General features: G+C 41.2%; 2 non-coding genes across 2 annotated transcripts; both read right to left on the bottom strand.

Moving 5' to 3' along the window:
* Window positions 1-38186: 38186 nt before the first annotated feature.
* Window positions 38187-38293, bottom strand: LOC121993366. Its single transcript, XR_006115226.1, has one exon. It is a non-coding gene; the product is annotated as a small nucleolar RNA R71 (small nucleolar RNA).
* A 9839-nt stretch (window positions 38294-48132) lies between these two features.
* Window positions 48133-48288, bottom strand: LOC121993507. Its single transcript, XR_006115331.1, has one exon. It is a non-coding gene; the product is annotated as a 5.8S ribosomal RNA (ribosomal RNA).
* Window positions 48289-72089: the final 23801 nt, after the last annotated feature.

Consider the following 72089-nt stretch of genomic DNA (forward strand, 5'->3'; position numbering starts at 1 on the left):
CGAGTTGGAAAGTTCAATAATGCTAAGGAGCTTTGGGAGAAAGTGCTCAAGCTTTATGAGATCCCTTCAGAGTTAGAAGATCGAATAGAACCTGAGTCCGGATTTGAAATTGAATCCTCAGAGTCAACCTCCGAACCAGACTCAGAAAAATCAGAGCAAACCGATATCATAACACTGATGGCCAAAGACGAGATATCTGAATCTGAGTCAGAATTTGAAATGGCAACAATCAAGGGGGAGGATCCTATCACAGATCTAAAAGGTAAAATTGTAAATTCAAATTGTAAATCTCTCATAATCTGTTTTAAGTGTAGGGAGAGAGGGCACTATAGAAACGACTGCCCCACTCGTAAGACTCGACCGGCACAATCGGAAGAGAAGGAGAAAATGATCAGGAGAGGGAAGAAATACATCAAATGCTCCAAATGCAAACTAATGGGTCACTGCAAAAGACAATGCCCAGAAAGAAGATCCAAGAATCCAGAGGGAGAAATCAAGGTTAGTACATTTACATTATATGAAAATCCAGTTTTTGCAACACATGATCGCACTAGCTTAACTAATCCTGCTTGCTCTAGTATAGATTTCTCTTCAAAATTAGATATGCATGCTAATAATGTAATGAACAAAATTAATTCAAATAAAAATAAGAAATTAACTCTTAGAAAAGTAGAAATACAAAATAATATTTTAAAAGATAAAGTTGATAAATTAGAGAAGATTGTTAATAATTTAGTCAAATCACGAAATCTAGACTTGGGTTATAAATCTAAAGTAAAACTTAAACAGTACAAACCAAGTTATAATCAAGTACCTTTTATTTATTTAACTTAATAAAACGTAAATCAATAACATAGGAGGAGGCTCCAGAATAGCTGGCACCTCCGAAATTAATCCACCCGATAAGGGTAATTAAGAGTATATTACCCGGAGGTAATTAAGGTTAGATTAAAATGGGTTAAGTTTAACTTGGATGATAGTACGTTAGGGAAGCTTGGGCATCGCATGTCTAGGAAGATATGGCTTCGACTTGGTGCATTTGGCCAAGTGGAACTAACCGAAGCTACCCTTAAATGGATCCTAACTAGTTAGACCAAAGTTTAGTATTAAGTTCAATGGGTAGGACTATTTGGAAAACCTCGAAGGCATGGTTACTTTAATGAGTTCCTTGTGACTCACCATAGCCCAGAAGTTTATCCAAAGAATGCTTATTTGTTGAACCAAAAGCTAAACCTGAATCTAACACAAAGTTAAACCAAACCCTTAAATTGAACCTCAATTCATCTCACAACAATTATAGGGTTCCCTGATTGAAAATTTAGATCGGGTGAGATGACTAAGAAATTAAAATTGATTTAAAACATAATTTGAAAATTATTTTAAAATCTTTACAATTTTTTTTTCAAAATTATTTTAAAATCTTTTCAAAATCTTTTTGAAAATTATTTAAAAAATCTTTACAAAATCATTTCAAAATTATTTTAAAAATCTTTACAAAATCTTTTCAAAATTATTTTAAAATCTTTTCAAAATCATTTCAAAATTATTTTAAAAATCTTTTCAAAATCTTTTCAAAATTATTTTAAAATCTTTTCAAAATCTTTTTGAAAATTATTTAAAAAATCTTTTCAAAATTCATTTCTAAATTATTTAAAAATCTTTTCAAAATTATTTTAAAATATTTTCAAAATTCATTTCAAAATTATTTAAAAATCTTTTCAAAATTATTTTAAAATCTTTTCAAAATTCATTTCTAAATTATTTAAAAATCTTTTCAAAATTATTTAAAAATCTTTTCAAAATTATTTTAAAAATCTTTACAAAATCTTTTCAAAATTATTTTAAAATCTTTTCAAAATTCATTTCAAAATTATTTAAAAATCTTTTCAAAATTATTTAAAAATCTTCTCAAAATTAATTTCAAAATTATTTAAAAATCTTTTTAAACTTTATTTCAAAATTATTTAAAAAATCTTTCAAAATTATTTAAAAAACTTTTTAAACTTTATTTCAAAATTATTTGACAGATCTTTCAAAATCATTTTAAAAAACTTTTTAAACTTTATTTCAAAATTATTTGACAGATCTTTCAAAATCATTTTAAAAATCTTTTTAAACTTCATTTCAAAATTATTTGACAAATCTTTCAAAATAATTTTAAAAAATCTTTTTAAACTTTATTTCAAAATCCTTTGAAAAATATTTCAAAATCCTTTGAAAAATAGTTGGAAAACTTATTCAAAAACCTTTGAAAAATCCTTGAAAAATTTATTCAAAAACCTTTGAAAAATACTTAAAAACTAACTTGAAAATCTTGCTCCCCTAAATTTACTAGACTTACAAGAATATGAAATTAGCCTTGAAGGAAATGGAGATTTGAAGTTTGAGCATGGTCATACTTTAGGGCTCTGATACCTGAACAAAACAATCTGGACAACTTAAAATCTATTTAACCTCATACTTGAACTCCTGAACTCAAAAATTTATTAAGGCATTAATTAAGGGGGAGTGATTTTGAGTCGGTTTTAAAATTAGTTTTTCTTTAAAAATTTTGACTTGACCTTACAATTAAAAACTATTTTTGGCATATCTTCGAAAATTCAAGCTATTTTTAACTTAGCTTTAAAATTAAAATTATTTATGACCTGACTTTTAAATTATAACTCCTCTATAAGCTAAATGTTTTCAAAGCTGAGTACTTAATTAAGTTTTCTCTAACTAAACTTAGTTAAATTATTTTCTAAACTTAGCTACTTGGCAAGATATTTTCTCAACGCAATCATTTTTATGCTGAAAACATAGCTAAGTATTTTCAAATATAGCTAAATATTTTTTAGCTAAGTACTTTTTAAAGTGTTTAAAACAAAAAAAAAAAGATTTAGCTAAGTACAAAAATTTGTTTAAAGACAAAATAACTTTATCTCAGCTAAGAGTATCTCTCAAACTAAAGGAAGAATTTTGCATTCAAAATTATGATTTCACCTATCTAAAAGTCTTACAAGAAAAACTAAGTGTTTATCAAAAGTAAATTAAAAGATTGGAAGATAAGATTGAAAATTATCTTTGAAAGTTAAGCTAAGGCCCAGATTTTCTTCACTCTCTTGGGTATTTTGATATATGACAAAGGGGGAGAGTAGGAAGAAATTCAAAGAATATTATAAATTAAATTAAAACAAAAATTTTGTTGTGAATTTAATTTATAATATTCTTTGAATTTCTTCCTACTTGGTATCAGAAATTAAATTAAATTAAAACAAAAATTTTGTTGTGAATTTAATTTATAATATTCTTTGAATTTGTGAATGTGCCTATGCTTTATTTATGCCTGTTCTTATTTATACGTATCTTTATTGCATTTTTACTTAACTTTGAATTTCGGTTGCCATAATAAAAAAGGGGGAGATTGTTGGTGCAGTAAGCATCCGACGATCGAACCTCAGTTTTGATAATGGCAAAGAGATTCAAAGTTAATACTCCTTGTTATCTAACGTGGTTAAATAAGGTTTCAGGAAAGTCCTAACTGCGGTTAGGCAAGGGAAAATCCTAAAGGGGGGTAACCTTAGGTCCTAGGGGGTGGTAACCCTAGGTGAAGGAAAATCCTAAGGGGGGGTAACCTTAGGTCCTAGGGGGTGGTAACCCTAGGTGAAGGAAAATCCTAAGGGGCGGTAACCTTAGGTCCTAGGAGGTGGTAACCCTAGGTGAAGGAAAATCCTAAGGGGCGGCAACCTTAGGTCCTAGGGGGCGGTAACCCTAGGTGGAGGAAAACCCTAAGGGGCGGCAACCTTAGGTCCTAGGGGGTGGTAACCCTAGGTGGAGAAAAACCCTAGGGGGCGGTAACCCTAGGTCCTAGGGGGTGGTAACCCTAGGCGGAAAGTCCAGTCGGTCTGAAGGACCGGACTGGCAACAAGTAAATCTCCTGAGTGGAGTAGGTGAGGACGCGTTCCCCGTAGAGGGAACAATAGGCGTCGGGTCGACCTAGGGTTTCCGGTTGGAAACCTGAAGTCAGACCCGGACAGTTCGAATGCTGTCAAAACTTTTATCATTCATTATGTTTCTGTGCTAACTTTGTTTTGCAGGGTATGTGTTTGGGACTAACACATTTTGCAGGAACAAAGGAGCAAATTACAACTCGGATGAACAGTGTCCGAGGCGCCTCGGGTGCGAACCAGGAAAAGCCAGCGCAGAAGGTTGGAGGCGCCTTAGATGAAGTTCAAGGCGCCTTGGGTCGAAGGTTGAAGGCGCCTTGGGTAGGCTGAAGGCGCCTTGAACTGGATGAAGTTCGACCAAGTCTGTGCTGATCTCCGCGGGTGACTCGGCCTGTTTAAGGCGCCTTGAAGGGCTTCAAGGCGCCTTGAACACCCTTTATAAGGGGTCTCGAGCAGCAGCACCAGAACAACGAATTCCAAGTCTTCTCTCTTCAACGTGCTGCTCCGAAAGACGCCCGGAAGTGCTGCAACAAGTCTCCGACGACCCGAAGCTTCAAAATTCTACTGTTGTCGTCGGTATAACTAGTTTTTCCTGTTACTTGTACTTCATCTTGTAATCATTTTATCGAGCTTATAGTTGTTGCCCACCGGAAGCGATCAAGGATCGCGGGCCTTCGAGTAGGAGTCGATCAAGGCTCCGAACGAAGTAAAAATCCTCCTGTCTCTGTGTGTTTGTTTTGTTTTATTCCGCTGCTTAATTACTCCGATAATTCTTACGTTTCCGATAATCGAAAAACGATTTAGCCACGAGCGCTATTCACCCCCCCTCTAGCGCGTCTCGATCCAACAAGAACTTCACCGATTCACTCCAGATACTCTCCAGTACCTCCATAGCTCTCTCCAAGCTCCAGATTGCCAGTTCTTGAAGATTTTTTGAGGCTTTTCCAAGTCAAGAGGCGGATCAAAAACAAGAAGAAGAAGTTAGGGTTAGGGTTTTTATTGCACATCTTGTAAGCTTTTGCTTATCTTGTATTTCCCTTTCTTCTTCTTGTATTGAGAGTGTTGTAGGGCTTCTCCGCCTTTGGTAGTTACCATAAAGGAGTGTTATTCATAGTGGAGGGTGCGTGAGTAGGTGTGGATCCTTGGACTAGTCACCTCTTGTGAGGTGGATACCAAGTAAACCATCCTTGTTAGCGTTTTATGCTTTTGTTTCTTATATTTCCGCTGCATATCTCTGAAGAAACGAGCAACGCTGACGACGAGCACGCGAAGAGCTATTCACCTCCCCTCTAGCTACTTTTCGGACCCAACAGTTATTATCCAATTTCAAGAATTTATTCCCTTATTTGTAATCCTATTCCTATAATCCAAACATTAACAATGACAATCAATGATTCTCATTCTCATTCCCCACTCTTATTCCCCTGAACCAAATGCCCTCTTAATTTATTTCTTTTATTTCTGTTTTTATTTGTGATTTGTGAATCAATTTACAGATTTATCCTATCCTGTTAATTCCTTGCATAATTTTGGTACTTCATTTTTTCATATACTTCTTTTAAATGAATAAAAGTTTTGTAATTTAGTTAAATGTTATAATTTATCTATAATATATAAATATTTAAATTAACTGAATTAGAAAATGACAAATTGATTATATTACCTTCCATGCTAAATTTTATACCATTTTAATTGTCCAAATTAATTTAGGTTAGGATAAAAAAAAAATATAATTTTATTCCCATCAAGACCACCATTATTTCATATGATATTATTTATTTAATCTAAATTCTGATAATTTATTTTTAAACTTTATCTAGAAGTCTCGCATGAATATAGATATCTTCCCTATGTTAGATCATTTTTTTTAATGTATTTTTAATTTGAAAGTTTAATTATATTCCCAATTATTTGCACCATGTAATTTGTTATTTGTTTTATTCCATAGAATCACAAATTGAAATGGCCAAAATAAAATATGTCCTTAACCTGATTGATAAATTAGTTTGAGAGATATATTGATGTTCTTCGAAAGTTAAAGAGATATAAAGTTGGGAATATGATGCTTTTATTGATCATCTGTAGATTTCGTTTGGACCTGTAACATAAATTATGTTAATACTGAATCAGGGAAGGGGTCCTTGGCATTGACCCTCCGACGTTTAAGTCAGTCTCCGACGTTTAAGTCAGTTACCGACGATGGAGTATAAGGCGAAACAACAAGAAAATTGTAGCGCAAACAATGAATATCACATACCTCCATTGATGTTTGGACTCTCCCTTTATATAAGTTCTGGTAACGCGCGTGCACGCTCCCCAAGGCCCAAGGTGAGCACACTTCTCAAAGTTTTCCCTGAAAAAACTTGTCAGTAAAGTATCCCTGACACAGTACCTTAACGGGACGAGCATATCTCTGAAGTGATAGTGAAAGCTTCCGCCGTACGATCTTCTAGCTGCTCATGCCCGGTGTCGGCGGCACCAACTCCCAAAAGGATGTCGATGGATATCAGAGAGAATATGCTACTAGGTCGAGTGGGCTGGCTGCTAGGCTGAGCAGGCTGATCACTCGCCTGGAACTTCACTGTTCCTGTTTCTAGCCCGCTCGACTGGAACTCGATCATGCTTTTGCCACGTTCGCTTAGCCGTACTCCACTTTGTTTGAGTCGCGTACTGTTGTCAAGTCGAGCGAGGTAGTCGCTCGGGCGAAGGTCCACTCTGCTTTGTCAAGTGCTGCTGCATGACCGAGTGAGGTAGTCGTTCGGCATAAGTTGAGTTTTTTTACCAAAGCCGAAATCTACTACCCGGCCGAGCGGGGTAGCCACTCGGCCGAAGTTAGGCTCTGCCAATGTCGAAATCTGCTACCAGGGCGAGCGGGGTAGTCGCTCGGCTCGGTTTCTGCACATTGTCTTTTCCTCCATTCGGTGTACAATAATCCATTGAGAGTCTGTCATCTGACATCTTCCTGTGTCGGACACGGGATCGGACCGGAACCTTCTCTCTCGGTTGGGGCATGCTTCGCACAACCGACCGATGCTATCAACGTGTTGACCGTCTTAACTTTGACCTCCACCATGACCATAAGATATGATCTCTCATCATCACCGCATCAGATATTTTTCAAAAGAAAACTAAAATTAAAAGTATTAAGGTAAAAATGGATAAATTAATGTTTTTAGTATATATATATATATAATTCACGTAGTACAATGATCCAATTTACATTTTTTCCATTTTGCAATTAAGAAAATAAAATATCTATAACGACACGACTGTATGGCTATTTTCTTTAATTATTTTGTCGTAAATAAATGAATTAAATCCATTAATATGACATGACTAGAAACTAATTTCCCTGTCATAATCAATTGTTTGTTCCTGAAGAATTCGATTAACTTCGTGTCGGATCTTGCAGTATAATATGCAATTAAACTAGTCGGTGCAAATTGATATTAAATGCCTAAATATATGATATATAATTAAATTCATTTGTTGTTTATATACTGATGCGGTGGAGATAATCAGCTGACTTAGAAGTTAAGTCAAATTGAGCTCGGGTAAGTTAAATCGAGCTCAAGTCAAGACAAGTCAAGCTCGAGTCAGGTCAAGTCGAGCTTGGGCCAAGTCAACCCCTGCTAGAAGACTTTAATCAAATTCATCTGAGTCACGTCTGAGTTTGGTCCGTCCTAATTTGAAATTTTGATTTGATAGGGGTTATTGAAGCATTGAGGTGTGTCTTTTGAAAAATCAGGATCATTTTTCATTTTCTATTTTAAGGTAATTAGTTGCAACATTCAAGTTATTTTACTCTCTTTAATATTTGTTTTCGCCTTTCATTTTTTCTGCCCTTTGTTCAAGGTCTCACTTAAACATTTTGGTCTTGTTAACTTGTAATAAAATTCCAGAAATCGATCTAGCTACGTACAGAAACAAGCTTAATTTTGTGTTAATTATGATCAAATTATTTTGTTCAATTCCAAAATAATATTAATTTGTTTTAGAGTTTTTGTACGACTTGCAGCAGTGGACAACTGTATATCTATATAGTTTTGCATGAAATGTATTAAAACGGAACCAGTAAACCAGTTTTTAAAATACTTAAATTATTTATTATATTTTATTAAATTATGTACTCACCATTTTATGTTGATCCTCAAATTAATTCGGCTAGAAAAAAAATCAATCAATTAATTTTTTTAAAGTCGAATTGATATCTTTCTATGTTTTAAAAAATTTGTCAGTATTAAAATCGACTGATAGACCTTAAAATAATATAAAATCAATTACTATATATTAATCTAATTATTTTAATTATAAAAATACTATTAAATATCAATTTGATCTAATATATTGAGAACAATAATTGATATTGGATCAAATTGATATTTAATAATATTTTTATAATCTGAAAAACTAGACGAACATATAGAAACTAATTTTATATTATTCTTAGATCTCTAGATTATTTTGATTAAAATTGACTGATGAATTTTTTAAATAGAATGAAATCAATTCGACTGTAAAAAAAAATTAATCGACTAATTTATTTTCTTAATTAAATTGATTTAAGGGACAAAGGTTAAATAAAAAATAGATATATGGTTTGATAATTTTAAAACTATAATAAATCAGATATTTTAAAAAATTTATTGAATTCGATAAATAACTGATATGAAAATGATTTACATGCATAAACTCAAACAACAGGAACATGGTTGAGTTCATGTACGTTAGTAGCTAGCTCTACGCACGGAGTAAAGTCCGTATGAACGTAAATTGATGATTAAGTTGTCACAAAGCTGACCCTGGGCCAGAACTACCAAGGCCTCTAGCCAGACCTAAAAATATAAAGGGCTCATTCCTATATATATTTCTTATAAAGGGGCTCTTATATATATATATATATTTTTTTTTAAATCAAAATTTTCTCATTTCCTCGCTGAATCCTTCGCCAAGACCTCCTCACCAAGACCTCTCTCGCCACGACGACTACAAGCTGAGAATTGACTATCTAGCTCTGTGCCTCTATCCCGAGCTCTATTGTGGAGTTGAAAAGATTGGTCAGACACTCAAGCAATCGGGCTCGACCTTTGCAAAAATCACCTTTCTAGCGAGATTCCAAGTGAGGCCGTTGATCTTCCAGTCCTTAGTGTGTTGGACCTATCGGTGAATGATTTCCTTGGTGAAATCCCGCCTCCCTCACTTTCCAACGAGATTTCAAATGAGGCCGTTGATTTTTCCCGTTGTGTCCTCCCTTGCCGTGATGAAACTCCTTTGCCGGTAAAGACTCATGCTTTTCATTTTCTTGTTAATCATGCTTTGATTTTGTTTCTACACTACACTATATTTTTCATATACATATAATGAGTTTGACCCAAAACAATAATTGTTTCTTTACTTTAATAGCCATGGCTATTGTTTCTATTTGAACTAAATTCCTCCACTTATTGTTAGTGTTGTTCTAAAGAGGTAGATGGATGGTGGTACTTAGTTGCGATCTCATGATTGTGAACTGTATGCTTTCAGTTATAATTTATTTATACTAAGTTTTGAATTTTCTATGAAGTGAAGTATATATGCAATATCCCCCCTTCTCTCTTTTTTGGATAAAAATATTTTAATTCTTAAACACTTTATTAAATATATTGTTTAACTTGCTAAACTTAAAGTAAATATATTTGTGACAAATTTTCTTTCTTCTCTTCCTTCTTTCAAATCGTATGTTGATGTTAAAAATAAGAATTATAGAGGCAAGTTGATTAAGCTATATTTTTTTTATTATTATTTTTTAATTTGGTGTCAAGATTTTATGTTACATTACTTTACTTAACTCTTTATATTTTTTGAGTTAATTTTTTTTCACAATCAGTATTCCTTTATTAAGAATTTAAGTGATTGTTCATGGTAAACACTTTTTGTATTCAGAGTTAAATTGATTACAAATTAAATTATTATTCGTGAAAATTGAATAGTATAGGAATTGAAAAAAAAAATTATATCCATAGTGTAGAATTGATACTTCATTCTTATTTTATCAAAATTTATATTGTAACCTATTATATTATTTGAAGAAGTGAAGTTAATAATACTATTTTGAAAATTCATTATGATCTAATTATATCTACAAACCAAACATAGTATTTAAATTTTTAAATATACTTTTTTAATTATTGATAAAGAATAATATATATTTATCATAAATACAATGAATGCAAACTTAAAAAAAATCAATACTATAAAACTGAGATATAATTTATAATTTTATCCTAGGCCTCTAAATAAATAATAAGGACAGGCTCTGGATGGTCAAACCGGAGTGGTGACCAGAAGTTTAATTAGGAAATGGGGAGTCGTGCAGAGGCATCCATGCACTGCACGGCACGGTGGCTGTGCATGGCACGGTGGTCTCATGGCTCATGTGCTACCTCGCTCTGTAAACAGGGAAATCTAGCACAATGTTAAGCTAATTAGGGTGGCTTTTGAGGTGTTGCCTTCTTTATTCCTGCGATAATTAATTATTAAAATGAAATTACAGTTTCACCTTTTGCTAAAGCTTCTCTTCTTTTTCAGTACTGAAAACCCATCCAACCATTTTTTTAAGGGATATTTTTCACGAAGGCCCTTAATTTGGACCCGGTTAACTAGGCCCGCCCACATCCCTTCCATCACAAAGTTTGATCCATACACTCCATTTTGGATCTTTTTTTATTAGAGCCAATTGATTACAATCCGGAAACAATTGATATAAATTGCGTATTTGGTTCCAAGCTTTTTCTCCATCTATTAGAAGAGGTCGTTTCATCCCCTTAATCTTAATTTAAGCTCGTATGAGAGTGACACCCTCAAGAATTTAATTATTAAAAGTTATCGTTAATTTTTTATAATTAGTTGGGACTTTTCAAAAAGTTGTTTAGTTTTTTTTTTTTAAAAAAAACTCTATTAGGTTTTTATTAGAAAAATTTGAGTTTTTCTATTATGTTAAAAATAGATCATGTCCTCAAACTAAAAAAAAAAAAAAAAAATTAGGATCTCATACATATTATATTTTGCATGTTTGAGTTAATGCAATTTGTAATTTCTTTTTCAATGAGAATTGATAACTGTCCATGTACTATGAATACAGGTAGATACACAAGCTCCTAAAAAATATAGAAAATCTTAACATTCTTTTAACTATCGCATGGGCAGACTTCCCTTCCTATGACACAAAGGTGTTAGTTCATATTGAGACGGGTAAAATCCTATGATCCATAATTTATGGATCAGAAGATAGTCCGTTGTCCTTATATTGAGATGGGGTGCATATATAAGGACAATAAATGGCGTGGCGTTCTTCCTATGAGTGTAGCTCATGTCTTTCTTAGTCACCCTGGCTTTATGATCTCTCCGTCACTCACTACCGGCGTGAAAACACCTATTTATTTAAGCATAATAATCAAAATATTCAACTATACCTAGCCAAGGCTAAAAACTAGAGTCTAAACCTAAGCTGACAACCAAACCAACCCAAACTAACCTCTTCACTTGCTCACACAATCTCAATTTGAGAGAGAATGAAAGGAATATTGGCAGCATTTGTAACCCAAAACCTCACAGTTGACTCTAAAGATTCACCAAAAAACCTTTCCTCTGAAGTAAAAGAGATATTAAATAAGTTCAATGATATAACTAGTGATGAATTACCCAATAAACTCCTGCCTCAACACTCTATTGATTCAATCCCAAGGTCACAATTACCCAACCTCCCGCATTATCCCCTGAATCCTTCAGAGCGTGTTGAGTTGAATAGGCAAGTTGAAGAACTCTTACAAAAAGATTTTATTAGAGAAAAGATGAGTTCGTGTGATGTCCCTGCTTATTGGTTCTAAAAAAGGATAGCTCTCGGAGAAGGTGTTAGACAATTTTATAGTTGGAGATAGAGGGGAAAGATTCTTAATTTATAAAATTAAATTTAGATTTATCCGTTGGATTTTCAACTGATAATCTTAGGTTTTCAAATTAGGAAGGAAGAATTGCTTAGGATATTCGTTGAGCTGATTGGAAAATTAGAATGTCTTGTATATCCGACTGTCGACTGCCAATTGTTGAGTGTTGAATGTCAACTGTCGATTGATGAGTGTTGAGTCATCGACTGCTGAGTCACCGACTGGTGATTGGAAGGTGAGTGCTCCCGAGCAGTTTCTTTAAAATATATGCCCCCAAGACGTAGCGTAGACGGTGAATGCATGACATCTCTGGCATAATGGTCAGGGATTGATTCTCAAGAACTGACGACCTAGGATTTATCCCACCATGCGTCTATGACATATGTACCTGCATTTACCTCCTTCCATATCTGTGGGACTGACATTAGGGAGGTCGTTAAGATAGCGAATCTACCTTGTTTTAAAATAGATTCGTCTCACCTTCGATTGTGTCGAGGTTGTTGTGAGTCGTTTGTTTCCTATGATACAATAGAAAACTACGAATCTCTATCAAGCACTGTTAGTCGTAGCGAACTGAGATAATATCTGGATGCTATCACGAGTGAATCTATTGAGCAAATGCACAATAGAGAGAAAAATGGTGAGGGAACAAAGGTGGACAGAGATCATTTTTCCTATAGTACAGCTTTCGCCCTATTTTTACTGAACATCTTGCCTCCTTATATAGGAGCACTCATCCCTGACTACGTCAAATGGCCGAATAATGACTATCTTTAGAATCAGGGCATAGGATGAATAAAAAACTACCTTTAAGACATAAGATGAGGCATATGAATGGTTAGTCATGCCTTTTGGATTTTCAACTGCCCCTAGTACTTACTGTTGTGACCCGTTGGCCGGCTAGAAGGGGGTTGAATAATAACCCTGCACAAAATCAAAAACGAACCCTTCTCGAACTTAAAGGAACACTTGCATAAAATAAAAAAAAATAAACTAAAAGACGAGACTCACAGATTTTACTTGGTTACAACCGGGGAGGTTGTTAATCCAAGGAAATGAATCGCACTAAGTATCTCCTTTAGGCAGAGAAGCCTCTTACAGCAGTGAAAGCACAAAAAGATGAAGCTAAACTAACAAAGTGAAGCACACAAGTGTTGGAACTCAAATTGCTTGTTGTTGTAAATCTTATGGGCCAATGCTGTATTTATAGCCTTGGTCGGGGCGCCTGGAAGGGTTCCAAGCGCCTAGTGTGGGATAGATTTCTATCCCCGACGCAACGGTCAACGTCCACGTCGATGATGATAAAAGTTGGGTTCCAGGCACCTGGACCCTCAAAGTCAACCTTGTTGACTTTTTCGGTCTGGGCCCTCTGCTCCAGTGTTGCTCGCCTCGGTCCAGATCTTACACTCCGACTCTGCTAGCTTGGGTGATTTCGGCCATCCAAAATAAGGCTCACCCGAACCCAATTTCGGCATTCTCCTCGAGCAGACTTCCGCTCCGGCTTCTCGTCCCTCGAACGTCGCGTACGTTCTTCTCGTCCACCGGTGTACTTTTCCGCGGCAACTCGTCCCTCAGACGCACCGAGCCCGTCGGCTCTCTCCCGTATCGTCCTTCTCGCTGACCGCATCTTCCACTCGACTTCCTATGCTCCTAAGCTCCTGCACACTTAGACACAGAGATCAACATCAACATGACCTAACTTAATTTGTTTGATCACATCAAAATAACCTTGGCAGTGGCTGATCCAGAGAAACATTTAGAAGGGTGCTTAAAGAAAGACTAAAAAAATTTCTTACTATCAAATAAATATATTAAAAGATAACAGTACTAAATACAGATATAAAAATATGTGCATACCAATAAAGTAATTATTTTTTAATACTTGAACCACCAGCATCAGATCTAGACATACAAACAAGAGGAGGCAACTGGATCCTACGAGTGCTCATCTGTTGAAAATGTTGTAAAATTTGTTCATTTTCAATTGTAGCAAAAATGTCCTTCTCGATGTATACTACCAAACTGTCATTCATCCACTCATCCCCATCCTATTACGCAAATCAGTCTTGATAATTTTCATCGCAGAAAAAACTCTTTCAACAGAAGCAGTTGCAACTGGTAAAACTAATGCTAACTCGATCAAACGATATACCAATGGAAATATTGTATTCTTCCCCGTTTCAACCATCTTTTTAGCAAGACTTCCCAAATCTTCAATCATAGAAAATTCACCTCGTACATTTTGAATGTAAGTCTCAAGTTGGTCCTCAAGTATTGCACGATCAGTCAATGAAAAGTCCTCTGGATAAAGTTCAGCAAGGTGGAGTAGCTTACCAATATCAAATTGAGAAAAAGAGTCCTTTGGATCTAAGCAAGCAATGCAAGTAAGTACCTCCGTACTTGATTCTGAAAACCGATTACTCATCTCTTGAACCATCATATCAAGAACCTAATATTGTAACAGTAAAAAATGAATAAAAAACATTATTAGAAAATTAAAATTCAAAAAAATATTTAAAAATAATACCTGATAAAAAATTTCAACACGATAGTGATGAAAATTAGTAATCATTTGTCCATTACGTCTGCTGCGACCACGAGTTCTCATATTTTCTTCCATATTCGGTACTGGGATCATATGGTTACTACAAAATTTGTTGACGACGTCCAAAAAATTCTCCCATCCTTCCTCTCTCAATTTTTGTAATCGAACTTTCATTGTCTTGATCAAACTGACAGCCAGTACAATGTTTTGATCCTTTTGTTGTAAGGCAAGTGACAATTCATTTGTGATTCCCAATAAAGATTTCATCAAATGCATCACAAACACAAATTCATAACTCTCCATCTTATCAATTAAACTGGTGGCGATACCACTATTATCATCATTAGTACAATCATCATACACATTTTCAAGCACTTGTAAAACAGAAGTCCACGTAGACATCAAACGGATAATAGTCATGTAATGTGAAGCCCAACGAGTATCCCCTGGTCGTTTTAAACTGATTTCCTGATTTTTTTCCTTTGCCACTAATAATATCTCCTTTCTCCAAACATTCTACAAGTCTATCATGTTCAAGTTGTCTAAACTTATCTTTTCTTTTGCATGAAGCACCAGTAATATTCACAATCATAGTAACATATTGGAAGAAATCACTCACAATTTGATTGCTTTTAGCAACTGCAACAACAACTAGTTGAAGTTGGTGAGCAAAACAATGGACATACCTTGCAGATGAATTTTCCTTCAATATAAAAGCCTTCAATCCATTATACTCACCTCGCATATTTGAAGCTCCATCGTATCCTTGACCTCTCAATCTTGATAATGACAACTTATGTTTTGCAAACAATTCATCAATAGCCTTCTTTAAAGAAATAGCAGACCACTCAATCAATTCAAGAAAGTTACCTTTATTTGAAGAATTCAATGACTCGTCATGTCCACGGAAAGGCAAACCTTGTTTCAAAAGAAAGTGTGTAACATCTAAAGTTGCCGTTAATTGAGTGCGATATGCAACCTCCATTTCACGCCCCTGTGCTTGTAGCAAATGTGACACACTTTGTCGTTGATTTTTAAAAGCCTCAAGTTGTGTTCTCGCATCATTGTGAGCACTAGCTACACCACCAACATGCGTATTAAATACTTCCATTGCTTTTCTCCAATTAGTCATCCCTGAATTAGTAAATGCCTCATCTCCAACTCGACATCCTCTATGAGAATTTTTAAAGAGATAACACCAAAAACAAAAAGATGCATCTTTTGATATGCTATACTCTAACCATGAAAATTTTTTAAACCAAGCAACTTGGAAACTTCTATGCTCTTTACCAAATTGTCTTTGGGGATAACTATGACCAAATGGTTGACAAGGTCCTCTAATTAAATATTCTCTTCGAATCTGATCTCTAATAGAAATATCAAATTCATTAATTGGTTTGCGTAGCCTTGGGTCACTAACAACATCATCCGGGTTGAATTCAACACGAGAATATTTTTTCTTACTATTTTCTTCCATAGAATTCTTAGAAGACTCAATACTTCGTTTTAAAAATTTCTTCATAACCTATGTCAATTTCTCAAAATTATTAATTTATGCAATCAATATAACAATTAATGCACTACCAAGTATAAATCATGAAATTAGAAATTAGATGAAATAAGGAACAAGATTCACCTAAAATTGAAGAGATTTTGCTTGTTGTGGAGAATCACCAGCGGAGCACAATGGCAGCGGCGTCGATAGTGGCAGGCTGGCAGCGACGTCGACGGAACAGGCTAATCGTGAACAGTAGTGGTGTCACTGGCGTGAGGCGTCGACTAAGTGAAGAGACGATAAAGATGAGGGCAACGGTTTGAGGAGACTGGAGAGGGGGAAATAATGAGATCTCTTAATGTGATTAAGGTTTTTGGTTTAAAGAAGAAATTAGAAAGGATTAGCTTGGAAAAAAAGGGTTCGGCGGCTGATGAAAAAGAAAACGAAGTTTGCTGTGGCAGAAAAAAGATCTTTACTGTGGCAAAAAAAAAGATCGAAACAAGAAAAGGGAAAAAGGTGTTTTTAATGACATTTTTGTGAAAAAGTCCAATAATTTTAAACAATTATAATTATACCCTTAATTTTTTAATCATAATTATTTTTTTCTTCAAAAGCAAGGGGGTGCTTCTGCACCCCCTCGCGCCCCCTGCCTTCGCCAGTGAACCTTGGGGTTCCAACACTTACATGAGGCTAATGAATCAAGTCTTGAAATCTTCCATAGGAAAATTCCTAGTGGTATATTTTAATGACATTTTAATTTATAGTGCAACTTGCAACAACCACTTAAAGTACATTCATCTCATCTTTGAGACCCTTAGGACCGGAAAACTATCAATGGCTAAGATTATGTAGAAATTATGGTTGATATTGTTGATTAATCCTAGGAATATCGTACCGGTTTCACTGTACAAAAATTTTGTACAAGTGTCAAACTTTTCCTAACAACCTATTATGTTATTTAGAAATTAAATTCAGAATCACAAATGGAACTCCATTTTAGATTTCCTATTGTGTCGAACCTTTCCTACCACTCCATTTTGGATTTTTGTTTTATTAGAGCCGATTGATTACAACTCGGAAACAATTGGAAATAAATTGCGTATTTGGTTCCAAGCTTTTTCTCCATCTATTAGAAGAGGTCGTTTCATCCCCATAATCTTAATTTAAGCTCGTATGAGAGTGACACCCTCAAGAATTTAATTATTAAAAGTTATCGTTAATTTTTTTATAATTAGTTGGAACTTTTCAAAAAGTTGTTTAGTTTTTTTTTTTAAAAAAATCTCTATTAGGTTTTTATTAGAAAATTTTGAGTTTTTCTATTATTTTAAAAGTAGATCATGTCCTCAAACTATAAAAAAAACAAAAGATTAGGATCTCACACGTATTATATTCTTCATGTTTGAGTTAATGCAATTTGTAATTTCTTTTTCAATAAGAATTGATAAAAAAACATAGAAAATTTTAACATTCAATGTTTTAACTATCACATGGGCAGACTTGCCTTCCTACGACACAAGGGTGTTTAGTTCATATTGAGAGAGATGGGATTTTTTGATCCACAATTTGTAGATCAGAAGATAGTTTACTGTCTTTGATTGATAGATTATAATGACCTTATCTATTTAATAAGTATGGTCTATTAAAATGGATCAATCCATATAATAAATCATCTTCTGACCCGTAAATTACGAACTCAAAGGATCCATCCTTATATTAAGATGGGGGTGCATATATAAGGATAATAAATGGCGTGACGTTCTTCCTATGAGTGTAGCTCATGTCTTTCTTAGTCACCCTGGCTTTATGATCTCTCTGTCACTCACTACGGACGTGAAAACACCTATTTATTTAAGCATAATAATCAAAATATTCAACTATACCTAGCCAAGCCTAAAAACTAGAGTCTAAACCTAAGCTGACAACCAAACTAACCTCTTCACTTGCTCACACAATCTCAATTTGAGAGAGAATGAAAGGAATATCAGGAGTGATGGCAGCATTTGTAACCCAAAACCTCACAGTTGACTCTAAAGATTCACCAAAAAAACTTTCCTCTAAAGTAAAAGAGATATTAAATAAGTTCAATGATAAAACTGGTGATGAATTACCCAATAAACTCCTGCCTCTGCGCATGCTCAATACTCTATTGATTTAATCCCATGGTCACAATTACCCAACCTCCCACATTATCCTCTGAATCCTTGAGAGTGTGTTGAGTTGAATAGGCAAGTTGAAGAACTCTTACAAAAAGATTTTATTAGATAAAAGATGAGTTCGTGTGATGCCCCTGCTTATTGGATCTAAAAAAGGATAGCTCTCGGAGAATGTGTTAGACAATCTTATAGTTGGAGATAGAGGGAAAAAATCCTTAATTTATAAAATTAAATTTAAATTTATCTGTTGGGTTGACTTCAATTGATAATCTTAGGTTTTCAAATAAGGAAGAAAGAATTATTTGGGATAATGGCCGAGCTAATTGGAAAACTAGGATGTCTTGTATACTCGATTGTCGACTACCAATTGCCGAGTGCTGAATGCCAAAGACGCATGATTGATTCTCAAGAACTGACGACCTAAGGTTTATCCCACCATGCGTCTATGGCCTGTGTACCTGCATTTACCTTCTTCCATATCTGTGGGACTAACATTAGGGAGGTCGCTAAGACAGCGAATTTATCTTTTTTTTTAAAAAAAATATATTCGTCTCACCTTCGACTGTGTCGAGGTTGTTGTGAATCGTTTGTTTCCCATGATACAATAAAAAACTACGAATCTCTATCAAGCACTGTTAGTCGTAGTGAACTGAGATAATATCTGAATGCTATCACGAGTGAATCTACTGAGCAAATGCACAATAGAGAGAAAAATGGTGAGGGAACAAAGGTGGACAGAGATCATTTTTCCTATACTATAGCTTTCACCCTACTTCTATTGAACATCTCGCCTCCTTATATAGGAGTGTTGGAATACAAACAATCTGTCGTCGGAGATTTTTAGGGGACTTAGTTGAATTTAAAAATTACATAGAATTTAAATTCAACTTACAGTTGAGCTGACCTGAGCAGATGATCTCAGGCTGCCAGCAGGGGCTAATTTTTATCCAAGTGTCAACCTCAGAGTGACTGAGTGAGCAGAGAGTCCAAGCAAAGAGGCCGGTCGACGAGGCAGACAGGCCTAACAGGAGAGGCCGGTCGGATGAGACAGACAGGCCGAGCAAGAGAGGCCGGTCGGGTCGAGCAGACAGACCGGGCGGCAGATAGGTCGAGCTATCAAAGAGGTCGGTCGGGTTGAGCAGACAGACCGGTCGAAGCAGATAGGTCGGGCTGTCAAAGAGGTCGGTCAAGTCGAGCAGACAGGCCGAGTGAAGCAGACAGGTCGGGCTGTCAGAGAGGTCGGCCGAGTCGAGCAGACAGGCCGAGTGAAGCAGACAGGTCGGGCTGCCAAAGAGACTGGCCGACCGGACGAGCTGAGAAGCTGGGCGAAGATCTCGAGCGGGCAGAGAAGTCTATCGGTCTGACAAAGAGATCGACCGGGCGAGTTGACCGAGGTCTGCGAGTAGCAGTTTCCTTGAAACAGATTCGCCCACCTCCGGCTGTACTTCAAGGCTTACAAGGGTCGTTTGTTTCCCAGGATACAACGACCGATCGTGAATCCAACCAAGCACTGGTGGTCACGGTGAGCTGAGTGGTACCCGAATGCTACCACGGGCACTCCGCCGAGCAGGAGATGCACGACAGAGGAGGAGGAAGAAAAATGGAGAGCCTTTGCTTTGCTTGTTATGTATTATCTGCCTCTTTCCTCTTCCATTTCTTCTCCATTCACTTATTCAACAATCCTCCACATGAATGAAGATAGGGTAAGTGATAACATTCAGCAGTTGAGTCAAGTATAGGATAGGTAGGTTTTACCCTTTGAACCTTCCCTTGTGAAGATTTGGTTGCTTACTGGCTGATAGTAGACACGATGTCCTTGAACCATACTACCGTCTGTGTAAGCAGTGACAAATCTCACCCAAGACTCTCCCTGATACAACTCAGTTCTCATGAGTGTGTTCATTATTGGCCATGAACACGCCTGGTTCTGTGAGAAGCTCTAAGAATTATGCCTCCAATTCTCTTCGAAGCGGCCCCACTTCTTTCTCACATAAGTGATCCCTCAAGAGTTGCCATCTACTCTTCTTGATCATTAAAAGTCCATCAACTTACCCTGGTCTAATCACTGTTTTATTGGACTATTCCCCACAGTGTGTCTAGTCAGTGCAGATTAGCTGTCCCTTTGAACCTAGTTCTTGGGATCTCTAGTCAGCATAGGTTGAGTGTCCTCTGCACTGATCGTTGACAACGACATTAAACCCATTCCTCATGATGAGCTTGCAACTAACTCTTGATTTAACCCCTTGGTTAGCGGATCCGTTAGGTTATCTTTTGACTTCACATAGTCAACAGTGATAACTCCAGTTGAGAGTAGTTGTCTAATGATATTATGTCTACGACATATATGTCTATACTTACCATTATACAGATGGCTCTGTGCTCGACCGATTGCTGATTGACTATCGTAATGTATGCAAATTGTCGGCATAGGTTTCGACCATCGTGGAATATCTTCTAAGAATTATCGTAGTAATTCAGCCTCTTCACCACATTTATCAAGAGCTACAAACTCAGATTCCATCGTGGATCTGGTTATTACGGTTTGCTTAGAAGATTTCCAGGAAATGGCTGCACTTGCTAGAGTGAAGACATACCCACTCGTAGACTTAGAGTCTTTTATATCAAATATCCAACTTACATCATTGTATCCTTCGATCACAGCAGGATATCTTGTATAGTGCAGTTCATATTCATGAGTATACCTCAAGTACCTCAGTACTCTTGTTATCCCTTTCCAATGCTCAACACCGGGATTACTCGTGTATCTACTCAGTTTGCTTACTGCGTAGGCCAAGTCTAGTTGTGTACAACTCATCAAGTACATTAGACTTCCAATCACTCGAGAGTATTCTATCTGCGAGATACTTTCACCTCAATTTTTCGATAGATGTTGACTCGTATCTATCGGCGTTCGTGCCAACGCAGTATCACCCTTGGTGAATTTCTCAAGAATCTTGTCCACGTAATGGGGTTGACTAAGAACAAGTCCTTCTGTCATTCTAAAAATTTTGATTCCTAGAATCACATCAGCTAGGCTCATGTCTTTCATATGAAATCTTGAGTTTAACATATCTTTAGTGGATTTGATTATCTTATCATTACTCTCAATGATAAGTATGTCATCTACATAGAGGCACAAAATGATATAGTCACTCTCTGTAGCTCTCATGTAGATACATTTATCACATTCATTGATCTTGAATCTACATTCCTTCATGGCATTATCAAATTTCTTATGTCACTGCTTTGGTGCTTATTTCAAGCCATATAATGATTTCACCAATCTACAGATCTTGTTTTTCTGTCTTGGCATAGAAAATCCCTCAGGTTGGTCCATATAGATTTTTTCTTTTAAATCTTCATTTAGAAAGACTGTCTTTACATCCATTTGATGTATTTCAAGATTCCATAGAGCAGCAATCGCCAGTAATACTCTAATGGAAGTTATTCTTGACACCGGAGAGTTTGTATCGAAGTAATCAAAGCATTCTCGTTGTCGGTATCCTTTGATTACCAATCCGGCCTTGTATTTATCGATTGTGCCATATGATTTTATTTTCTTCTTGAAGATCCACTTGCAACTTAGTGGTTTACTTCCCGGAGGAAGATCCACGAGTTCCCATGTGTGATTTTGCAAGATAGATTCTATCTTAGATGCAATTATCTATCTCCAGTGAGGTCCATCAGATGAGCTTACTGCTTCTGAGTAACTCCGGGGCTCACTTTCCAACATAAAAGTGATAAAATTCAATCCGTAGGATTTTTCTACCCGAGCTCTTTTACTCCGTCTAAGCTCAACCTCAACTGGTTCAACATCATCTTCTTCGCCTTGTGTTTTATATGCTCGTTGAGCTAGCATCCTCTCGGGTCTTATACGGAAACACATGCTCGAAGAACGAGGTATTTCTCGATTCGATTATCGAGTTTTTGTGTATCTCCGGTATGTGTGATTCATACACACAAAATCGATAAGCACTGTTGTTATGTGCATATCCAATAAATATACAATCAACAGTCTTTGGTCCTATCTTAATCCTTTTCGGATCAGGCACCAACACTTTGGCAAGACACCCCCACATTCGTAAATATTTATAGGACGGTTGTCTTCCATTCCATAACTCATAAGAGCTCTTATCTATTTTCTTCCGGGGTACCTTATTTAAAAGGTAATTAGCTGTTAACACAGCTTCCCCCCACATGGAATATGCCAATCCAGAGCTCAATAGAAGAGCATTCATGATCTCTTTTAGAGTTCGATTCTTTCGCTCAGCAACTTCATTTGGCTAAGGAGTATAAGGAGCTGTTGTTTCATGTCTGATCCCATGTTCAGCATACAACTTAGCGAACGGTGACACATATTCACTGCCTCGGTCACTTCGAACCACCTTAATCTTTCTATTAAGCTGGTTTTCAACCTCATTCTTATAGAGAGCAAATTTCTCTATAACTTCATCCTTACTTTTGATAAGATACACATAACAGTATTTTATGTCATCATCAACAAAAGTGATGAAGTATTTATTACCACCATGCGTTGTCGTACCTTTTAGGTCGCACACATCAGTGTGGATTAGGTCAAGTGGTTCGTTACTTCGTTCAATATGTTGAAAGGATGACCTTGTCATTTTCGCTTCAACACAAATCTCACACTTGTGTTTTGGGTCAAGGTGGAATGTAGGTATGCTTTGCATGTTTATTAATCTACGCAACACATCGTAGTTAACATGTCCTAGTCTACCATGCCACAAACACGAAGACCCAAGCATATAAGTAGAAGAGCTTTCATTTTTATTTATCTTGGGCCTAATAGCCATTACATTGAGCTTGAATACCCATCAGATACATAGTCCCTTCCTACAAACATTCCATTCTTGGACAATATAACTCTATCCGACTCAAAAACAATGTGAAAGTCATGCTTGCTTAACAGTGATTCGGATACTAGATTCTTTCGAATATCTGGAACATACAACACATTATTCAGAGTGAGATCCTTGGCCGAGGTCATCTTCAACACCACTTTCCTTGGCCCATGATGTCCATGGTTCCTGAGTTCCCCATGAACAGTTTGCCTCCAGTAACTTCTTCGAAGTTGTGGAGCAGCTCCTTGTTACAGCACACATGTCTGGTGGCTCCAGTATCGATCCACCCTTACCGCGGGTTTGAACCGATTAGGTTCAACTCAGAGACCACAACGCAGAGGTCGTCCATTTTTGGTCCCTCGTTCAGGTTAGCCTCTTGCTTCTTCTTCGGCTTTCTACACTTCGAAGATTTGTGACCCACTTTGTTATAGTTGAAGCACTTCCTAGAGAATTTCTTCTTGCTGATGCCTCCTCTGGGTCCCATCTTGGAAGATTTGAGGTTCTTCCGTTTCGAGATTTGACCATGCTTGACGACATTGGCTTTCACAGTAGCCTGAGAGAACAGCTTTCTCTCCGAACTCTTGTTGTCTTCTTCGATGTGAAGTCGAACATCTCCTTCCGCTTGTGCTTCAGGTAGTTCTTGAAGTCCTTCCAGCCGGGATGCAGTTTTTCAATGATAGCGGCCACTTGGAAGGTTACACTCAGAACCATCCCTTCTGTGTGGATCTCGTGCAAGATCACCTGAAGCTCCTGAACTAGACTGATCATCTTCTTGGAGTCAACCATCTTGTAGTCCAGGAATCGGCCCACGATGAACTTCTTTGCCCCTGCATCCTCCATCTTGTATTTCTTGTCCAGGGACTCCCACAGCTCCTTAGCCGTTCTCTTCATGTTATACACAGCGTACAGTGAGTCAGCAAGGCAGTTGAGGATATAGTTTCGGCAAAGAAACTAAGAATGAGTCCATGCCTCCACTGTACTGATGGTTTGCGCATCAGCATCCTCAACACGCTTGGGAGGGTCCTCGGTCAAGAACCAAGCCAGATTGAGTGTGGTCAGGTAGAAGAGCATCTTTTGCTACCACCACTTAAAGTTCAGTCCACTGAACTTCTCTGGCTTTTCCCCATGACTGATTGACATAGTTCCAATCGAGGTAGAGGGGGACCTGCACGTGTTGAGTCTGTTGCACTTCAACATTTCGTTCCGTGGCCATCTCAATAGAAGTGACTCTGTTTCAAGATTGTTGGAATACAAACAATTTGTTGCTGGAGATTTTTAGGGGACTTAGTTGAACTTAAAAATTATACAGAATTTAAATTCAACTTATAGTTAAGCTGACCTGATCAGATGATCTCAGGTTATCGACAAGGGTTGATTTTTATCCAAGTGTCAACCTTAGAGTGACTGAGTGAGCAGAGTGTCCGAGCAAAGAGGTCGATCAACGAGGCAGACATGCCTAACAGGAGAGGCCGGTCGGAAGAGATAGTCAGGCCGAGCAAGAGAGGCCGGTCGAGTCGAGCAGACAGACGTGACGGCAGACAGGTCGGGCTGTCAGAGAGGTCGGTCGGGTCGAGCAGATAGACCGGTCGAAGCAGACAGGTCGAGGTGTCAGAGAGGTCGGTCGGGTCGAGCAGACAGACCGGTCAAAGCAGACAGGTTGGGCTGTCAAAGAGGTCGGCCGGGTCGAGCAGATAGGTCGAGTGAAGCAGACAAGTCGGGTTGTCAAAGAGGTCGGCCGGGTCGAGCAGATAGGCCGAGTGAAGCAGACAGGTCGGGCTGCCAAAGAGACTGGCCGACCGGACGAGCTGGCAGGCAGGGCGAAGATCCCGAGCGGGCAGAGAAGTCTGTCGATCTGACAAAGAAACCGACCAGGCGAGCTAATCGAGGTCTACGAGTCGCAGTTTCCTTGAAACAAATTCGCCCACCTCCGGGTGTGCTTTGAGGCTGACAAGGGTCGTCTGTTTCCCAGGATACAACGACCGACCGTGAATCCGACCAAGCATTGGTGGTCACGGCGAGCTAAGTGGTACCCGAATGCTACCACGGGCACTCCGCCGAGCAGGAGATGCACAACAGAGGAGGTGGAAGAAAAATAGAGAGCCTTTGCTTTGCTGTGTATTATCTGCCTATGATCGGAGCCTTCTTATATAGGAGCTCGGATCAATGGCCAGAGTTAATGATCTTAATGGTCATTATTAGCCGAGCAGTGAAACGACCATCGTTTCACTCATTATTACTCTACGTGGCAAAATATTGGTTGCTCCACTTGGGTAAATTTTGCCCCGATCGCTCTGACATTCGTGTGCACAGGTCACGCTCGCACACGAGTCAACTTGGTTTAGTGCAATCCAGGCCCTGAATTTGCACCCCCCTGCGCATCCACGCGTGAGAGAGAGCCTCTCCCCATACATTTGTTCACATCCTCAATGTATGTGAATTAATATAACCAACAAAAATCCCTTGAAACTTCCATTATGGGACTAAAGTCCTATTCACAATGGAGCCTCTTTCCTGTTCCATTTCTTCTCCATTCACTTATTCAACAAGGATCACTCATCCCTGACTATGTCAAATGGTCAAATAATGACTATCTTTAGAATTAGGACATAGGATGAATAGAAAACTACCTTTAATACATAAGATGAGTTATATGAATGGTTAGTCATGCCTTTTGGGTTTTCAACTGCCCCTAGTACTTACTGTTGTGACCCGTTGGCCGGCTAGAAGGGGGGGTTGAATATCCCTGCACAAAATCAAAAACGAATCCTTCTCGGACTTAAAGGAACACTTACATAAAATAAAATAAAGAAATAAATTAAAAATGAGGCTCACAGATTTTACTTGGTTATGAATCACACTAAGTATCTCCTTCAGGCAGAGAAGCCTCTTACAACAGTGAAAACATAAAAAGATGAAGCTAAACTAACAAAGTGAAGCGCACAAGTGTTAGAACTCAAATTGCTTGTTGTTGTAAAGCTTCTGGACCAAGGCTGTATTTATAGCCTTGGTCGGGGCGCCTGGAACCCTTCCAGGCGCCTAGAGTGGGATAGATTTCTATCCCCGACGCAACGTCAAGGTCCATGTCGATGATGATAAAAGTTGGGTTCCGGGCGCCCGGACCCTCAAAGTCAACCTCGTTGATTTTTTCAGTCTGGGCCCTCTGCTCCGGTGCTGCTCGCCTCAGTTCGGATCTTACGCTCCGGCTCTGCTCGCTTGGGTGATTTCGGCCAACCAAAATATGACTCACCCGAACCCAATTTCGGCCTTCTCTAGCTTCTCTTCCCTCGAACATCGCGTACGTTCTTCTCGTCCACCGGTGTACTTTTCCACGGTACCTCATCCCTTAGATGCACCGAGCTCGTCGACTCTCTCCTGTGTCATCCTTCTCGCTGGCCACGTCTTCCGCTCGACTTCTTGTGCTCCTAAGCTCCTGTATACTTAGACACAGGGATCAAAACCAACATAACCTAAGTTAACTTATTTGATCACATCAAAATAACCTTGGGATTCCAATACTTACATGAGGCTAATGAATCAAGTCTCAAAATCTTCCATAGGAAAATTCCTAGTGGTCTATTTTAATGACATTTTAATTTATAGTGCAACTTGCAACAACCACTTAAAGCACATTTGTCTCATCTTTGAGACCCTTAGGACCGAAAAACTATCAATGGCTAAGATTATGATAGAAATTATGGTTGATATTTCATGGCAGAAATTATGGCTGATATTTCAAAATCTAATTTACCATAATCTATGTATTAGCAATATATATTCTTACCTAAAATAGATTACCAATAATGACTATATATATTCTTACCTAAAGTAGATTAGTGGTAATTAATGTAATTATCATAAATAATTTCTTGTCTAAAATAGATTGCATTGTAATTCTTATTTAAAGAAGAGATCGTCAAAGAAAGAGGCACAAAGCCATTTTATCAAATCTTATCATGGTATCAGAGCGAGGTTTTGAAATTCGTAACTGAATCTTCGAATCTCTGTCAATTTCTTTTTACTTCTGAGTTAATAAAGTTTTCTAGTTTGCTGTCATTTTTTTGGGTTGATTAATTTCTGATCAACAATTAACTTTAGCTTTGAGATTTTATTTTATTTGGAAGAATGTCTACTGAGAATTTTCTTGGAAGAATGTCTACAGAGACTTTGGCTATCAAATTCACAGGAAAGAATTATGCAGCTTGGGAATTTCAGTTCAAAATGTTTCTGAAAGGGAAGGAGCTTTGGAATCACATTGACGGGTGTACTCCTGCTTCTAAAGAAGGTACAGAACTTAGTTAATGGGAGGAAAAGGATGCTCGAATCATCTCTTGGATTTTAGGTTCTATTGAATCTCATATGGTGAACAATTTACGTTCCTTTAGTATGGCTAAGGAGATGTGGGATTATCTGCAACACATATATCATCAAGATAACACTGCAAGACAATTTTAACTAGAACTTGAGATTGGTAACTTTAGTTAAGGTAATCTCCCTATTGAATAGTATTATTCTGGATTTATTAATCTATGGAGCGAATATTCTGGTCTTATCTATTTAAAGGTACCTAAAGAGGCTTTAGCCAACCTTCAAGCAATTCATGAAGATAGTAGACATGATCAATTTTTGATGAAACTAATGCCAACATTTGAAGTTGCACGGGTTGGATTACTGAATAGAAATCCTGTCCCTTCCTTGGATATATGTTTTGGAGAATTGTTGCGAGAAGAACAAAGAATGGCTACACAAGTTGTTCTAGGTTCATCCAAGGAGATATCTGAGTTTGTTAATGTTGCTTATGTGGGACAAATGAAGAACTGAGGAAAGGGACAAATGCAGTGCTATAGTTGCAAAGAGTTCGGGCATATTGCTCGCAATTATGGTAAGAAATTTTGCAATTATTGTAAACAGAATGGACATATTATCAAGCAATGTCCTACACGCCCAGAAAATCGACGAGGCCAAGTTTTTCAGGCTGCTATCTCATATCCTACCATTATCAATTCTATAGCCACAATTGCTGGCACAAATCAATCTTTTGCTACTCCAGAAATGGTTCAACAGATAATCATCACAACATTTTCTACTTTTGGACTTCATGGTCAGGGTAAGATTGTTTCTTCTCCTTGGTTTGTTGATTCTGGGGCATCAAATCATATGACTGGATCACCTAATTGGCTACATAATCTTCAAAAGTATACTGGTAAATAAAATATTCAGATTGCTAATGGTAGTAATCTTTCAATTATAGCCATTGGTGATATTGGACCTTCCTTTCATCATGTATTTGTCTCTCCTGGATTGTCTACTAGTTTAATTTCTGTTGGGCAGTTGGTGGATAATAACTGTGATGTAAATTTCTCTTGCCGTGGTTGTCTTGTGCAGGATCAGAGGTCAGGGAAGGTGATCGTGAGGGGGCCTAAAGTGGGCAAATTATTTCCATTGTAATTTAGTATTCTTAGAACTTTGTCTTCTATTATTGTTGAAAATAAGGCTGACATTTGGCATAAATGATTAGGCCATCCAAATAATGTGATATTGTCTCATTTGATGAAGCATGGTTTTCTTGGCAACAAAAATCAGTGTTCTAATAATTTCTCTCTTAATTTCTCTATTTGTAAACTAGGAAAGAGTAAAGTGCTACCTCTTCCTACTTATGGTACTCGTGCTAATACATGTCTTGAGATTATACATAGTGATGTTTGGGGTGTTACTCCCATTATTTCACATGCGTAGTATAAATATTTCATGACATTCATTGATGACTATAGTCGTTTCACATGGATATATTTTCTGCGTATTAAAGTTGAAGTGTTAATTGTTTTTAAAATTTTTATGGCTTATATTGAGACTCAATTTTCCACCTCCATTAAGGTTTTACAGTCTGATAATAGTGGTGAGTATATGTCACATGATTTCCAAGCTTTCCTATAACAGAAAGGCATTATATCTCAATGATTACACCCTTATACCCCTCAACAGAATGGGGTGGCTAAACGGAAGAACCATCACTTGCTGGATATGGTTCATACTTTACTCTTAGAGACATCAATTCCGCCTAGATTTTGGGTGGAAGCTCTGTCGACTGCAGTTTATCTAATTAATCGATTATCATCTCAACAATTAAATTTTGATTCTCCTTACTTTCATCTTTTTGGCATACAGCCTGATTATCATATGCTTCACACTTTTGGATGTGCTTGTTTTGTTCACTTTCCTCCACATGAACGCCACAAGCTTATAGCTCAATCAGTAAGATGTGCATTTATGGGATATAACACTACTCACAAAGGATTTTTGTGTTATGATGCTGCCACTAATCGACTGCGTGTTTCTAGAAATGTGATTTGCTTTGAACATGAGTACTATTTTCGGCAGCAAGATCTCCCTTCAAATGGCATTCTTCTTCCTAGCTTTGATGATATATCTTCCTCCATTGAGCGTTTTAAACTTGGTTTTGTCTATCAACGATGACAAACCCCATCATCGCAAATCCTTCCTAACCCTGATCCAGTGCCCACTTCAGTGGCTCCTCGAAGATCTAATAGTATCAGTCGTCCTCCTGATTGGTATGATTTTTCTTCTATTTTACCTGATATTACAGTTCCTACCTCTTATTCTTAGGCCACTAAACATGTATGTTGGGAGAAAGCTATGCAAGAGGAACTTCAAGCTCTTCAAGAGAACCATACTTGGGATATTGTTCCTTGTCCTATAGTATTAAATCTATTAGTTGTAAATAGGTATATTCTATTAAATTAAGATCTGATGGCTCACTTGATCGATACAAAGCAAGGTTGGTGGCACTCAGAAATCGACAAGAGTATGGAGTTGATTATGATGAGACATTTGCACCAGTAGCAAAAATGACAACAGTGTGACTTGTTCTAGCTATCGCTGCTTCTAAGAGCTGGTCATTATAACAGATAGATGTTAAGAATATCTTTTTACATGGGGATCTTAAGGAAGTGATTTATATAACTCCACCACCAGAATTATTTTCTATACCCTCTTCTGATGTTTGTAAACTAAAAAAGTCACTCTATGGTTTAAAACAGGTTCCACGTGCTTGGTTTGATAAGTTGCGATCCACGCTTGTTCGCTTCTCTTTTGTCCAGAGTTAATATGATTCATCTTTGTTGCTTTGCAAGACTGCTAAAGAAATTGATTTACTCCTAGTATATGTTGACGATATTATTATTACAGGGACTGATTCTGATTTGATTTCTCAACTTTAACAACGCCTTCAAAGCTCTTTTCATATGAAGGACCTAGGTCCTTTACATTACTTTTTAGGCCTTGAAATAAACTCTACTATTTTCTTAAATTAGCATAAATCAGGAGATAATTACATTGACAGGTCTTCGAGATGGTTAATCTGTTGATACTCTCTTAGAAGTGAATGTTAAATATCATCGTGATGAGGGTGATTTTCTTCCTGATCCCTCCTTATATAGATGTTTAGTGGGGAGCTTGAATTATCTAACTATTACTCGGCCTGACATTTCTTTTGATGTCCAACAAGTTACTCAATTTATGCAGGCCCCTCGGCACCTTCACTTGGTTGTTGTTCGTCGCATTATTCGCTAGCAAGGCACTTCTACTTGAGGTCTTTTCTTTCCTATGGATTCTCCTATTCACTTGGTTGCATATAGTGATATTGACTGAGCTGGTTATTCTGATACTCGACGTTCCATTACTGGTTGATGCATGTTTATTGGCAACTCTCTTGTCTCTTGGAAAAGCAAGAAACAAGATCGGGTGTCTAAATCCTCCACTGAGTCTGAATATCGTGTTATGTCCTCTGCATGTTCTGAGATTGTTTGGCTTCAAGGGCTGTTGGGTGAGCTTGGGTTTCCTCAAATGAAACCTACTCCACTTCATGCGGATAATACTAATGCTATCCAAATTACAGCTAGCCCAGTGTTTCACGAGCGCACCAAGCACATAAAAGTAGATTGTTACTCTATTCGTGAAACATATGATGCTCATGTCATTTCTCTACCTCATATCATCACTGTTCAACAGACTGCTGATATATTTACTAAGGCTCTCTGTAACGACCCGCCTTCTACTAACTAAGCTGTAAGGCCGAACCGTCACATTATGCTGTGCTAAGCTATGTCCCTGACCATTACTAAGTCTAGATGCGGAAGCTGTACTAATTAAAACTTTGCTAACTATTATCATTTCTTGATTCTATATGGGCTAAGGGGTGTAATCTAAACTATTCATGTCATATGTTACCTTCCCCGTGGTCAAAGAACTGAACTAAGGGGGTTGCAGCTGTTATCAGGCCTCCCAATCGATCGGTGGATCGATTGGAATGGTCTGATCGATCCAGTGATCGACTCAGCATGCTATTGTATGCGGAACTTAGGCTGGATCGATCCAGTGATCGATTCAGCACGCTACTGTGCTCGGGGCATATTCTGGATCGATCGGCTGATTGATCCAGACTGGCCAATCGATCCAGTGATCGATCCCAGGGCTTTCTGTTCGCGACAGAAGACATCCGGATCGATCGGCTGATCGATCCAGGAGCTTACTATTCATGGTACGAACTTCTCAATCGATCGGCTGATCGATTGAGAAGCCTCCAATCGATCAGCCGATCGATTGGGGTTTCTGATTTCGTACTAGAAGTCTGATTTCAGCACTGCTTCGTGCCTCAATCACACACACAAGTTCTAAGATGACTCGGAAACATTCTAATAACACTAACTGACATTCTAAGCATGAACACTAATAAACTGAACAGGTCTTTCATGATTCATAACATTAAAATAACTGAAAATAAAGAAAGTAACAACTTAATAAAATGCTAAAGTTTCAGATGTATTTCTAGTTTCTCCAAGGTCTTTATTCCAAGTTCCATCCACACACATCTTCATCGCATTGCCCTCCAGCCTCCTCTAGTCCATCTTTCCTTTACCTTTATCTGCAGTATAAGGAAAGAGTATCTGTAAGCTTTACGCTTAGTAAGAAACCATCTACCTCACAAAACATGCATACGATGCAATTTATGTTTTTAAAACATGTTATTTGAAATACATACTGAATATGCTAAGCATGGCATGGCATACAACACATAAAAGCAAAGCTGATCATAACAATAGAGCTAATCATAAACTATCATGTTGTATCAACAGAAAGCTACACCGATATAAAACTGAGCTAAGCTAATACTAATATGATGCTAAAGCTGAACTGAATTCACATAACTGTTTTGTGATGTTTGAAAACTATATTCATAAGTAGGTTAAAATAGTAATCATGCTACTGTTTGGGCCCGGCAACTGTACTTGCTGTGCGCGCATCCCTAACTAAACCCGAGGTTACAAATTTCGAATCTAGTAGGGTTTACTAGGTTAGCTGAACCTAGGGACGACTATGAGAGTCCAACCCAATGGATATCTAATCCAGTACAGTGCCACTAAGAAAATAAAATACTGAATATAAGCTAATAAATTCTTGTCTTGCTTTTACTAGGTTGTCTAAATCCAGAACTAGGTTATCTAAACCTAGAGGCGGCTGTGGGAGCCCACCCATTGGACGTCTAGTCCATAAAAGCTGTAGCAAGACTATATAAGCTGTAAAAATGCTTCTATTGCATTTGTCTAAGCTAATAAAATGCCTAAGTCGCATTTTAACTGTGCTAACAATTTATTCGAACACCTGGTATGCGCTAGTTCGCATCCCCCGTGCCGGAAGTCTACATACTACAAAACTGAAGCTTAAAATTCATACGGAAGCTACTTATACTGCAGGTGAGGGATTTCTTACCTCCTGTTCGGATTTTCTTACAAATCTAATCGTTAGGCTTTCCGGAGGAGAGATCTCTTCGACGATCTACTCACGTCTATTCGTTCCTCTCGCGGAGGGGAGTGTCCTCGTGTCGGAGTCGTCGCCGGAAAGTACTCCTATGGCCCTAGGGACGGAACCCTAGGTGTGCTTGTGGTTGGCGCCGAGAGAAGAAGGAGAAGAGGGAGGGGGCGGCGTGAGGTTAGGGTGAGGAGGAGAAAAGTTACGTTAAAATAACTCTTCACTTATTAATTCTCTATTTAGATTAAGTGGGTAATTTCGCCCAACTCTAATATAAATTTAATTGTCTCCCTTTTCTTTCAGCATGTCCCTGCTGGATTCACTTGGTTACTGGAGTTCGCTATAAGTCGTTGGACCCAATAGGTCTCGGGTTCAATTCTCGCGTAGGCTATTTTTGTTCTCTATTTATTTTTACTACTTCCGCTAATCTAAAAATTCCATAAAAATATCCTAAAATTCCAGAAAAATACTAAGATATTTCTAATAATTATTTTGAGAATTTTCGGACGTTACACTATCTCACGATAACGGCATCATTTTCTAGTTACCAAATTGATGCTTTCTGATCATCCAACATCAATTTGAGGGAGGATATCAATAACAATATTAATTTGAGGGGGGTATCAATGGCTAAGATTATGACAGAGATTATAGATATCAATGGCTAAGATTATGGCAAAAATTATGGCTGATATTCCATGGAAGAAATTATGACTGTTATTTCAAAAATCTAATTTATCATAATCTGTGTATTAACAGTATATATTCTTACCTAAAATAAATTAATAGTAATGACTATATATATTCTTACCTAAAGTAGATTAGCGATAATTTATATAATTATTGTAAATAATTTTTTTTATCTAAAATAGATTGTATTGTAATTTTTATTTAAAGAAAAGATTATCCAAAAAAAAAAAAAGAAAAAAAAAAAAAAAAAAAAAGACACGAAGTCATTTTATCAAATCTTATCAAAAACTATTAGTTAATTTGAAAAAGTGTTCTTTCCTACAACTCAAAGTTCTCTTCCTCGGTTTAGTTTTTTTTTTCCTATAAAAAGCATTTCAACATATCCAAAAAAGATTAGGATAATCCAAGAGTGGCTAGAGTCGTGACCCTTCAAGCGACTCGAAGCTTTCATGGTTTTGCAACTTTCTATTGTCACTTTATTAAGGATTTCAGCACCATCATGGCACACATTACAAATTGCCTTACAATTGAGTAAGTTTCAATAGACCAAATTTGCTTCAACAACATTTAGACGGATCAAAGAAAGGATGGCTAAGACTCCTATTCTTAGATGTCTGACCTCTTCAAACCGTTTACAGTAGTAACATGCGACGTGTCAAGAGTAGGTATAAGGGGCATACTAAGTCAAGATGTATGGTAATTATGGTTAACGCATGAGGTGTTGTCATCATGAGATCGGAGATTCAAATCTCGACAAAACTAAGATAAATGTCTCTCTTATGTATTAGTCATTATTCCAAAAATTAGTAATCGTCTATTATTTACCTTCTCCGTATTGATCCTAGGATGAATTAATTGAGACGCTAGGAGCTTTAACCACCACATGATCATCAGATTACATTCTAATTTAGTGAAAAACTAAATGAGACTCGCCAACATTATTCCACCTATGACAAAGAGTTTATGTCATATTCAGGCCTTGCACGCGACATTGGTAATATTATCTACTATCCCATGAGTTCGTTTTCCATTCAGACCATGAAGCGCTAAGTTTTATTCAATCTCTAAAGAAATTAAATGCTAAACATGTTGGGTGGGTTAAGTTCCTCTTGTTTTTTTTTTTAAAAAAAAAATCCTTTTGGCGTGGATAACAAACTAGCATATGCACTAAGTGGTATTGTCACCACATTGCATATCATGAACACAACTATTGTAGGGTTTGATGACCTCGATGCATATACTATTTGTCTTGATTTTAGAATAATTTTCAAAATGTCCAAAATGATTTAATAGACTTTGTGATCAAAGATTGGTATCTATTTAAAGACACTTCATTTAAAGACTTTCTTATTTGGGAATTACATGTGGGTGGTCTAGTTGGACATCTGGGAAAAGATAAAACAATTGTCTTTGTGTTCGATATATTTTACTGGCCCTCATTAAGAAGATATGTTACCGAAATTGTATCACAATGTTGTAAATGTCAAATGGCAAAGACCACTAAGCAAAATATAGGATTGTACATGCCACTGCCTATACCCCATGAATCTTGGAAACATATTTGCATTTAAACTTTATCTTAGGATTACTTGTACCAATCAGAGCCATGACTCAATTTTAGTACATTGATTTTCTAAAATGAGTCAATTTTAGGATTACTTCTCTTCTCTTGTCCCTTTCAAATTGTGTGAAAATTTGGGGCTAATGCATATGTTGTCGACTTAATTACCTGCTGATTTTAACATTAGTCTAATTTCCAATATTGAGGACTTACTCACATATCGGGCAACATTTGAGTCCTCTTCATTGTTTATTGATTTGCTTACCGGTCGTGTACCTACAGTGCAATTCTGACACGTACTCCCATCAATAACATCACTATACTATCTCATCAAATTGAGAGCATTAGACTATCAGATAGTGATATCTCCGCCCGAAGCACTCATCGATTCCTGGTTCATTGGAAAGGGTTTTCAGAGATTGATGGTAGCGCGTGCAATTAAAGAATATTGATTTTTTATTTATTTTAATGATCGGTAAAAAAATTTTATGGAATCAAAATGGACTAATATCTCAAGACTAATCAATAAATCTAGCTGAATTTATCATCAGAAGAAATGGAGCAACAATGTACTTCATCCAGCTGAAGAGGTTAGACTATGCCTTACACTAATATGTTGCGTCGACGAACTCACTTTGTCAGTTCACCTTCTAACTCGATGGAGTCGAGTTTTTTTTAGATTGGGGATGATTCAGTAATGAGGGGTACTCCCATTGAAGATAGATCAAAGTAAAGAAGACTAATTGACGTGGAAGATAAAATTAAGCGAGGTATCCAAGTCCATCGAGTAAATGATGTGTGTAGATTATATACACTTTTATGCATGTTTTGATGTACATCTATTTATATTTCATGAGTATAATCTATGTTTATTATACCATTATTTTTTATAATTTCATATTTTCACTCTTTTTGTTCGAAAATCTACTTTTTACTTATTTTGATTTATAGGACGTAATTTGGAGCTAAAAAACAGAACTTAAATGAAGTCTAGAGCTTCCAAAATGCCCAAGCCGTGCTTATGAGGCATGGACGTGCGAAAATATGGCACAACACAAGGTTCACACGGCCGTGACACACGGTCGTGTCAATTCCACACGACTGTGTCAATTTCACACAGGCATGCCATTTTCAGCACTGCAGACTAAAAGTAAAATGATCATAACTTTTTTATTCGGTTGGAGTTTAGAGCTGCTCTTTATACTAAATTGTAGCTAACTTCAAGATCTACAACTTTTATGAAGACTTCAACTTGAGAATACCATGTTAAGATGTGCTAAAACGATCTACAAAGACCACACGACCTTGACACACGACCATGTCAATCCACACGGCCGTGTGAAATTTTCAGAGAAGAAGAAGACTTTGGCCGTGTGGAATCCATACGGCCATGCCACCAAAGCAGAGCCAAGGTGGCACATGGTCATATGGATTCACACGGCCATGTCACGACCCAACCAAGGTGCGTGTCTAGAGCTATAAACGTTGGTTTTCTCCCCTTTTACACTTATCTTTGATCTTGGGGAAGGGATCTCCCCCTTGGGAGAGCCCTAGGCTACATCTTCGCTGATCTTCACCAATTCGTCCACCTCTAGAGTAAGGAAATGCCTCCAAGGATGTCACGCTTCAAGGATAAGCACTCTCCTTTTTCTATCTCTATGTATTGAGTTGTAGATTGCTATTTTCATTATCTTTTGGTTGTTTCTCCCTTGCTATGGAGTAGATTCTCTAAATCTAGGAAGTAGTTATATTGTGATATTGATGTATGAACTTATATTTAGACATTTTCGTATATAATAATGTGTTTACTACTTGTTCTATGTGTTATGCCTTTTACGTGTTTGACGAGATATGTGAATGGTGTAAATATGCAGATGAGAGGGATTTGTCTCTATGTTAAGGTTGCTACTAGACTAGATAATTGGGGCATCCTTAGGGACAGAAGATACCCATTTAACTGGACATATTATGCCCTTAGTAACAGAGGACATTGATACTTATTCATTTTTTAGAGTCAAATGATTTTAACATAGAGACTAATTCTTGTTAGGGCATTCTAATTGAAGTAGATACTCCAGTGCTATCGTTAGGAAGTACATTAGATAACTCTAGGAATGTATGACCGGGGGGTCCTGTGACAGAGGATAATCCTTTAACTGGACTTGCTAAAGTTGCTTCTTTACTTAATGGCGTTATGACTCGGGTAAACTTTCTTGTGTGACTTTCACGGGGTTGTGTCGGACTTTAGTTACAATTCCTACATGAGTGTAAGTATGGAGTTAGGTAGATGAACAATGCACAGAGACATTAACTAGCATCGTAACGAAACCAAAATCCTAGCATCTATCCATCCCCAAATCCAAATCCAACTTAACCTTCTTCTTTTTTCTCTCTCTATCTCTCAACCTTCTCTCCCTCTTTTCAATCACTCACATTAGTTCGCAAGCGCCAGAGCCAACTTTCAACCGTCTAGATAACTTACTTTGTGATATTTTTAGTGCTTAATCAACAGTTCTTGTAGGTTTGACAATATTTTTATTACTCACGACATAACCGTGCACTTACGACTTCGTAACAAGTTTTTGGCGCTATTGTCGGAGATTGTTTATGATTAACATTAGTTGATTAACATATAAGTTATTCTAGACTTGTTAATAGATTTTTCTTTTTCTTATATTGCTTTATTTCTGAATTTACTTTTCTTGTTATTAGTTTATAGTTCAGTTTTTCTTTTCCTTCATTTCTACATTTACTTTCTTGTTTCTTATTAAGCATTATATTTCTTATCTTCATTTCTATGTTTCCTAGTAATGTTTTTAGATACTATGAGCACTGACATGTCAAGCAAGCTTTTAAGAGAATTTTTTACACCAATTTTTGCAGGATTTATGTCTCCCATTGTGCTATTTTATATTAAAGCAAATAGTTTTCAGCATGACCCAGAGATAATTGCTATGATACAAGGTCACAAATTTAGAGGAGAAGTATCAGAAAGCCCTTATCTGCACCTTGAGACATTTCTAGAGCTTTGTGATATAGTGAATTGTGAAGGAATGTCAGTAGATACAGTTCGATTGATGACATTTTCTTTTAGTATCAAGGATAAAGTAAAGACTTGGTTATATTCCTTCTGTTCTAAAAGCATTACGACTTGGAAACAATTGGAGCAATAATTTTTGAACCACTTTTTCCCTCTAAGTAAAATAGTTTACATGAGGAATTGCATCACAAATTTTGCTCAGGTAATTAGAGAATCATTATTTGAAACATGGGATAGATTTAAGAGTCTAACAAAGACAGTGCCCTCATCATATCTTGGAAAAAAAGGCTAACTCTGCACATATTCTATAGGGAATTTCTTTCTCGGATAAGTATTTTTGGGATTCATCAGTTGGAGGTTCTTTTATGAGCAAAAGTGTGGACGGAACATATATATTAATTGATCAAGTGACATTGAATCTCCAAGAATGGTCAAATAGAAGTTGGATGGAATTTCCCCCGAGAACTTCAGAAGTGCAAGCCATAAAGGTAAAAGAGATTGTCAAATAAAATACAATTCAACCTTCTAAGATTTTGAAAAATCGCAAGTTACAGAATAAGGGGTTCAAACAGTTGGAAACAAGGATTGATAGCATAGTTTCAAAATAGTTCAAACATGACCTCCCTCCTACACAAACAAGTTCTAGTGAATAGTGTAATGACATTAAGTTGAGAAGTGACAAATAGTGTAATGACATTAAGTTGAGAAGTGACATGAATCATGAAGAACTTCTAGAGAAGAACTTGTATAGAATTGAGAAGAAGAACAATAGAAAATCACAAAAACTCAGTTCCATTATTTCAGAAAGCGTCTAAAGGTCACAAGTACTTTTCCCTCAATGGTTGATCATATCATCATCACTAGACAAGCAAGTTGAACTTCAACCACAAGCTCAACCCTCCCCAAAACCTCCACTAAGGGTTCATTTTCCACAAAGGCTAGTGGGGATCAATAAAGATTTTAGAAAATTTTGTGATTCCAATATTGTTGAGTGTATATTTCTTGATGCGTATAAATATGAGAACTCTTCATATGAGGAGTGTAATGTTAATGTAGTGGTTATCATATTTTCAGATCTGCCTCCTAGTTTTACAGAGGATTATAATTGATATGGGTTGTGTCGAGTGGATTCAAAGGAGAACGTAGCAGTCAAAGTTAGGGCGATATAGTGAGTTAATTCGGAGTAAAAGGGCATTCCTCACTTGGATATATTTATCAGGGCTCTTGGATCTTGATCGTGTAGACCTAGTGTCTCGTCACAGTCTGAAGTCAATTAATGAAATAAAATATTTAATTAACTAACTGATAAAACATCTAATTGTAATAATGCTTTAAATAGTTACTCTTTTTTTTTAACTTAGAAATTGTTTGGAACTTAAAGTTTTTTTACTTTTCCAAAATTATTTCTACAAAATTAGTTTTTGCAAATTTAGGAAATTATCGATGTTTTTTTTTGTGATATCAAAAATATTTATTTACTTAGAATTTTTTTTCTAAAATTATTGTAAATTTTTTAGTACTATCAAAATTATTTTTCAAAATTTTCAAAAACTTAATAAGTTTTTCAAAATATTGAAAATCATTCTTTAAAAAACTTTACTATTTTTTAAAAAGTTACCCTTAGAATTTTTTTGGTACCCTGATAACTGACATTTTTGTGTATTATTTTGGCTCTTGTACTTAGTATATTTACCTTCTCACATGCTTAGTTTTATGGTTATATTATATTTTGTGAGGAGAATCTATTTTGGACTTAACTATAAATTTCCTACCAATTGTGAAATTTAATTTCATATTTTTATATGATTTTATAGGAAATTCAAAGAGCCATGGATTAGGATCGAGCCGGATCAAATTTGGCCTGATTTGGTGGTCAAACGGAGAAGATTGAAATGAATCAGTTTGAACCGTTGATCCATATCAGGAGAAATCTTGCCCCTTTAGTCAAAACAAGTGATCTAGCCTTCCATCCTAATTTAAGGAGATCTTGACCGTCCATAAAGATCATCCTCATGCAAATCCAATTCATCTCCAATTTGGATCAAGAGAAGAGCTCAATTTGAGCCAACAATTCAACTCTTAAAGCCCACTCTTCAAGCCTAATTCCAAAAACCCAATTTCAGTTTCTTATTGGATTCGGATCTAAGCTCTAATGGATACCCTTTCCTTAACCCAAACCCGATCCACTAAGAAACCTAACCCTCCCCTTCATCACTCACGCGACAACACAGTACAAGGCCGATACATCTCCCTCTCTTTTCGTGATTTCTCCTCTACCTCACGTCATCTAGGGCACAGTGTCGGTGCCCTTCTTCCACTTCCTTTCTCTTAGCAACCGGCCGGCAACTTTTCTTCTCTTCCATTGTCGTCGGCCGGCCATCCACAGCCACCCTTCTCCTTGTGATTTCCAGCGGCGACAACAGCGAGCGCAAGAGGCGGGAGCAGCGAGCTTGGTAGCGATTTTCGATCATCCACCTCACCGGAGATGTTCTCCGGTGAGATCCTTCACCTTCCGGCACTTTTCCAAGCCTTAACCGTTTGGGGTTCAAGCCACAGCGGCAGAGAAGTGTGCGACAGACCAGATTTTCCAGCAACTTCCATCAAAGGGGTTCTTCGTTGGAAGATTTGTCCGCCATCATTGTGATGAAGCAAGCAGCGCTCGACAGTAGGCTACTGTTCATCGACTTTGGGGGTTCCGGAGCCGGGTCCTTGTGTGATGGCAAGGGTAGTCATTGGTATTAGAGGTTGATGTGTGAATTGTGGATGGATTAACTTAGTTTAATTCTGTTAATTTTGTCAATTTACTTGTGTTGATGCTTTTGATTGAATGCTTGTACCAAACTTGATTCCCCATGTTTAAATTGCACATATTATGCTTAATTAGTTTCATGCATACAACGTGTTCGATCAAATGCGTCAACCAATAGTTAGGTTTATTTTGATGCATTTTAGTTCGGTTAATTCTTGCTTTGTCTTGTTCGTTCAATTTCGCTAAGTTCTAGTTTTGATTTAATGCAATTAGGATAGATTAGCTTAGGTTTTGTTACATGCTAGTTTCGTTTTATGCTTTACTTATGTTGTCTTTTATTTTCTACAATTGTAGTTTAGTTAGACTTAGCTTTATTACTCGCATTGTCTTTCATTTATTAGATTAGGTTCCATTTAATGCTTTTTCATTTTGTTCCTTAGTTTAATTGTGTTGATAGTTAATCCATAGTGTAGTGTGACAATGCGTTGTGGATTAATTACTCGCACTTAGTTAGATTTCGTTCCAGCATTAGATTAGTTTCCTTCCTACTTGCTTCACTTTTCATTTGTTAGATTTAGAATCAAAATCCAAACCTCAGTTTCATATTAAAACCCCAAAAATTAAAAAAAAACATATGATCCTAGATTACCATCCTATCGGTACATTCGTTGACGGACGACCCGAGTCATTTCTATGCTACATTAGCATAGGAGGGGTTTGGTACTTCATTGTTTGATGCTCAATTCCCGACAAATTGGGCTATAATCATACCCCATTTTTTATGTGATCAAAGGGGAGGGAAGGGAAGATTAAGTCTAGGGGGAGGTAGTTTAACCTTTTTTTAAAATTTTTGCACTTAAATTGTAAATTTATTTTCACTTTGCGTTAGTTTACTGTAACTTAACTTGAGTTGCTCACATCAAAAAGGGGGAGATTATTGGTACCCCAAAATTATTTTGATGTGATCAAACAAGTCAGGTTAGATCCTGTTGTGTTTAACCTTGTGTCTAAGTGTACAAGAACTTAGGAGCATAGGGAGTTGGGTAAAAGACGCAGCTAGTAAGAAGCACGACACGGGAAAGAGCCGACGAGCCTGGTTGTCCGAGGGACAAGGAGCTGCGAAAGAGTACGCAGGCAAATGAGAAGGAGGCGCACAACATTTCCGAGGGACGAGAATCCAGGAGCGGAAGCTTGCTCGAGAAGGTCGGAAGTTGGCTTCGGGTGAGCCATATTCCGGATGGCCGAAATCACCCAAGTGAGCGGAGCCGGAGCGGAAAACCAGGACCGAAGCAAACGGAGTTGACTTTCCCCTTCAGGGCGCTCGGAACCATTCCGGGCGCCCGGAGTAGTCCAGGTGCTTGGAACCCAAATTTTATCAAGATCGACGTGGACTTTGACCGACGCATCGGGGATAGAATTCTATCCCACTCCAGACGCCTAGAACCCTTCCAGATGCCCCGAGCAAGGCTATATAAGCAGCCTTGCTCCCAAAACTTAAAAATAACAAGAAATAGTGCAACAACACTTGTAGACGCTTTCTATTTTGTTTAGCTTTCTTTTTCTGCGAGTTCATTGCTGTAAGAGGCTTCTCTGTCTTAAGGAGATTCTTAGTACGATTCAGCTGTCTTGAATTAACAACCTTCCCGATTGTAACCAAGTAAATCTGTGAGCCTCGTCTTTTTAGTTTATCTTTTATTTATTCTTATACAAGTGTTTGTTTAAGTTATAAGCCGAGGAATGTACTTTTGTTTGTTTTTGTACAGGGGCTATTCACCCCCTTTAGTCGGCCACCAAGGGTCCTAACACCATCAAGTCCTGCTTGCCAGAGAAGATCAAGAAAATGTCAGCTTCATAATGGCTGACGAAACCTTCTGCTATAATGTGATGCCGCTTAGACTAAAGAATACCGGAGTCACTTACTAGAGACTGATGAATAAGGTGCTCCAACGGTAGATTGACCGAAACATGGAGGTATATGTCGACAGCATTTTGATAAAATCCCTTTGAGCCACTAACCTCTATGCAGATATTGAGAAGACTTGCCGAACGCTAAGAAAGTACAGAATCAAGCTCAATCCAAACAAGTGTCTGTTTAAAGCAAGAAGTGGGTGCTTCCTCAATTACATAGTGACCGAGGGAGGGATCGAAGCAAATCCCAGTAAAGTAAAAGCGCTCCAAGACATGACACCTTCGCATGACCAGAAGGAAGCTCAGCAGCTGACCGGACAGATCACAGCATTATCCAGGTTCATCTCCAAATCCTCCGACCAAAGCCATCCATTTTTCAAGGTTCTACGTCGGGCTATAAAATTTTAATGGGATGTCAAATACGACAAAGCGCTGGAGGAGATCAAGAATTATTTAACTTCCTTATCTATATTAGCAAAGCTCATCGCTGGCAAGTCGCTCTGGATATACTTGTCATCAACAGAGCGGGCGGTTGGCTCAGTGTTGCTATGGCAAAACGACACTGAACTATAGCTGGTGTATTTTTTATGCTACATATTGAAAGACGCTGAGTGTCGCTACACTTGTCTTGAGAAACTAGCATACAGGCTAGTACTCGCCGCTCGAAGGTTACACCCCTACTTTTTGTTGCATCTAATAATTGTGTTGACTAATAAGACTTTAGGGCAAGTTCTTCTGAATCCCGAAGCATCCGATCGGCTGATCAAATGGACCATAAAGCTGAGTGAGTTTGACATATAGTACGACATCGGTTGGAGATCAAGGCACAATCCTTAGTCAATTTTGTGATGGAGGTACAGAATGTTGAGCCGGAAGAACTTGGAAGATTTATGTTGACGGGTCATCCACTCGACAAGGTAGCGGTATGAGCATACTTATGATATCACCGTGTGAGGACTTAATGTAGCTGCCCGTTCGACTAGACTACAGAGCCACAAACAATGAGGCAGAGTATGAGGCACCAATAGCCGATCTACAAGCATCAAGACATTTGGGAGCTATGTGAGTCCTTATCCATTCAGACTCTCAACTGGCTATGCAGTAGCTTTTGGGGACTTTTGAAATAAACAATGTAAGGCTAAGGATGTATGCAGAACGAAGAAGTTATTATCCAAAAGATCCTCCGAATGAATAATCAATATGCGGATGAGCTAGCAAAGTTAGAAAGTTTCTTAACCCCGGTGGTGTTGGATAAGCTGATCGAGAAAGTGCTGTTGGTAGCTCTCATTGATAGAATGACATGAGGAGCTTTTAGCGATTGGAGAACACCTCTGATCGAGTTCCTCGATTGAGTAATGTGTCATCCGATCGGGAGCAAGCTCGGGTACTAAAGAAGAGAGGTGGACGGTTCACACTGATTGGGGATCACCTGTACAAGAGTGCCTACTCAAGACCCCTGCTCAAGTGCGTCAGATCAGAGGATATTCAGTGCATTTTGTAAGAAGTCCACCCAGGCTCTTACGGAAGTCACCCGGACGGCCGTTCGTTAGCAAGTAAAATCCTACTGGCCGGGTATTTCTGGCCTACTCTGCAAGTCAATGCCGCGTGGACTGAAGCAACTTGCTTGTCTTGTCAAAAATATCAAAGCATCCCACACAGGCCTACCGCAAAGCTGAAGACATTTGTGATATCTTTCTCATTCAACCAATGGGGCATGGATATTGTAGGATCGTACCCAATGGTGATCGAACAAAGGAAATTCCTCCTCATGGAGGTAGACTACTTCTCCAAGTGGGTGGAAATCGAGTCGTTAGCCAAAATAACTGAACAAATAGTTATAAAGTTTTTATGGTAGAATATCATTCATCGGTTTGACGTTCCTCATAGACTCATCTCTGACAAAGGGAGGCAATTTCAAGGGTGGAGACTCAAAGAGTGGTGCACCAACTAAGGCATTACACAGGCTTTCACCTCGGTAGTTTATCCCCAAAGCAATGGATAGGCAGAGGTCACTAATAGAGAAATCCTCTGAGGACTCAAGACTCGACTCGACCACGTCCGAGGGTGCTGGGCGGATGAATTGTTGAGCGTGTTGTGGGCCTACCGCACCATGCCCCGAGAAGCGGCCGGTCTAACTCTGTTCCACCTAGTATACGGAGAAGAAGTCGTGCTATCGATCGAGATGGGAGTTGAATCCAATCGGATGTAGCTCTACAATGAAGGTAACGTTGAGCGGCGCATCATGGAGTTAGATTTAATTAACGAAATCTAAGACAAGGATATCATTCTGAGGATGACGTACAGACAAAGGATGAAACAAAATTATAACAGACAAGTGATGCCAAGATCATTCCAGGTCGATGACTTTGTCTGGAAAAGAGTCAAGCTGGTCGATGACATCAGCAAACTAGAGGCCCCATGAGGAGGACCCTACAAAGTGATTCAGAGGTTCAACTCGGGGTCTTATTATCTACAGGACAAGAGCGGAAGGAAGTTCGACCGACCATGGAGCGTGAACCATTTGCAACCCTATCAGACTGGGTAGTAAGTTGGTGACTAAAATTATGTAGCCTATAGAAAGGCTCATTCTATGGATGTAGGTAATTTTGAATGAAAAATTACTAAGTGTCAAACACTCTCGACCTGATCAGGCGAGTTATAAGCAAACAGGTCGTTTGATCGAAGTGGAAAGGTTGTGCGGGGTTCCATAACAAATAGCGTTTATAGCGCCGAATGGTAGAGTGGGGAGTCAAACTTAGAAGATTTTGACATATTACACGAAGGAGTGGTTACAAGATTATGGAACGACAAAATGGATAGCTACAAATTGTCGAGCGGGGGGCACACAGAAGGATACTTTGAATTTAAGCAGAACCCTACAGCGAAAGAACTATAAAAGTGCCGAATAGGCGCACATTTATTAACACTTGGAAATTTTTACAAGGGGCTAGAAAGGAGTACAAAAAGTTGACTAAGAACTGAGAAAAGAAGCTATGCTAAGTAATCAAGGACCTCGTCGAGGAGCGACTCAATAATCTTATCCCTATTTATTATTTGGCTCATCGGATCGAGGGAAAGATAACCGCCATCCTTGAGTTGCTGGAGGATCCCATCAATGTCAAGGTTAAAAAGGTGGATGGTCCGATTGATAAACATGTCGTGTCAGAGTGGAGGTAGTCTACTCTATAGGATTCCAGCCGACCAGGTTCCTTCTCTTTGAATTTCTTAAGTTCTGCTTGGGATCCCTCTATCTCGGCCTTCGACAACTCCAGAGCAGCCTTTAGGAAAACCAACAAAGCATCTTTTGCATCAAGCTAAAATTGGCTGTTCACCTTGGAGACCTGATGCGGTTATGAGTACGACCGGGCGAGGGCGGCACACGGTCCTCCAGATTTTTAAGGGTCGTCGGGGGTGCACCGAACGTCACACAACATGCGACGCTCTTCCGACCACTCAGCCCTACCTCTGGCTAAGCCGTTTCCAAGGTGCGCAGGCCGTTAAGCAGAAAAGATAACTCTTCTCGAGGCCCCCGCCGACGTCTCCAGAATTCCAAACGTTGCCATCGACCGCCACGCCCCGACTCGAGAATTTTAACCCGATTCCCTTTCGGAGCACGCGCGGAGTCGCGCTCTCAGACGGGCTTCCCCCGTCCCTTAGGATCGGCTAACCCATGTGCAAGTGTTGTTCACATGGAACCTTTCCCCTCTTCGGCCTTCAAAGTTCTCATTTGAATATTTGCTACTACCATCAAGATCCGCACTGACGGTCGCTCCCCCGGGGCTCGCACCCTGAGTTTTGCAGCACCCGCCACACCCTCCTACTCATCGGGGCATTGCGCTCGCCCCGATGGCCGAGTGTGGGTCGCACGCTTAAGCGCCATCCATTTTCGGGGCTAGTTGATTCGGCAGGTGAGTTGTTACACATTCCTTAGCGGATTTCAACTTCCATGACCACCGTCCTGCTGTCTTAATCGACCAACACCCTTTGTGGTATCTAGGTTAGCACGCAGTTAGGCACCATAACCCGACTTTCGGTTCATCCCACATCGCCAGTTTTGCTTACCAAAAATGGCCCACTTGGAGCTCACGATTCCTCGATGCAGCTCATCAGAGCAGCTGCACCGTCCAACCTATTTAAAGTTTGATAATAGGTCGAGGACATTGCGCCCCCGATGCCTCTAATCATTAGCTTTGCCCGATAATACTCACCCGCTCGAGCTCAAGCTATCCTGAGGGAAACTTCGGAGGGAACCAGCTACTAGATGGTTCGATTAGTCTTTCGCCCCTATACCCAAGTCAGACGAACGATATGCACGTCAGTATCGCTTCGGGCCTCCACTAGAGTTTCTTCTAGCTTCGCCTCGCTCAGGCATAGTTCACCATCTACCGGGTCCCGACAGGCATGCCCCAGCACGAACCCTTCATAGAAGATCTAGGTCGGCCGGCGATGCGCCTCCGCAAAGAGGGGCTCCCGCCAATCAGCTTCCTTGTGCTGTCAGAGTTTCCGAACTCACCGACTCGCACGCATGTCAGACTCCTTGGTTCGTGTTTCAAGACGGGTCGAATGGGGAGCCCACAGGCCGATACCTTGGGCGCGCGAGTGCCAACGGGTGGAACGCCAATGGCGCGCGCCGCATCCTCGACCGCGCTGGCGATATGCCGCGGCCGCGCGCGATGCACACGGGCTTGCACCGCCAGCGTAGCCTGCAACGGTCTGTGTCCCAAGCCGAGCAACGGACCAGCTATAGTCGTGTCGCATCCGACCGTAGCACTCCGTCGACCTCCATCGGCTTCCCTCGCGGCAATTTCAAGTACTCTTTGACTCTCTTTTCAAAGTCCTTTTCATCTTTCCCTCACGGTACTTGTTCGCTATCGGTCTCTCACCAATATTTAGCCTTGGACGAAATTTACCGCCCAACTGGGGCTGCATTCCCAAACAACTTGACTCGACGACAGTGCCTCGTCATGCGGCATGGTCTGGGCCAAACGGGGCTCTCACCCTCCCCGGCACCCTATTCCAAGGGACTTGGGCCCGATTCGTCGCTGAGGACACTTCTCCAGACTACAACTCGGACGAATTCAATCGCCAAATTCTCAAGCTGGGCTGATCCCAGTTCACTTGCCGTTACTAGGGGAATCCTCGTAAGTTTCTCCTCCTCCGCTTATTTATATGCTTAAATTCGACGGGTGGCCTCGCCTGACTTGGGGCCACAAGTTGATGATGGGCACGACGCGCTTTCTTTCATTCGACCGGTGTCGCAATCACGCGGGGTCTCCTGAGGACTCGTCCGAAAACGACGGGGACGACGTTCTGTTCCCGCTCACGGCGACCAACACCCGTCGTGCCCTGCAACTGCCGACTTTTACCCGCTCTTCGGCTGACTGTGCCCGAGGGCACACGGGGCCAATTTCCGCGCTCGGCACCAACCGACAAGGCATGGAGCAGAGGCGACGATGCCATGACACCCAAGCAAGCGTGCCCTCGGCCACAAGGCCTCGGGCACAACTTGCGTTCAAAGACTCAATGGTTCACAAGATTCTACAATTCACATCAAGTATCGCATTTCACTACGTTCTTCATCGATGCAAGAGCCAAGATATCCATTGCCGAGAGTCGTTTGATTGATTCCGAGGAATCTCCGACGCATCGGGATCCCCTGCGCACGCCGAGGGGCCCTCCGCTTCCAAGTTCGTTGTTCCTTAGTGTCGATCGCACCAAGCTTCGGTCAATCGCCCACCGACGTGACGTGGGTGGGGCGAAGAGAGGGACACATTCACGCATTCGCAACCATCCGTCATTCTTATATGCTCTCTCAACAATGATCCTTCCGCAGGTTCACCTACGGAAACCTTGTTACGACTTCTCCTTCCTCTAAATGATAAGGTTCAATGGACTTCTCAAGACGTCGCGAGTGGCGAACCACCCACGTCCCCCTGATCCGAACACTTCATCGGACCATTCAATCGGTAGGAGCGACGGGCGGTGTGTACAAAGGGCAGGGACGTAGTCAACGCGAGCTGATGACTCGCGCTTACTAGGTATTCCTCGTTGAAGACCAACAATTGCAATGATCTATCCCCATCATGATGAAATTTGTTAAGATTACCCAAGCCTGTCGGCCAAGGCAACAAACTCGTTGAATACATCAGTGTAGCGCGCGTGCGGCCCATAACATCTAAGGGCATCACAGACTTGTTATTGCCTCAAACTTCTGTGACCTACACGGTCATAGTCCCTCTAAGAAGCTGGCCGCGAAAGGATGCATCCGCGTAGCTAGTTAGCAGGCAGAGGTCTCGTTCGTTAACGGAATTAACCAGACAAATCGCTCCACCAACTAAGAACGATCATACACCACCACCCATAGAATCGTGAAAGAGCTCTCAGTTGCACGGCAATTCACAGTGAATTCAACTCAGATCTGAATTTTGAATGGTCAATTGCAAAGTCAAATTCGTTAACATGCTACAGCTGACACGGTTAGAATTACAATTTGAATTCAGTAGTGACATGCTACATTTGAATCCAAATCGAACCAGAGTTGCACAGCAACCCAAAGCAGAATTCAATTTGGTCAAGGTATTGTTATTTGATTTCTGCATTCTTTTAGATGCTTCTGCCCTTCACAGAATTAATACGCCGTTGTTGGAGACTTGGCTCGACATGGAGGCAAGGAATGTTGGCTGATGGTCTGGTAGCTAGGGACTAAAAGTGACAAGCAGTGATAAGGTGAACAGCGAGGAGCGCCTTCGTTACAAATCAGCCGGCGGTAGCAAGGATTGTGCCGACGATCGTAAGTCACTGTTTCTTGGCGTACATCACAGAGAGCGCCTGCCGGTCAGTTCATCGGATGTCCCGCTATGGTTGCGGAGACCAGGAGTGAAGGGCAATGGTCTGGTCCGCCATGGTGCTCATTGGCTGGTAGGAGGGGCATGTTTACACAGAGTATTGCCAACAGCAGATTCTTCCGATGACCAGCAGATTCTTGAGGCTTCCGGAAGCATTAGTACAGATGGAGCTGAGGGCACATTGGATTCAGTGGCACAGAGTTGTCATTTGAGGAGCTACTGGGTTAGTTTACGTCTCAAGCGTGGAGGTTGGCCGACATCAGCTTGCGGAGATGTAGAGACACGGAGGACACAGTGGAGGCTATACTGATACAGTCATTAGTGAGAGTAGTGCTTGTTTGTATGATTGCCTGGTTGGGCTTGTGCCCTTGTGCCCGAGATTCTGTGTACTTGTGATGACGGTTGGTGTCTGTGTACATCAACCTAGCGTTGCGATACCAATGCCTAGCCTTGTGCGGCATGGTATCATTCAACGGCCTTATGGATTTTCGTTCCGATCTGGCATTGGTCCGGATATGAAGGACGAGGACATATGCGCCATAGGTTACTGTATGTACATTTCGCTCCATCTATGATAATTTACCTTTTATCAAAAAAGTGAAAGAGCTCTCAGTTGCCCCCAGGGCGTAGCGCAGACGGTGGGCGCATGGTATCTCTGGCGTAATGGTCAGTGGTCGATTCTTATGAACTGACGACCTGTGGTTTACCCCACCATGCGCCTATGGCATGTGTCCCTGCATGAACCTCCCTCCATATCCGTGGGGCCGGCACTAGGGGGGCCGCTAAGGTAGCGGATCTACCTTTTTGTGAAAGAGCTCTCAGTTACAGACCGCGTACTGCAAGGTGGGCCATATGTTATCCATGGCTGTCCATTATATATGAAGATCATCCCACCTTGTTTTAATTTCCAAATTGAGCCACAAACACAGGTGCCGCTTTGGATGCAAATTTTTGGGTTACCGCTGGACTGCTGGACTCTATCAGGACTTAGCAAGGTGGCATCAATGGTGGGAAATCCACTCTATACAGATCGAGTTACGAAAGATAAGGATAGAATCAGTTTTGCAAGGGTATTGGTGGAGGTAGACGTCACTAAGCCGCTGGCGAAGACTATTCCAGCAACACTACCTGACGACAGGGAACTTGACTTGCGGATTAGCTTTGAGGATGCGCTCAAATTGTGCTTGGCATGCAATAAACTGGGCCACTACCAACAAGATGTTGGTGCGGGAAGCATCCGACAATCACACCTTAGTTTTGATAATGGCAAAGGGATTCAAAGTTAAGATTCCTTGTTATCTAACGTGTTTAAATAAGATTTCAAGAAAGTCCTAGCTGCGGCTAGGCAGGTGAAAACTCTAGGGGGTGGTAACCCGTCCTAGGGGGAGGTAACCCTATGTGGAGGAAAACCTAGGGGGTGGTAACCCTAGGTCCTAGGGGGAGGTAACCCTAGGTGGAGGAAAATACTAAGGGGCGGCAACCTTAGGTCCTAGGGGGTGGTAACCCTAGGTGGAGGAAAATCCTAAGGGGGGTAACCTTAGGTCCTAGGGGGTGGTAACCTTAGGTCCTAGGGGGTGGTAACCCTAGGTGAAGAAAACCCCTAGGGGGAGGTAACCCTAGGTCCTAGGGGGTGGTAGCCCTAGGCGGAAAGTCCAGTCGATCTGGAGGACCGGACTGGCAACAGGTAAATCTCCTAAGTGGAGTAGGTAAGGATGCGTTCCCCGTAGAGGGAACAGTAGGCGTCGGGTCGACCTAGGGTTTCCGATCGGAAATCCGAAGTCAGACCCGGACAGTCCGGAGACTGTCAAACTTTCATATTCATACTATTAATGTGTACTAACTTTGTGTTGTAGGTATTTTGGGACTAACATGTTTGCAGGTACCAAAAACACAAAGTACACCTCGGATGAACAGTGTCCGAGGCGCCTCCATGGAGCTTGGAGGCGCCTCGGGTGCAAAGCGGGGAGCTGGCTGCGAAGCACTCTGGAGGTGCCTTGAATGAGTCATAAGGCGCCTTGAACCAGTTGCTTAAGGCGCCTTGAATGAGGCATAAGGCGCCTTGAAGCAGATAAGTGCGACTTGGCTCAATGTAATCCATGCGGCTGACTCGGCTCGTTCAAGGCGCCTTGGATGGGCTTTAGGGCGCCTTGAGCACTGTTTAAAAGGGGGTTTCGAGCAGCACCTTCATCAATTAAGTACCAATCGATCCATCTACAATGTGCTGCTAACGAGAGGCTCCAGCTAAGCTACAACAAGTTTTCGACAACCCGACGCTCCGATTTCTGTAAATTTTATTGTCGGTATTGCTTAGATTTTCTGTACTCATTTCATACTTGTAGTATTGACGATATTATAGTTGTTGCCCACGAAAAGCGATCAAGTATCGCGGGCCTTGGAGTAGGAGTTGTCACAGGCTCCGAACGAAGTAAATTTCTTCATGTCTGTGTGCTTATTCTTATTTTCCGCTGCTTATTACTCTGTTAGTTTTCTGTACGATTTACGAATTCGCAAAGTGAAAGCCACGAGTGCTATTCACCCCCCCCTCTAGCGCGTCTCGATCCAACACAAGATTGTCCACAGCCCAACCAAAGTGCGCCCAGAGTAGCTGTTATAGGGACCAACAGATTGGACGAAGTGCAAGAGAGGCCATTGAACGAAATGCATGATACAATTACTTCACAAATGCATGAGCAGCAAAGAAGGAATGATGATGGTTATGAGGAAGGGGAATTTGTAGTGCCAAAACCTGCACTAAGGACAGCATCACAGAGAATTTCAGTGCCTGCACTGGAAATTGGCACGCCACGACACAGCAACAAGAAGAGGGTCCAGGGATCAGCAGCTCACGAACCTCTGCATGGCTTGCTATCAGACCCTGCACAGAGCATTTCAAAATCTGCGCAGAGGAATTCAGAACCTGCACAAAGATCTGGCACGCTACAGTTCCGCAACAAGAAGAGGATCTAGAGATCAGTCAAGCCAAAGATACAAGTTAAGAACTTAAGGCCCAGATACAGAAATGGCTCATCCACTTCTGACAGGAAGGAAAGGGATTATCAGATTTCCAAGACTATGCAACAAAAGCCACACATGGTTTATCAGACCTGCAAATCTGATCAGCAAAATCCACAGACAGTAACAACAGGAGGGAAGGCAGCTAAAGGTCAGGACAGTATCAAAGACAGTAATACAAATAAGAGAAATCAGAGGTCAGTGGCACACTGCTGTGTATTAGGCAAGGACTTATTGAATAAAGCAACAAAGACAACAGTTGGTAAGGACCACACTCGAGAAAAGGTCTCAGAGATGCAGGGACACTCTCAGCAGCAGTCTGGCACTAAAATCAATCCAACCTTCACGGCCACTGGTTCCAGAACACCATCAGCACAGAGGACAGCGCAAGGTTTTTCATCTTTACACAAAGAACATAATCAGCTGGCAAAAAATTCAATGCACACAGAAGGATTAAATGGTGCCAAGGAAGGTCAGGAGGTACGGTCTACTGGAAGCAAAGGGGAAAATCAAATCACAAAGGAAGCTACAAATGGAGTTGCCTGTATACCAATGCAGAGACAATTCCACTCAGCACTTCAAAGGAAGCACTTAAGGGTTGGGTTCAAAGTTAGCAGAAGAGGGTCAAAATCAGTAAGTCACACATTCAGCCAAAGGAAGAAACAAAATTTCAATAAGGCAATTGGCTTAAATTCAAGATGTGCATAAGATTTGTTACAACCTTCAGCAGAAATAGTAACAGTTCATCAATCCAGAAGCAAGAACCAAAATGAAATCGTACAAGGTCTGTTGCATCCTTCAGCCAGGAAGCCCACAACTCACCAATCCAGCAGCAAAGACCAAACTAACATACAAGACGACCAGATTGAAGCATCAGAAATAGGGAATAGCCTCCTAAATAATGCACAGTTGGAAGGATCAGAAGCTGGACAGTGTTCTCAGGGAGCTGGAAAATTACCACAGAACAGTGCATGCATGGGACTTTAAGATACTGGCATCTGCATTCGGAATGAAGTACAAATGGTTGTGCCAACAGAATCAGATGGAATAAGGATCCATGCAGAACCACAAGCCAATTGTCTAGCACAGCAGTCACACTCACAGCTTATTCTCAGCCATCAGCTCCAAACAGTTTATCCGTCCGAGCCTAGTGATAGCAGGAACTGCAGTTCAGCATCCACGAACTCACAGCAATCGGACACAGGAGAGGACTGCTCATCCCCAATGCAGGGTTTTGTGGGTACTAGTTATGTTGGAAGTAGTAGCAGTGATCCGGATGATGGCACGACAGTGGAAGTAAATTCCCAGCAGCAATGGAAAGTGAAGACAAGAGCCAGGTCAGCCAAGAGACAAATGCTTGCAAACCATATGCATATCAGAGTTATGAATGAAAAGGAAATTGACCTGGTCTTGGCACTACTAGCAACTCCTTTCCAGCAAAGTCAGAATGCACAGAAAGCAGTGAGTGGAGAACTGAATTCTGCAGTCAAGGGAAAGATGAGTTCAGTTAAGAAAAGGGACAGCAAACAGAGCACCTACCAGCAGCAACCTGAACATCAGTTTGGCACAGCAGGTAGTGGGATGGCATAGCAAGCAAATGAACAAACTAGACATCAGATTGGCACAACAGGCAGTGGGATGGCACATCAAGCAAAGACACAAACTGGACTCCGGAAGAACAGGTTCTTGCCAACCAAGCAAAATGGCACAGCAGGTAGTATCAGTGTGTGCAGTAAAGGGGTTGGGTCGAATGATAGAGTGCAAACCAGAAACCAAACGGCAAGGCGGTCGCGGCCGTCTACCTCCACATGAAGATTGCATCATGGAATGTGAGGGGCTTTAACCAAGTCCCCTAACAGAGAGAAGTACAGAGCTTCTTTCTGAAACACAAGCTAGCTGTGATGGGTATCTTGGAAACAAAATTAACAGATTTGGCATTGCAGAGATTGATGGCGAGAAGGTTTCTCAATCTGAAAATGCAACAATATATCAGGGATGGCTCCCGTAGAAGTCGAGTACTGATCATTTGGGATCCTCATCAAGTCACTTTTGGGATAACAAAGGTTGATGAGCAGTTTATACATGGGAATATCACCTGTGAATCGACAAGGAAATCCTTTCAGGTCACTTTTGTGTATGGACAGCTCAACATTAGGAACAGGAGACACCTTTGGGAAGGATTGGATATGATAGGGGATGACATGGATGCACCTTGGATACTTCTTGGCGATTTTAATTCTCCACTTTCGAGTGAAGACAAAGTAGGAGGTATGCCGGTCACCACTTATCAAATATCAGATTTCCAAGAATGTATTATGCGCAACGGGCTAGAGGACTTACCACAAGTAGACTGCAAATACACTTGGTCAAATAATGAGGCCACTTGTAAGTTGGATTGTTGTATGGTAAATAAGAGGTGGTTAGAGGAGGACATGAGGGGCATGGCAAACTTCTTAACGCCGAGTAGCATCTCGGATCATACTCCATGTGTGGTTACAATTATAGACGCCATGGAGCAAACAAGGAAGCCTTTTAAATTCTTCAACATGTGGACCACTCATGAAGATTACAATAGGGTGTTGGAGGAGCAGTGGCATCACTTCGGACTGGGCATAAGGTAGGGCACAGCACAGTTTCGATTTAAGATGAAATTGCAGCGATTGAAGGCTACTTTTAAGCAATTTAACCGGCTACACTTTCAGCATATTAAGGAGAGATCATTTCGGGCGCAGGAGGAGCTTCAAAAACTGCAAGAAAATGGCTATGCTACTGGAATTTTTGAGGAAGGATACCAGCTGATTAGGAAACGAGCAGATCAACTCAGCAGGATATATTTTTTATATTGTAGACAGAAAGCAAAGTGCAAATACTTTAGAGAGGTGGACCGGAACACTACTTATTTCCATGCCTTGGTCAAGAGAACAAATAGAAGAAGAGAAATTATGGTGATTGAGAAAAGAGATGGGGGTACCACAACATGCTTGAATGAGATTGTCAATGAATTTGTGGGAACTTTTCAAGGGTTGCTCGACACAAGTCTACAAAGGATACCACTCAACAATGCTTGCTTAGGGTTTGGCCGAACCTTAAATCTGGAACAGCAATCTAGCTTGATACAAATGCCATCGGAGGAGGAGATCAAGGAAGCCCTCTTTAGCATAGGTGACCAAAAAGTGTCGGGTCCGGATGGGTATGGATTAAAGTTCTTCAAGCACTCATGGGACCTCCTCAAGGGTGATTTAGTGGCTGCAATAACTGAGTTTTCTTGGCATGGGAAGCTTCTCAAACAGTGGAACCATTCCATCATCTCTTTAGTTCCAAAAGTGCCGCAACCAAGTAGAGTATCGGATTTCCGACCCATATCATGTTGCACGGTGTTTTACAAGATAATTGAAGATCTTATCCTCCAGACTCGCTGATGTAGTTGAGCACATATTTCATCCGACACAGGCTGCTTTTGTTAAGGGGAGAAATATAACTGATAACATTCATTTAGCGCAGGAGTTGATGAGGAATTACACACGGAAACGAATTTCTCCCCGGAGCATCATGAAGGTAGACCTCCAGAAAGCTTTTGACACAGTGCATTGGGATTTCCTATTGGAAGCTTTAGCAGGATTGCAATTCCCTCCCACTTACATCACCTGGATACGTGAGTGCATCACTACCACCAGTTTCTCAGTGTCTATCAACAGAGGCATGCATGGTTTCTTTAGAGGCGCTCGAGGACTAAGGCAGGGTTACCCACTATCGCCATACTTGTTCGAGATCTGTATGGAGTATTTAGCGCGAATGCTTAGCCAGCAGACACGGAGAGCATATTTCCATTTCCACCCGAAGTGTCATGAACTTCGGATTGCACATTTGGCATATGCGGATGACCTTCTTCTTTTCTCCCGTGTCGACCGATCCTCCATCACTATCCTTATGGACTACTTGGAAAATTTTGGGATGATGGCTGGCCTCAGACCGAACCTCAGTAAATCTTGTATCTACCTGGCTGGAGTAGAGGAGGGGGTGAGGTAGGATTTGATTGCCATCACAGGGTTCCAGGAGGGAACCATGCCTTATAGATACTTGGGGATCCCGTTGGCGTCAGAAAAGTTGAAGATTGCGGACTACACTCCACTGATTGATGCTTTGAGCCGGAGGGTCAATGCATGGACGAAACTCACCCTCTCTCATGCAGGACGAGCGCAGTTGATCCAGTCTGTCCTGCAGGGGTTGGAATGCTACTGGATGCCCAAAGAAGAAGGAGGGCTGGGATTTAGAGACTTGATTGCATGGAATACTACTTTATTATCTAGAGTCCTATGGCGCTTAGATGATCAGCAGGATGCTCTCTGGATTTGATGGGTTCACCATACGTATTTACAGGACACGGACATTTGGCGATGGAGGGCCAAGCACACTGATTCTCCGCTGCTTAAGAGGTTAGCAGAGATACGAGATCAGATGGTCACATCAGCTGGTTCCATAGAGGCAGCGCAGCATCTCTTGCACGGTTGGTTCAGCCACCACACTTTAAGCTGCCGAGGTGTCAGCCAGGCATATGACTTCTTCCGTGATACTGGAGCCCGTGTGCCATGGGCGGGGACAGTTTGGAAGAAGCACATCCAGCCCAGCCATCGGTTTACACTATGGTTACTCGCACACCGTAGGTTGACTACCAGGGATCGGTTGGAGTACCTAGGGGATGCCGACAGGGTTTGTGTCTTTTGTGGCAGGGAGGAGGAGACCCAGGAGCACCTCTTTTTCGGATGTCTACAGATACGCCAGCTTTGGGATCAGATCCGGGACTAGCTGCACATGACTCATGAGATGACGACATACCGGAGGATGTTGCGGATCTATGTGCAGCACTACCGAGGGACAGGATTGTTGGTGCGAGCGCGACATGCTTCTATGGCTGCACTGATACACTACGTCTGGCAGGCACGCAGTCGCTTGAGGTTTGAGAGCGAGCCGTTTGATAGAGATCATATTTTCCGACGGATCCAGACCCATGTCTACCGTTCCTTGGACACCAGCCTAGATCAGATATTACACCAGCCACCTTGACGTTTCACCAGTGATGAGATCCCTGATCTGCCCCCCTACAGCTTTTGTGCAGCTCATAGCTGCAAATTTGTGCAGCTGCACAGCTGCACAACTGCAAATCTGTGCAGCTGTTGTGTGCAGCTGCACAGCTGCGATATGTGCAGCTAGGCAGGGCTGTGCAACTGCGATTTATGCAGCTGCACAGTAAAAAAAAAAATCGTGCTATTGCACAGTATAGTAGTTTAGTAGGGATTTGCACGGTGCAAATTTTGCACAGTGCAATTTGGAAGAAAAAAAATCATGCTATTACACAGTATAGTAGTTTGGTAGGGATTTGCACGGTGCAAATTTTGCACGGTGCAAATTTTGATTGAAAAAAAAAATCGTGCTGTTGCACAGTATAGTAGTTTGGTAGGGATTTGCACGGTGCAAATTTTGCACAGTGCAATTTGGAAAAAAAAAATCGTGTTGTTGCACAGTATAATAGTTTGGTAGGGATTTGCACGGTGCAAATTTTGCACAGTGCAATTTGGGAAAAAAAATCGTGCTGTTGCACAGTATAGTAGTTTGGTAGGGATTTGCACGGTGCAAATTTTGCCCAGTGCAATTTTGATTGAAAAAAAATCGTGTTGTTGCACAGTATAGTAGTTTGGTAGGGATTTGCACGGTGCAAATTTTGCACAGTGCAATTTTGGAAAAAAAAAAAATCGTGCAGTGTTAGTTGGTAGGAATATGCAGAGTGCAAATTTTGCACAGTGCAATTTTGGAAAAAAAAAATGAATTTATGCACAGTACGATTTGGAAACTGTGCAGTGTTAGTTGTTAGGAATATGCACAGTGCAAATTTTGCACAGTGCAATTTTGGAAAAAAAAAATCGTGTTGTTGCATAGTGTAGTAGTTTGGTAGGGATTTTACACGGTATAAATCCTGCACAGTGCATTTTTTGGAAAAAAAAAAAAAAGGTCTTGCACGGTGTCTTGTGTCTCTACTCATGTTGCATAGTGACATCCTCATGTATCACATCAGAGACTGTTGCATATCCTATGATTTTCATCTATGGAGCGGTCACCTTTGTCGAGTCAGCTGATGGAGGGTCATACTACCCATGGAGGCCACATGGACATCTGGAGCTGGTTTTTGAGTCTTCGGAGGGGAGCTGTAGTGGAGGAGACTGTGAGGGCCCCACAACTTGATTTTGTGGGGTGGAGCCATTTTGTATTATTCAGTGAGGGAGATAGTATAGAGTACAGAAGGTCATGCGAGGGGGGACATTTGTATAGTGACGGTCCTTTTGAGGGGGCGATCTGGTGAGTGGATGATTGTGAGGGGACATTCGTGAGAGGGTGGTGTGGTTATGTACACTGGGTTGATTAGGACTGAGGAGGGGAGAGGATGGTGTATAGATCCATCACAATGATCTATCTAGTCCGCAGTAACCGGCTCGCGGTAAGGACACACCAAATCCGTTGATAGCTGACCACTTGCTAAAAGTGAGGCGACGATCGATTGCGGGATGATAGCCTAAGTGTGAGGGACTTGGGGCCTCACATGGACCACTATCCTCTCCACACTAGGGTTGGACCGCGCGCTGCAGATATTGCCACATGGGGCTGAGGCTGACATATGGGTCAAACAGGCGATATTCAGGATGCCGACACTGAGGCTGGTATAGTGGACAGGCAGGTTGTAGATAACACTGAGATACATGACAGACAGGTTGCAGATAGCATGGAGATGCATACTGCATAGAGTTGGTGTTGATCTTCACCTGAGCACTTCAGACAAGGACTTCGGATAGGTGCGGATGGTACACTTGAGACAGTGCATGTCACTGATATAGTTGAGGCTGGTGCAACGAGACGACAGGACTTGGATATGGACTTTTACAGTTCACATCTATTGATGATGGATGCATTTTGAGTGGTTGATACAGTGAGAGTACATGACATGTATACCTCCGATTGTCAGCAGGATCTGACACTTCGTTAGAGCTACTTGCATATCCTAGGACATGTAGATTGTACGCCTTTTTCTTGATAATATATAATTTACCTTTCATAAAAAAAAAATAAAAAAAAATAAAAGAGCTCTCATTTCAGTCAATTCTTTCCTCCCACTCCTTCCTAGATTGTACGACTTTCCCCTCCCTCACCGGCGGTGGAGCACAGCCACCGGCGCCGGCGAGGGGTTGCGGAGGGACAATCCGGCCACTCAAGATGGGGAGCATGGTGAGCTTGAAGACCCCTACCCAACTACCACACCGGAGCAGTAGGAGGAGGAGGTTATTGTGAGTGGTCTCCCCTGGTCATGCAAGCTCACTGCCGCCCCACTCCACCACCACCTTGGGAATCATTGTCAAGCAAACTCAGTGGCTGTAGGAGAAGGATGTAGGAGGGGTTCAACTCCGGCAGCTTGGAGGTACACAGTTTCTGCAGTCAACTCACAAGGAGTATGCAAGGTTCTGTTCAGTTTCATCTTTGCTGGAAGTGGCCAGATCTTGTGCCGCCGCCCGTCAGCACTGTTGCTCCGCCAAAGATCATAAACTGCAGTCCTCCGGCCATCTTCACCGGCTGTCTTGTTGGATGAGAGGTGGAACGAGATGGAGAAGGCAGTATGAAGTGCTGCGGTGGAGTTTGGCGGAGGAGACTGCATGAAGTAACTGCAGATTGGAAAGCATGGTGTTTTCCGGCCATCAGCAGATTTCCGGCGACATTCCGGCGAGCTTGAGAGTAAGGGGACCCTGTGTTCACGTTGGAAGATGGTCAGCTGGTACAAAGGGAGGGAGATTCAAATTTTGAAACCCAAAAGCCACGGCAACAGAGAGGGAGCACGTACAAGGTTTGACTTTCAAAATCCAATTCGATTCCACTCTCCCTCTCAACTTTCGGTGGCAGATAAATTGCAAACATGGTGGGCTTGTGGGCCAAAGGAGTTGGGCTCAAGTCCAAGTCACAGCCCATGGGTTCAAAGCCACTCACTGGAATTGGCAGTCAACTCCCATGCAAGGTTTCGTTCATTTTGCCGAAGGTGCTCGGATCTTGTGCCGCCGCCCGTCAGCACTGTTGTCCAGCCAAAGATCAAAGACAGTAGCCTCCAGTCATCTTCACCGGCTGTCTTGTTGGATGAGAGGTGGAACGAGATGGAGAAGGCCGTATGAAGTGCCGCGGTGGAGGTTGGCGGAGGAAATTGCATGAAGAAACTGCAGATTGGAAGACATGGTGTTTTCCGTCCATCAGCAGATTTCCGGCGACATTCCGGCGAGCTTAAGAGGAAGGGGACCCTGGTTTCACTTGGGAAGATGGACAGCTGGTACAAAGGGAGGGAGATTCCAAAGCCATGGCAAAAGAGGGGGAGCACGTACGAGGTTGAGATTCACTTTACAACAGTTCGCTCTCCTCCCAATCCTGGTGGCAGATTCACATCAGATTAGGTGGGCTTGTGGGTTGCCGAGTTTGGGCTCCAAGTCAGATCACAGCCCATGAGTCAAAGCACATCCACCAGAACAGTGCTTTCTTCCCCAAAGGCGGCAGCCGGCCAAATCCCAGCCTTTGCCGGAGCTACTCCCCTGGTGAAGGAGCTGCCTTGCACATGGTTCTCATGCAATAAGTTCCTTTGGCCGGAGGAGCACATATGGAGGAGGTATGCGGATGCAACCGGGCATGGTAGACGGCCCGGCAAGGCAAAAGCGAGGGGGGAAAGGGGCTGCCTCACCGCTGGCCATAGAAGAGCTCAAAGTGGGCTGCTGTAGGTTTGTTTCTTCCTTGGATACATGCTGCACCAATTGTTTGGACTTGCCCCTATTGTAATCTACATTGGACCATCCCTTTTCACTGCCGGTGAAGTGTGCCCACGGTAGTGACCGGAGGATGGCCGGAGTGAAGGTCAATGGGGGATGGCCGGAGCTTCGTTTGGTTGATGGATTGTCTAGGTTATGGAGGGGCTGATCAAGGCATGGAGGTGCTAATCTCTCTGCGTGCTTGGGGGACCATTGGAGGAGGCTGCCAGTGATGAGTACAGCCGGCATGGAGGGGCTCTGGGAATGCAGGCAAGTGGGGAACAGTCATAGACAGATGATTTCACAGCGGCGATGATACCACCACATTAGTGACAGTGATGTGTTTTATGTTAGCGGCATTTGGGAGATTGTTTGTTGTATGATTTTATTTGATAATAAGGTAGGGGGTGTATCTGTGCATACATTTGCCCTACAAGGCGTGACAGGACTCGATACTGATCCAGCATTGGTTTGGACATGACGTGTTCGGGACTGATCACGCCTCTTCGGCTTGTATATGTTTTCTTCCATTCCATTCCATATATTTACCTTCCATCAAAAAAAAGTGAAAGAGCTCTCAGTTTGACCTCGCGGGTCATCCGAGTTGGTATGTGACGGGTGTTGTCACAATGAGGTCGCAGGGTCGATCCTCGTGGCAGCTGAGGAATAAATCCCCTATCCTTGTATTACACAATGTCCGTCATATGCTCGCTTGGATGCTACGATTTACCTCCCTCGTGATGACCTTGGATCGGGTACGACGGGGGCGCTGGGGGCGAGCGTTTCATCTTTTGCCACAATGAAAGAGCTCTCAGTTCACCACATGGGCATTGAAAGAGGTTGTACAGAGAGGGGAAATTGAGAGTGCAGTGTTGTTGTATGTTAGCCATTGAGTGGGGCATGGGGTGAGGAAGGTGAATAGATCCACTTTAAAGATCTATCTAGTCCGCAGCAAATGGCTCGTAGTAAGGACAACACTAAATCCGTTAATGGTTGCGGCTTTGCCAAAAAGCCCAAGAGGGTCCATAGATCGACCAAAAAGATCTATCTAGTCCACAGCAAACGACTTGCAGTAAGGACACGACAAATCCGTTGGTAGCTGACCACTTGCTAAAAGTGGGGCGACGACACTTGCAAGATGACATCCTTGGTATGGGACCTCATGGAGCTTACTCGAGTCATTCCAAGAGATAGACTGTGCACTATAGCAGACGGAGGCATTTACGAGCGGTTGCTGCGAATGAGGAGACGCTAGTGAATGAGGTGGAGGATGCGAGATGGCCAGGGCCGGGCACACTTCAGATACAGATATGTGCAGGATTGAGAGACAGGGTGTCGACAGTACTGGGATACCACACTACAGAGGTCGAGCATTATAATTTCAGTGCCTTAGCATCCTTTGTGACTAGTGTGGTGGAGTGCAGGATGATGATGCATTTCAGTGGATGGTTTAGTGAGCACATGGGAGACTGGATGTATTTTGAGCGGGTGGTACAGTGAGAGTACATTACATGTACATGGGCTTCTTAGAGACAATACCTCAGATAGCCACCCGGATCTGACATTTCGTCAGAACCGACTGGATATCCTAGGACATGTAGATTGTATATTTTCTTTGATGATATATAATTTACCTTTCATCAAAAAAAAAAGTGAAAGAGCTCTCAGTTGTGTTGCCACAATGAGGTCGCAGGGTCGATCCTCGAGGTAGCTGGGGAATAAATCCTCTATCCCCGTATTACACCCTGTCTGTCACATGCTCGCTCGGATGCTGCGATTTACCTCCCTCGTGATGGCCTTGGGTCGGGTACGGCGAGGGCGCTGGGGGCGAGCGTTTCGCCTTTTTTGCCACAAAGTGAAAGAGCTCTCAGTTGTAGTTGAAAGAGCCCTCAGTCTAGAGAGAGAAGCTCTGACATCTCACTAGAACTCCTGCTAACTTCTTCACCGGTGAGAAACGAGGGTGAGTGACTGTTGATGGGAACAGAGTGCGGACAGAGAAGGGGGTGTCAGAGCCCTTAGCGAAGGCATACAAAGTTAGGTGGTGGTGGTAGCCTCCCTGTGGCATAGGGCCGGCAAGAGGCCTCCGACAGTTCCTTGAGGAAGCCTTTCAAACCCCCAGACTCACCTGCTCAACATTTGTTCAGAGAGCGCGGCTCTCCCGTTGCGGTTAGTGGCGGCGACATCTGTTGGCAGAGTGAGGGGCTGGAGGTCTTGTAGGGATTTTCGGGCCGCAAAAATCGCCTTTTTGCGTTGCGAAAACCCCGAACCCCATTCCACCGGATCCGTTCAAAGTTAAAAATTTGTGTACGAGTTTCTCTACTCCTAGATCTACAAGATCAGAAGGTATACCTTTGAAGCGATGAACTTCGCTTAATCCCGCTCGTCTAAATGATGTCGGATCTCGAGAATGTCAAAGTAGACACTCCTCTATGTGTATCCATACGAACAAGGAGATGGAGAAAAGATACTAGAGTGTGCTAGCACCCTTTGTGGCTCTCGGCAATGGAGGAAGAGAGGGAGAGAAGAGAGCTTGAGGAAGAAGATGAGAGTTCCACACAAAATGAAAAATTCCTCTCTTGAATGAATTGTGGCCGACCACATTAAGAGGTTAATAACATCCATGGAATACCCAGAGTCACAACTCTTGGTAACTCCCATGAGGTGGCATCCCACTTAAGCAACCATGATGATGTGGAGCATCATCATTGGTCCACTCTTTGCCAACTCACCAATGAGGTGGCAAATTGTCAAGTCAAACTTGACTCTTCATCTTCTTCTCAAGTCAAGTCAAACTTGACCACTTCTCTCCTATGGTTGATCAAATCTAACCATTGGTTCAAGTCAATTTTAATTTAATGAATCTCTATTCATTGAATTAAATTGACTCAATGAGTCTAAGTCCAAATTAGGCTCATCTAACACATGAACCAAATTGAGTCCAACTCAATTAGCCTAATTTGGATTACTCTTAATCCAATTTGGTTCATCACATGGACATAATCCTTTAGGTTCATCAAATGAACCTAATCTCCATCTAATTGCCCTTTGTGTGTGACCCTATAGGTTCTTATAACATTGGCAATGCTCCTAAACCTATTTAGAAGCATAAGTAATGAGCGGTATCTAGCAACACATCATTACTACCCAAGTTTAAGAATGTTGAGATCCAACATCACCTTGTGACTACTAATTGTGACTCTTCACAATATATGACAAGTGTCATTCTATCCTTGACATCTAGATTGATCAATGTGAGGCATAGACCATGTCATCCTCTAATTAATCTAAATCTTGAATTCCAAGTAGACTCACTTAATCAAATGAGCTCAACATCTCATATTGACTCATTTGGGCATGAACATGCACTTAGTGGTCTCACTCTATCAAGAATATCGATGTCTCTCCCGTCATATAGGAGGGATAGATCCCATCTACATCACTCACATCCCTCCGTATAATTTGTTCCATACCCAGTTACGGGTGACGTTTGACGAAGCCAAAGTATGTAACTCCTTATGTAGGGAACCATGATGACTTCAGGTCCAAAGACTAATAGTCATACTAATAGCCACATGAGAAAGTATATGACACTCATATAACGATCCATGATACTTTCTCACGGCGGGTCATTCAGTATACATTCTTCAATGCATACCCATGTGTCAACTTGATATCTCCATATCCATGACTTGTGAGATCAAGTCATCGAGTTGACCTACATGCTAGTCTCGTCGCATTAACATTGTCTCTGAATGTTAATACTTGACTAGGAATGATTAGGAGTAGTGTTTCCTATATCATCTCACTATCGATTCAACCAATCGATTGATATAGGTAAGAACCTTCTATTCAAGGACGCTATTATACTTAGTTATTTGGCACCAATACAAGTAAGCATAATAACCATAAACAAATGCCTTTATATATAAGAATATGATACAACGAGTTCATACAACAATCATCAAATGATTGACTCTAGGGCTTTAACTAACAGGTCTGTGGTCCGTAGGAGAGAGGAACAGTCGGGTGGCACGGGGTGCAGGGTAACCACAGACACAACACAGCATACAGATACAGATACAAGCACAGCACACAGAAACAATCCCAGGCACAGAGAATAGCAGATGCGTAATACCGGAGAAGTGTGGATGGTGATCAGACACTGGTGACGCGAGGGAGAACGGAATCAGAGGAAGCACTACTGCGGTACCGCCGAGAGGAACGTCTACTGGGGAGTCTTCACCGTCAGGGTCATCACTGCATCATATCTGCACACGAAAATAAACACAGTTACAGATAATAGCAGAGACGTAATACCAGAGCAGACAGGACGACGATATGGAACTGGTATCGCCAAGAGGGAGATCGGAATCAGAGGACGCGCAGCTACGGTATCGCCAAGAGGAGCGTCTTCCGGAGAACCTTCGCTTGATCAAGGCTGTTTCATGTCGGAGGGGGAGCTGTGGACGGAGAGAACGAGGAGGACGAAGCCGATCGTCGTCCACCACGTCGATCGTTGTGCCAACGGGTGACTGCATAAACCCTAGCTTCGGCCAATCACAGAGCAGCAAGTATAAGATAAGGATGCACGGTTCTCGAGGTTGGTTGAGCTCTGAGTTTTGAATTCCAAAGTCCTATTGGATCGGGTTGAGGCGCCATACTCTGATAATGCGAGATCTGAAAACCGTTTAACTTAAGCGGTACTGTTGCATCATTGGTTCCGCTTCCCGTGCACTGTAGTCAACGACAACTTCGGTCAGTAACTTTCATCTGAATCAGCAAACTCTTGACTGAGTCACGGGACACTTGACTGAAGATTGGATGGTCGGATTGTGTCTCTGAGAAGATAAGAAAAGTCAAAACCCCATAATCAACGGCTGTAAGTCTTATACTACTATACATCTTCCTTGTTACGATTCTGGATTGCAGGATGGCTGGACCAACGCTACCGCCGGCTACAAGGCAGCCGACGGCTGGCGAAACCTCGTGTGCATGGAGGGCCAAGGCCCCCATGGTGAACCAGGCACAAAATAAACCAAGGAAGCGATGGTCAGACCTTTTCAAGGGCAATCGCCACTGTAACGATGATATGGCGCTCAGTCGGGTGCCGTCACAGGGCAACAGAGCACTGCTCTCAACCACAGACATGGAGCCCATAGAGAGCGCGATGGGGCACTGCCTCCTAGGGAGGTTCATTGGGAGATTCCCAGGCTGGCTGGCGCTGAATGAACTTACGCGACGATGGAGGGTGCCTCACAAATTGTTTCATCATCATACCCTTTGGCTCGTCTTCAAATTTGATACGAAGGAGTAGGGCTGTAAATGAACCAAGCGTTCGTGAACAAGCTTGATATTCGACTTGGTAAGTGCTTGTTTATATTCGTTCAATATAATAAGATTAATTAAACAAACAAGCTTGAATAGCTCGTTAAGCTAAACAAACAAGATTGAACACATATGTGTTCAACTCGTTAATGTTCGTGAACAACGTTCGTCAACAATGTTCACGAACCATATTTATTAATAAAACTCTTTTCAATATGATAAATAAATAATAAAATAAATAAATAAATAAATTTAAATTATCAATCTTAATAACCAATCAAATAATTAAAAGTTTCAAACAATCAAACAAGCTTCAATTGAGAGCTTGATAACATCTAAAGGAACCAAGCTCAAGCCAAGCTCAAACCAAGCTCAAGCTAAGCTCGAACCAAGCTCAAGCCAAGCTTGAATTAAGAGCTTGATAACATCTAAACAAACCAAGCTCAAGCTCATAAAAAATAAACCAAGCCATACTTGAACACTCATTTCAAAAGCTTGGTTCATTTTAAGCTCGGCTCGGCTCGACTCGGTTATCTTATCAAACAAGCTTGAACACCCCAAAGCTCGGATCGGCTCAGCTTGTTTACAGCCCTATGAAGGAGGACACTGACAGAGTACTGCAAGGCGGCCCATATGTTATCCATGGTTGTCCTCTATATATGAAGCTCATCCCACCATGTTTCAGCTTCCAAATTGAGCCACAAACACAGTTACCACTTTGGATGCAAATTTTTGGGTTACCGCTGGACTGCTGGACTCCATCAGGACTCAGCAAGGTGGCGTCAATGGTGGGAAATCCACTCTATACGGATCGAGTCACGAAAGATAAGGACAGAATCAGTTTTGCTAGGGCATTGGTGGAAGTCGATGTTACTAAATCGCCGGCGAAGAGTATTCCGGTAACATTACCAGATGGTAGGGAAATCTACTTGCGAATTAGCTTTGAGGCTGCGCTCAAGTTGTGCTTGGCATGCAATGAACTGGGCCACTACCGACAAGATTTTCCACTGCTCAAACTAAGAGCACCGGGAGTAGTTGATATTGGAAAACACAGATTTGGGAAAGTGCAAGAGAGACAATTGGAAGAAGTGCGGGATACAATTCTGTCAAAAGCAAATGAGCAGAGAAGAGGGGAAGATGATGGTTATGAAGAAGGGGAATTTGTTGTGCTAGAACCTGCACCTAGGAATTCAGAATCGTAGAGGATTGCAGAGCCTGCACAAAGGAGTTCAGAACCTGTGCAGCGAACTTCAGAATTTGCACAAAGAACTGGCACGCTACAGTACTGCAACAAGAAGAAGGTCCAGGGATCAGTAAAGGCAAAGATACAGGTTAAGAACTTAAGGTCAAAATACAGGAATGGTTCACTAACAACACATGGGACTGAAATGGATTATCAGACTTTCAAGCCTGTTCAGCAAAAGCCACACATGGATTCTCAGATGTGCGAACCTGTTCAGCAAAAGACACAGACATTAAGAGGTAAGGCAGTTCTCGGCCAGGACAGTACCATAGACAGCAATGCAGGCAGGCGAAATCAGAGATTAGTGGCACACTGCAATGTATCAGACAAGGCATTACTGAATAGAGCAGCAAATGCAACAGGTGGTCAGGATCATACTGGAGCAGTGGCACACTGCTGTGTATCAGATAACGCATTGCTGAATAGAGAAACAAATGCAACAGTTGGTCAGGACCACACTTATAACAGAGAATCAGATATGTAGGAGCCTTTGCAGCAATAGAATAGACCTAACAGCATTCAAATTTCAAAGGCCACTGGCTCGGGAACCTTATCAGCACAGAGACCAGCACAAGGAATTTTGACTTTACACAAAGAACAAGGTCAGGAGGCAAGATCTACTGGAAGCAAAAGGAAAAATCAGATACCAAAGGAAGCTACTAATGAGGTGACCTTTATGTCAATGCAGAGACAATTCCACTGAGCACTTCAAAGGAAGCAAGTAAGGGTTGGCTTCAAAGTGAGTAGACGAGGACCAAAATCAAAAAGAAACAAAATCAGTCAACGGAAAAAACAGAAGACCAATGAGGCTTTTGGTTTAAATCTAAGTTGTGCACAAGAATTGTTGCAACCTTCAGCAGGAATGATAGTAGGCAATCAATCCCAAAGCAAGGATCCACCTGAGATAGATCAAGCTAGGTTGCAGCATTCTGCAGGGAGGCTCACAGTTCATCATTCCAACAGCAAAGATCAAACTGAGGTGCACAGAAGCCAGATTGAGTCATCACAACCTGAAAACTGGGAGAATTAGAAACTGGACAGTGTTCTCAAGGAACTGGGGAGTCCCTGCAGGACAATGCACGTATGATCACAGAAGCAGAGGGAATACGAATTGATGTTGAACTGCAAGCAAATTGTCTAGCACAGCAGTCACACTCAGCCTATCATCAGCCATCAGATTTGATCAGATTATCTGCCTGAGACTAGTGATAGCAGGAAGTGCAACTCAGATTCAACCAACTCCCAGCAATCAGACACAGGAGAGGACTGCTCATCCCCAATGCAGGGTTTTGTTGATACCAGTTATGTAGGAAGCAGTAGTAGTGATCCGGATGATGGTATAGTAATGGAAGTGAATTCACAGCAGTAATGGACAGTGCAGACAAGAGCCAGGTCAGCCAAACGACAAATGCTTGCAAACCAGATGCATATTAGAGTAATGAATGAAAAGGAAATTGACTTAGTATCGGCATTGCCAGCAACCTCTTTCCTGCAAAGCCGGCATGCACAAAAAGCATTAAGTGGGGAATTGGATTCTGCAGTCAAAGAGAGGATGAGTTCAGTTAAGAAAAGGGACAGCAAGCAAAAATGCAGCACACACCAGCAGCAATCTGGGCACCAGAATGGCACAACAGATAGTGGAAGGGCACAGCAAGCCAAGACACAAGCTGAACTCCGGAAGAACAGATTTTTGCTAGCCAAACAGAATGGCACAGCAGGCAGCAAATCTGGGATAAGTTTGGGCAGCAAAGGGGTTGGGTTGGATGATAGAGTGCAAACCAGAAACCAAATGGCAAGGCGGTCAAGGTCGTCTACCTCCACATGAAGATTGCCTTATGAAATGTGAGGGGCTTTAATCAAGCCCCCAAATAGAGAGAAGTACAGAGCTTCTTTCTGAAACACAAGCTAGCAATGATGGGTATCATGGAGACAAAACTAACAGAATTGGCACTGTAGAGATTGAAGGGCAGAAGGTTTCAAAATCTGGAAATGCAGCATTATATCAAGGATGACTCTTCTAGAAGTCGGGTACTGATTATTTGGGATCATCACAAAGTCACTTTTGGGATAACAAAGGCTGATGAGCAGTTTGTACATGGCTGTATCACCTGTGCAGTGACATAAAAATCATTTCAGATCACTTTTGTGTATAGACAGCTAAGCATTACGAACCAAAGAAGCCTTTGCGAAGGTTTGGATGTGTTGGGGGATGGAATGGACACACCTTGGATACTTCTTAGTGATTTCAACTCCCCACTTTCAGTTGCAAACAAGGAAGGAGGGATGCCGATCACTACTTATCAAATCTCAGATTTTCAAGATTGTGTTCTGCATAATGGACTTGAAGACTTACCACAAGTTGGTTGCAAATATACTTGGTCCAATAAGGAGGTCTTTTGTAAGTTAGATCGTTGCATGGTTAACAAGAAGTGGTTGGAGGAGGACATGAGGGGAACGGCTGATTTTCTAGCACCAGGTTATGTCTCGGGTCATACTCCATGTGTGGTTATCATTATGGGAGATATGGAGCAAACAAAGAAACCTTTCAAATTCTTCAACATGTGGACCACTCATGCATGAAGAGTACAATAGCATGGTGGAGGAGCAATAGAATCACTTAAGGCTGGGCATAAGGCTGGGCACGGCACAATACAGATTTAAGTCGAAGTTGCAACGGTTAAAGGGCACTTTTCGGCAGTTTAACAGGTTACATTTCCAGCATATTAAGGAGAGATCACTTCGGGCACAAGAGGAGCTTCAAAGAATGCAGGAATTGGGGTATGCTACTGGAATGTTCGAGGAAGGATACCAACCGGCCCGGAAACGCGCAGATCAACTCAGCAGGGCAGATTTTCTCTACTGTAGACAAAAAGCAAAGTGCCAATATTTTAGAGAGGTGGACCGGAACACTACCTATTTCCATGCCTTAGTCAAAAGAACAAATAGGCGGAGAGAAATCATGGTGATTGAGAAAAGAGATGGTGATACCACAACATGTCTGAATGAGATTGTAAATGAATTTGTGGACACTTTTCAAGGTTTGCTTGGCACAAGTCTTCAACGTATACCACTTAACAATGAATGCATAGAGTTTGGAAGAACTCTAACTCTGGAGCAGCAAGGAAGATTGATTCTTATGCCAACGGAGGAGGAGATTAAGAAAGCCCTCTTTAGCATAGGTGACCAAAAAGCACAGGGTCCGGACAGTTATGGTTCAAAGTTCTTCAAGCACTCATGGGACATCCTCAAGGGTGATTTAGTGGCTACGGTGACTGAGTTTTTTCGGCATGGAAAGCTTCTCAAACAGTGGAATCATTCCCTCATTTCTTTAGTTCCAAAGGTGTCACAACCAAGTAGAGTAGCGGATTTCCGGCCCATATCCTGTTGCACGGTGTTCTACAAGATAATTACGAAGATTTTATCCTCCAGACTTGCTGATGTAGCTGAGTACATATTTCATCCGGCGCAGGCTGCTTTTGTTAAAGGGAGACATATAACTGATAATATCCATTTAGCACAGGAGTTGATGAGGAATTACACGAGGAAGAGAATTTCTCCCCGGAGCATCATGAAAGTAGACCTCCAGAAAGCGTTTGATACAGTGCAGTAGGATTTCCTATTGGATGCATTAGCAGACCCACATACATCGCCTGGATACGTGAGTGCATCACTACCATCAGTTTTTCAGTGTCTATCAATGGTGGCATGTATAGTTACTTTAGAGGCGCTAGAGGACTATGACAGGGTGACCCACTATCGCCATATCTATTTGGGATCTGCATGGAGTATTTGGCCCGGATGCTTAGTCAACAGACACGGCGAGCAGACTTTCATTTCCATCCAAAGTGTCATGACCTTCGTATTGCACATCTGGCATATGCGGATGACCTTCTTCTGTTCTCGCGTGGCGACCATTCCTCCATCACTATCCTTATGGATTGCTTGGAAAACTTTGGGATGATAGCTAGCCTAAGGCCGAACCTTAGCAAATCTTGTATCTACATGGCTAGAGTAGAGGAGGAGGTGAGGCAGCAGTTGATTACCATCACAGGATTCCAAGAGGGAACCATGTCGTACAGATATCTCGGGATCCCGATGGCGTCAGAAAAGTTGAAGATTACGGATTACACGCCACTGATTGATGCTTTGAGCCTGAGGATTAATGCATGGCTGAA

The sequence above is a fragment of the Zingiber officinale genome, chromosome 6B, assembly GCF_018446385.1.
Source record: "Zingiber officinale cultivar Zhangliang chromosome 6B, Zo_v1.1, whole genome shotgun sequence".
Lineage (NCBI taxonomy): Eukaryota > Viridiplantae > Streptophyta > Magnoliopsida > Zingiberales > Zingiberaceae > Zingiber > Zingiber officinale.